Genomic DNA, 71,397 nt, shown 5'->3' on the forward strand with positions numbered 1-71,397 from the left:
CGCAGAGCCGGTTACTAGTTTTCGCTTCGGTTGCGCGGCCGGTGGGCGGCATTTGAACTGTTGGCGTCGAAGTTGGCCGGCGATGGCAGCGGGCGGCTCCAGGAGCAGCAGGGTTCGGGCCTCTCTTCCAGCTTGTCCGCGGGCTTTACGTAAGAAATAAAAAGCCACTGCGCGTTACGAAAACATATCGATGGCGTTTTGCTCTGTGTCCCGCCCACGCATTACGCAATATACTTGTGAATGTCTGTTGTTATCATAAGAGTATCTGAATTGCCGCCAGCGAATGATCGAAGCGGGCAGCGGTGTGCTCTGTGCGAGATGTAGACTCGCACAGAGACCACAGATTTACATAAACACGCATACACTTCCAATACAAGGGGAAGTCTCGTCAGCGATGTGTATGCAGGACGTTTACGAGACAGCTGTTGGATCGGTGGATCCAACAACTTGTCTCGAAATTGCTCGCTCACGCCACTGCTGGAGGCAGGTTCCTCCACAACAGCAAACGCGACGGTATGTTGGCCTACTCTTCCATGTTGACCAGACGTGTTGGAAGACGTGGGCCTACCCACACGTTAACCCGCCACACGCGACCTGCCGATTCATCTGCGACGAACCCATTTACGCTGCTGGGCGGGGGACGGAGAGGCAGCGGCTCGGCATCTCGGACGTTTGAGCCGAATGATCGTTTTATCCAACGCCGGCTGCAACCCGAAGGTCACGACCTCAAATTAAACCTCGCACCACAAATGAGGAGACGTGCGTGGGACGAGACGCCCGCCGGCTCGCCGAGCACGGCGTGTACGCCCCGGACGACGCTGTACGTCGCATCGAGGCCCGGCGGGGCGAAGCAAACTGCACTAAACGAGGTAAGGAACAACATCGAGTGGTGGTGGGGGTGTGACGCGATACCAGGAAGAATTTGTTTTTTTTATCTTACCAAGTAAGGCCAACTGAGCTTTGTAGCGCTTTGCAGAAGAGACTCGGCCACAAATGATAGCTCATCAAAAGTGGATTATCACGTGTAAATGTATCGCAGCCAAATACTCTAAATGCGTGATGTTGATGTGTGTGAAGGGAAAAAATCGGACTCGGAGAATAATCCACGCGATCATGGGGAGAACATGCAAACTCCAAATATAAAGCAGCAGGCGTCAGGGTTGGGATGGAACCCACGACCTCCTGTATACCAGGCGAGGTAGTTAACATCTCATAGCCACCGTGGCCCCCAAAGAAGAATGACGACGCCTACAGAGCCTTCTTGCTGTGTACTCTCCAAGAGTTTCGGGACATTTTTTTAGTTGCAAGATGTATGTGTGTGGTGTTATTATATTGCGGATATATCTCGAGTGCGATGCGCTACACACGGCGGCTACTTTACTTTCTCAATCAGGAACGATAGCGTTTGCGAGTTGTTTCTCTGTCCACGGGGGTGGGCAGAGTGGATGTGACGCGCCGTGGCTGTGACGATGGAGATGCGGGTGGTGCCAGCGTAAACAGAGGGGGTATTGCCCCGCATTGACGATCCGCATTGGAACGAGCGTACAAAACATCAGCCACATTTATTAAAAACACCACTTTCATTTTAGCCCATTTTACCGCTGCCAATTTATTTAATTATTTTTAAATTCCAATATAATATTTTTTTCCTTCTCATAACCTTCCTTGCCTTTAAAACGCATATTATTCAGAGCACGAGATTGATTTCTGACAAGCTGAACGTTCGCACAGATCGACACGCAACAATAGTTTAACGGAGATAACAGACTTTGTACACGGGGGTTCTTCTAAGACATCACACGGCAGGCGAAGGCTGACACGACCCAGAATGTGCAAATAAATCGGTCGGGACAACTCCGCTGGTCCCTTGAAACGACGTGCACGCCGTGCGGCATTGCGGTGCCGCCGAATCACCGAGGCGTCACGCTGGGCGCACGACGCCCTGGCGCGTCTACAGTAGCATGGCAACGCATAGTCACGCACGGCCACTTTAGGGATGTGCAACAAAACCCCTTGAAACCGTTTCAGAGCCAAAGCATTTAACGGAATTAAAATCGCCGCTGGCTGCCAAGTTGATAAGTCACACGAGCAGAACGATGGGCCAACGTTGGCTCAACGTTGGCCCGACGTTCCGCGTTAACTGGGTAGCAGAGGGGGGAGGAAGCATTCGCAGAGCCGACTGCACGTCCGGCGACGCCAGCGATTTCCACGCTCCCCCGGCGCTTTCTAAGCCCACACTATCGAGCACGGAGGAGGGGGGGACGGCATCCACGTTACGCTCCGCTGGCACGAAACGCAAAGGCGGCGCGAGAGAGAGAAGCGTCTGCCTGGCACTGCCCCCCGCACCGCTCGCCCGATTGCTCCCCAGTAAACACGGGACATTGGGCCCAATGTCCCGTGTTTTTATGGGTCCCCCCTCCCGAGCCTCGCCCCCGCCTACTCCCGACCGCCGCGGATTTTATTCGAGCTTCTTGTCTTTCTGCGCCGTCTTGCCCGAGTAGTGCTCCTTGTACTGCGAGTCGGTGCCCAGCAGCCGGTCCCACCACGTGAAGGTGGAGGCGTAGTTGCCCACGAAGTTCATGTGGTGGAAGTCGTGGAAGCGAGCACCAGCGTAGAAGGGGATCATGTGCAGGGGGTTGAGCGGGATCTCGTAGCCGCTGCCACAGGGGGATGGGAGAGCAAGCGACAGGGACCCACGGTTACAAGCACAGCAATAATAATAATACTACTCGGTGAGGAGTCGTGTTGATGGAGGAGCCGCCGCCCTCTGCGACGCACGTGGCGTGGCAGGGCACTTCTCACGAGATAAGAGACTTACATCGCATCGAAACACATTCAAACTAAACTATTGTTTATTTTACCAGGTATGGCCCACTAAGGTGTATACGCTCTTTTTCAGAAGGGACCTGGCCACAAATGATAGCTCAACGAAGTGGCTTATCATGTGGACATTTATAGCAGCCAAATACTCGAAACGCATGCGTCTAAATGTGGAGGGAATAACCGGAGGACCCGGAGATAAATACACGCAACCACAGGGAGAATGTACCAACTCCGATATACAACAGCTATTAGGGTCTGGATCGAACCCACGATCTCCTGCATACCAGGCAAGGTAGTTAACATCTGGCCACCGTGGTGCCCTGAACATCACCCCCAGCTGCAGCTGTCCCCGTGTGGCACGAGGTGACTCGGCACCTGGCCTGAAAACTGCCCATCAGTCTGGTAATAGGGGGCGATGGCTGCTAGTGTATGCGTGCGTGTAATACCACTTGAATTCTTTGGGTTTTTCTTTTCAAAAGTGGTAAATTTGTACATACGTAGAACTTCAGTCGCACCATACGTAGCCAACCGTGCTCATTGGAGGTGCGGATTTTGGAACCATGGACTGCGAAGCAGATGGTGCGTAGTACCGTTTTGGAAAATGCACCCGCAGGATTAACTAGGGAGGCCACGGGGCTCGAACCGCAAACGAATGGCAAACGCACAATCAAGACAGGTATCCAGCAAAAGCAGCGGCAAAGTCGGTCAAGGAAAACCGAGACAAATTTGGCCGAGCATTCTCCCCGCTTATTATTTCGGCAAAATAATACACGGAGCCAGCTGGTGCTCGCTGCTGGCGAGCCCCCGTAGTACCCTGGCGCAAGCTCGTGGAGCCCACGCCAGCTGGACCGACAGCCACTGATCGTGGAGCAGGCCCTGACGCCCGGCATCCAGGCCTACCAACAATAACAGTAAATATTTCGAATTTCACTCTCGGTGAGAGAGTGAGGATGATTGAGAGATGCGTGTGAAACTGCAGAGAATTGAGTAAGGCAGCCTCTTGAGCCGGCGCCAATGATTGCCCAAGCTCTGTGGTTTTATATTGGTATATTTCGACAAAGCCATTACTTAGTGCTTTATACACGTGGTATGGAAACCGGAGTACCCTGAGAAAACCCGCACGTCCCAAGTGAGGGGTAACACTCAATCCCTGTACAGATGGAACAGATTGTAATACACCCACTTATTGTACTGCCACCATACCCTGGGCAAGCCAGGCGATGGCAGCCTCAATATCCCGAGGTCTAGGCAGGGAAGTTTTTACAAATCTGTGTGTGATCCACCAATTCTCACTGCCGCCGCAGCGCTGCACGACAGGCCATGTGCAGCAGCAGCGCCCAGCAATCCCATCACTCCCGATTCATTCATTCACCGTGTGTCATCGCCCACGGCCCGCTCTCGGTGTGTGCGTGCTCACCGTAATTACTGACAGTGTTTGTATTCTGCCACAAGCTGACATGAATTCTAGATTTAAAGCTTTCGTGACTGCAAGGATCCATACTCTTTGGTTCTATTCGGTAAAGTCACGTAGGCTGTCAAAGAGAGTAAGCTGACATGAGCATATACATTCCTCCTAGTCCTGCAATTACCCCAGCCGAACGCGTGATCTCGTGTGTGTATGTTCTGTATGTGCCTTGTGTCTGTGTGTTGTATGTGCGTTGTGTGCATTGTGTTTTCCAGCTCTCCGAGTGAGCTTCATTCCCTCATCGTGTGACGCTGGGACGCTGGGCTGGCCCCGCAAGGCTTGGCCACGCAAAAGGAAAAATGGAAAAAAAAGTTCCGAAGAGAGCGGAGAGCGAGCAGGCGGGCGGGTGTGCACAGCAGGGCGAGTTTATTTGTGTGCGCAAATGAAATTCACAAACGGCCGAGTCGGAGCCAAGCACTAGGGCACGGCCTGCGGATGCAGGTGTGCGTACGTCTGCGCGTTAATTTGTGCATGCACGTGCGTCTATGCATATTGTGCTTAGGTCTACGCTGTACGTCTGCACGTACACGTGCGCCTCTCTGTGCGTACATCTGTCTGCACGGTACGTCTGTGCGCGTGGTGTCTCGTATGCGTGTGTGCGTGTGTGCGTGTGTGCGTGTGTGCGTGTGTGCGTGTGTGCGTGTGTGCGTGTGTGCGTGTACGCGCGAACCTGTGCACGTCAATGGTCTCCAGGAGGCGGAACGTGACCCAGGCCCAGAGCAGCACCAGGTGGTTGCAGAAGATCATGATGCCGATGAAGAAGCCCATGCCCAAGATGACCGTCTCGGCCGGGTGGGCGTACTCTGCCTGCATCCCGAAGGGGGACTGCACGGCGACACACAGGCGGACACACGCGTGGGGTTAAGGCTAGGGATAGAGACGGGTCAGCGATGCAGAGTTAGTTAGGAATGGGGCAGAGACACGGGGTTAAGTGCAGCACCACGGGGTAGGGATGCGGGGTTAGGGGTAGGGATGGTGTCTCCTGATTCTCACTGAGGCTGTCACACAGGAGGGACTGTTGACTCACGCCTGAAATTTGGCGATTTGGACGAGATGGTTGGGAGATCACGTCAAGACTTGTGAAACACCAAAAGCCATTGGGGCTGTTAAGTGGCTGTAAACATTCAGTGCAGCAAGTGGGCTTGTGAACCCATTAAGTGTAAGTTATCCCCTCGCGTGTGTGGATTTTCTGTGGGCAACCCGATCCTCCTCCCACATGGAATACCAACATTCCTTTAAAAGTAATTGGCCAACCCCCCCCCACAGCACAGGACACCTGAAATGTAGTCTTGAGACTCGGCGAGGTCTTTTCTGGGTTAAATTACATAACTCGCATGCCATAACTGGGTCTCGCGCGAAAAGCGACTCAAGCCCTTCACCCAGCAAAGCCTCGGCAAGTCTCAACACCATTATTCAGGAGGATTCCTGGACTACTCTGGGATGTCTGAACAATAGCCCATTACCACACCGAGCGATGAAAATTCAGTTACGAAACAACAACAAAAAACCCGTCCACCCAAACGAGCTTACAGCAAACCACGCTGACGCAAGTAATCGCCCGATGACCCTCGCAAGACCTGCTCTGCTCAAGCGGCGACGCTCGACCTGCCACCAGATAAGGTTTCTCAAGGTCGCGCAATAAACGAGGCCACGCTGGTGGCACTGCGCAGTGACCTAACCCAAGCGCGTATCTATGTGACCACCTCTCTCAGTCAAAGCCGTGGCAATGACCCCACAATCTCATGCTCTCGCTCACTCTGCTGAGTCGCTGCGATTCGAATGACTTTGCTAGTTCGAGGTAAAGGTGCAGCCCTGCAAATGCCCGCTCATGCCACTGCTGGCGGAAGGGCCTCAACTTGTAGAGCGAGCTTGTAGGGGTGTAATTGGTCTACTCTTCCATGCCGACCGAGCGTTTTGGAATAGGTGGGGTTACCCACATTTTACCCCACCGCACACAATCTGCCGATCGACTTAACTGCAGTGAACCCATCTACACTACTGCTGGGTGGACAGAGGCGGTGGTGAGAGGGAGGATTTTAGAAACCTGCCCGCCATTGTTTCAGCTACTGTGCCCAGAGAAGGAATAGAACCGCTGATGGTCAGTGTACTGACCATCACGCAATGGCAGCACGCAAACGGATAGTACCAGACCAGACTGATACAAATACACCGAGCCTTGCTGCTCCCTAGTTAACTTCGGCATTGTGGACCCACAGCAAAGGACTGCACTACGGCTCCCAACACCACACACACACACACAGCAAAAAACACACACACATAGGATGATACAAGGTTAACACACACAGCACACCACACATACACTACAGACACACGTAGGACAAACATATCACTCAAACACAGTGGGCAAACACCGAGTTCTTGGATGGCAACCAAGCTCCGGAATTCCCGCGTTATGCATTCCCCTCGTGTGAGGACTCATTCGCTTTCCCAGCAGCAGCAGCAGCAGCAGCAGACGCTGCCCAGTGTCGGTCAGCTAGACAACGCTCAGTGAACACGAGTGCAATTCAATATGCCCACACGTTTTACACACACCAAGGACAAAAGTCCCACTTACAGCCTTTTCAAAGTTGCCGGGGCAAGTGCTGTTGAGCGAGCGCCTTTGAAGGCCGGCACGGCGCACGAGGGGGTTGGTGTGGCCGGCACCACGCCTGGCCGCCGTTGTCTCCCCAGTGGCGGTGTTTACACACCGCGTATAACGACGATCGCAGTGAGCGGGAATTAAATGTGGATCCCCACGCCGGGTTTGCAGCGCGGTGTGCCAACCGCTACACTAGCACTCCCCACAAATACAAAGATCCCCCGTGAAGCCTTAACAGACTGTTGAGGCAAGTGCTGTCAGCAAGCACCTATGAAGGCCAGCACGGTACACGAGGGGGTAGGTGGCTAGCAACCAAGCACGTACACACAAAAACACACGTAAGTGCCAAGCAGGCTGGTAATGTCTGGGGTGTGGCTGTCTGTGCGTGGGGGGAGGTAGCCCTCACCTGGAACTGGTGGTGAACCTTGTGGATGTACTTGTAGATGCTCTTGTGGTGCAGCAGGCGGTGCAGGAAGTAGTGCCACGTGTCTTCCACCACCGCGCAGCCCAGGCACTGGGCAATCACCACGTGCCTGTACAACGACACGCACATGGGCGGCAGGGTGGCACAGTGACATAACTCGTGCCTCACAGCAACAAGTGACTGAGATCAACTCCCGACTCGGGCACCCTTCTGCGTCGAGTTTGTAAGTTCTCCTCGTTTTCTCCGGGTTCTCTGGTTTCATGTCATAGCTAAATGATCATACAATGTAAACATCCCAATGCTTAAAACTTGACCCGCAAATTACTCAAAGCGGATCACACAGAGCAGTAACATCGGCACCTTGCTGGACCCCCTCCTTTGAGTTATGTCACGTAAACAATATTATTCTGCCTTTTTTACACAGGAAAGCCTTGCTCTGGGTCTCAAAACGTATTTTCAGGAGGACCCTGCCTGGTTTTTGTTGTTGGGCGAGAAGATTGCTACGAGTCCTCCAAACAAGTAAATAGCGGTGTAATTTTTTTCACCCCACAGAATTGGATTGTTACCCCAGTACACAGTGGCTAGATCTTGTGAATTATTTTAATGACCACTTGTGAAGTAGATTACACGTAGTATTTTATTGTTAATTCACCTTGCAGTAATAACCAGGGCGGCCTGCCAGGTCTCAACTGCAAACGTCTGCAACAAGCGGCAAACACGCCACCACTGGGGCATGTCGCCGCCGAGTTTGTGCATTGACAATTTAACGATCGGAGGCTCGGTGAACCACAGAGGAGCGGGAAGGCAGCTAGAATGGGATGGCAACAATTGCCCAACTTACGTGGTCCTATATTGGGATGTTTGGGGAAAAAAAAAACTCCATTAATCAGTGTTCATTCATATGAATCATTGGTGCGGTGAAGTGCTTCGTAAGCTAAATTTCTGCAGAAATAATAAACGATAATTACGATTTTTTGTTTTAAGTTGACATTGAGGATGAGGTAAAGCCAAGACCTATCGGTGACAAGAAACACCATCAGCAGCAACGTGGATCTGAGAGTGCTGGGCAGGTCACACGGGACACAAAGTACCGCCAACTCTACTTGGGTGCAACAGAAGTGGGCGATGAGCTCCAGAGTTTAGCTCCTACGGGGTTGTCAGGGACGAGCAAAAACCGCTTTGTTCAGCAAGAGTTGGCAAGGACACGCAGCCAAGGTGGTGACAAGAAGGATGGTAACTCTCTCAAGTCTGTCGAAGGACGGACGGACGGGCAAGTTATCCGAGAGCCATGACCATAGCTGCGCTGGTAGCAGGGACAGAGGGGAGGCAGCGAAGCGATGACATGAGAGGCGAGAGGCAGACAGTGCTGCAGCATGAGCAAAGTTAACATCCTAGAGGGAGCGGCTTAGGTTTGGAGACGATTCGGCACATATGTACAGGTGTCTTGAGATGGATGCAGGGTGTTTCGTAGATATTGTTGGGGAAAAAAAAGATGGTGCTGGGTGGGACACATGCAGGATGAGGGAGGGCCGATTGCCGAGACAGCCATTGGAGCAGTCTCCGAGTCTGGAGACCACAGGGAAGCCATAAGAGAAGATGGTGGGAGACCGTTAGGGCAGATCAATGCGTCTCTGTGCGAGTCAACAGGTTCCTGTATGACCATGTAGGTTTCTATTTGAGTCTATATGGCAGAAGATGGTGGGAGACTTCTTGGGGCAGTTCTTGGAGGTTGCTGCGTTTCTACGGTGCAGCAGCTGTGGGATTCTGGCGGAGGGGAGAGAGCGTTGGCAATGAGATGCGGAGGCGTCATCGCCGGCTTTGGCCGGGATGACGTCTTGATTTTCATCTGGAGTTACTACCCTTTAAGGGGAAGCAGTGCCCCCTACTGGAACACTGCATCCCTCCCTCCCCCAACAACCCCTGTGTTGAAGGAGCGAGAAGCGCGTGTGGCAAGGCACGACACGCACCAGCGCGGCATGGCGTCCCACTCGTAGGGGATGCTGAAGAACTCTGTGAAGTAGTAGGTCCCGCAGATCATCGGCAGCTGGATGAAGAAGTGGTTGAAGAGCAGCGTCTTGAAGCACTTCCACTGCTTCTCCATGGTCTCCGGTTTGTCCTGCGGGCGAGACGGCACGTGTCACACCTCTCCGCATGGCCACGCTCGTTTAAATGAGACGCATGCGTTTCTTCACCCCTCCCCCCCCGTGCTCGGTAATGAACTCTGAACAATGATCACGATCACTGCTGCTGCAGACAGAGTATGTATGATGAACTTTTTAAGCACCGTACGTAGCCAAACCGAGCTCATCAGAGGTGCGTATCTCGGGGTGGAGCACCCAGTTGCTCTAGCTCACTGCACTGGAGAGAATTCAGAGTGATGAAGTCAGGTTGATTAATGATCCGGCACTCACCTGATTCACTCCGGTCACCTGCTCACCGGTGGCGAGTCAACCTTCTATCGTTTTGACCACGGTTACTGTCCCCTTGAACTTCGCTCGCCGATTCCTCCGATCATGCCGAGGACTCGCGGTCTACCAGGTTTTTGTCTCTTTCAACGAACTCGCCCCAAACACCTACTCTCGCCCACCACACTGGCGGTTACATCTCGTTATTTCTGCTGGAAATCTAATATTATTCATCATCACCAGCCATGGTTTATCCACTACTGGACGCAGGCCACCCCATGGCGTCTCCATCACACGCAGTTACCGAGATGTCGCAACCCATCTTCCTGCATAGCACTCTATACTATCTATATATGCATGCACTATTTGGCTGGCATTTCGATGAATTGTCACCGAATTCAGGAATCGATTCTTTTCTATCATGTTTTTTTTCTTCCCATATACTTTGTATTGTTTTATATTTGGTCTGGTTTGTACTTTTCCACACACCATTCTTCAACACCCAAAGTGATTTCCTGCTCAAATGAACCTCTTCTGATTTACAACCATGAGCCAACGTTGGACATTCTACGTTGCTATGGCAGGAGGCAAGTCTATCCATTAGGACAACAACTTGAATTCCCTTCACACAAAAGTGGGGCCCCCCGATTTTATCGACCCCGGAGTTATGATGGGCCAAGTAAAACCCGAACATGAGCATATCAGCTGTCACAATATTTACGTAAACCTGACAATCAATGACCGCTTCACATTCCTAGTGATATTATCGCATGTGCAATTGGTGATTAGACTAATTTTAGAAAAATGAATTGAGGCGATTAATTGACAATTGTTAAAGTAATCAGATATGAAAAAAAAACAATCAATCGATAATGTATGTTGAACTCCTATCGCACCGTACGTAGCCAACTGTGCCAATCGGAGGTGCGGTTAAACATTTCATATACTGCATGTGGCTGGGAGGGGTCACGTAAACCATACGGTACCTGCCAACCCATACGGTTTACCCGTATTCTTGTACACGGAAATTGATTTCAGGTCCATACAGCCGTACATCCGTTTCAATCCGGGCAAAACAACAACAAAAAAGCATGTTTGTCTATTTGTGTGTTTCTCCCTTGTGATGGGACTTTGTAGGATGAACGTTGAGATTTATCATGACTAATCAAGTCTGAATTGGTCTGTTATAATGTAGGCACTGATAAGGGGTTGACAGGTATGAAATTGATGTTACCCCGAGTTTAAGAATTACGAATATATGCAGCGGCCTTAAAACTATAATCAATGGCAAGACCGCATTCTTACACGGGTGAAACGGTGGCGCAGTGGTTATAGGGGCCGTCCATAAATGACGTCACGCGATTTTGGACCCCCCCCTCGTCACACGGCGTCACAAAAAGTCAGACCCCCCCCCTCAAATGACGTCACAAAGCTCTGCCCCCACCCCCCCGAAACCATATTTCCATTTTGAAATTAAAACATGCTTCAAATCGCTTTAAACTATTGTCATTGTAGTGCGCATTTAATGTGGCGCTGCGCTCTGATGTAGGAGAAAACATTTATTTAAAAAGTCTATTTAACCAAGTAGAACGTGTTGTCTATATTTATTTAAAGTTGCGCATTTTGATGTGACGTCACATTTCTCAACCCCCCCTCCCCCCGGTGCTTGACGTCATATATGGACGGCCCCTTAAGAGCCTTTTAAAACCGGGGGGGGAGGGGGGGGGTAATTAATTGTCAATCATATCTGGGTAAGATGCAATGCGACTCCACGTGTGGGACCGTTAGGCAATCGTGCTGACTGATGATCCAGGAAACTCGACCGATGATGATTCACTTCAGTCACCAATTCGCCGGCAGTTCCAGCCGCCTCCGTAATCGCTTTACACCGATTTGGAATTCCCTCCCCATCGATCTTAGAGAGCCGTACCGAATTTTTTAAAACACAACAACGCTATGTTAAAATGTCCAAGGCGCCGTTAGTTTATTCCGTTAATCGAACGCAACCCATGTGATTCACCATGGCATCGAATCTAATCTATTTTTTTACGTGTTACCAGGTAAAGAAGCGACCTAGCCATCACAAATGATAGCTCCAGAGATTGGCTTACCATCATCATCATCGTGTGGACATTTATAGCAGCTCTGCACTCTAAACGGCGCGCTATCGATTGTAGATGTGGTGGGTGGGGAAACGCGGTGCGATAGAGAGACACGTAAACTCCAAATATATAGTAGACGGTCAGGGTAGGGATCGAACCCACAACCTCCTGCATACCAGGCGAGGTAGTTAACGTCTCATAGCCACTGTGATGATGATGAGAGAGACACGCAAACTCCAAATATACAGCAGCAGGCGTCAGGGTCGGGATCGAACCCACAACCTCCTGCATACCAGGCGAGGTAGTTAACATCTCAGCCACCCCGTGATGATGATGATGAGAAACACCGCAAACTCCAAATATACAGCAGCAGGCGTCGGGGTCGGGATCGAACCCATGACCTCCTGCATACCAGGCGAGGTAGTTAACATCTCGTAGCCACCGTGGTGATGATGATGAGAGAGAGACACGCAAACTCCAAATATACAGCAGCAGGCGTCAGGGTCGGGATCGAACCCACGACCTCCTGTATACCAGGCGAGGTAGTTAACATCTCATAGCCACCGTGATGATGATGAGAGAGAGACACGTAAACTCTAAATATACAGCAGCAGGCGTCAGGGTCGGGATCGAACCCACGAACCTCCTGTACACCAGGCGAGGTAGTTAACATCTCATAGCCACCGTGATGATGATGATGAGAGAGAGACACGTAAACTCTAAATATACAGCAGCAAGCGTCAGGGTCGGGATCGAACCCACGAACCTCCTGTACACCAGGTGAGGTAGTTAACATCTCATAGCCACGGCGGCATGGGGTGCAGAGAGTGGTTAACCGCTCATCTCACCGCCTGGATCTTGTACTTCTTCATGGCCGGGATGAACTGGAAGATGAAGCCGGGCAGGCAGAAGGAGAAGTAGACCAACTCGTGGACCAGCAGCGACCCCCACGTCGCCACCTGGAACTTGGTGAACCGCTCCAGCATGTGGCTCCAGACCATTCGCATGGGCGTCTGCAGCGGATTCTCGGGCAGCAACGAGTCCACGTACTGCACGGCGAGCGACGCGGACGCGATGATGCTGCTGTAGTTGTTGGCCTCCATGCTTCTTTTTTTTGTTTGTTTCCGGACGCTTCGATTGTCCGACGGTTTAACACCCTGAACCAGCAAACACCCCGGGGCCTCCTCCTTCCCTCACAACTTGCGGGCCACCCGCCCCCCCGCTCGTTCTACGCTTGCTACCTACTGTCAACGGCGGCTAATGCCAAGGGACACCCCCCCACAACCACCCACCCGCGCCTTTTATAGCGAGTCGGGTTTCCCCAGGCCACGCCTATCGCGTGACGTCACGCAGGCTCACGCGAAGGCGAGCTCGGTGCTCATTGGCTGGCGCGGTCGTGCGACTCGCCTTGCAGGGCCGCGCGCTGCCCCCGCTGCCAATGGGGTTGCGAGCGCGCGTGGTCACGTGGGCGTTGCTACCAGCCCGTCTCCCCCCCCCCCCGCGGGTTGTGAGGGAGGGGGTACCTTAGCAACCGGCCTCGTCAGCCATTCGTGGTTGCGTCACACTAAATTAAATAAACAATTACAGGGCCTCCTCTACTTACGAACGCGGTAGGTTCCAGAGGTTTGTTCGTACTTAAATCTCAACTTTGCGTGTACACTAAACACGAGGAATGGCTTTAAGAGTTGTATAATCTGCTGTAGATGTAGATGCCACTGGTTCTTCACATTCTGTATATGTGGATGCCACTGGTTCTGCAAATGTAGATGCCACTGGTTCTTCATGTTTTGTAGATGCCACTGGTTCTTTATGTTCTGCAAATGTAGATGCCACTAGTTCTTCATGTTCTGTAGATGCCACTGGTTCTTCATGTTCTGTAGATGTAGATGCCACTGGTTCTCCACGTTCTGCAGATGTAGATGCCACTGGTTCTTCATGTTCTGCAAATGTAGATGCCACTGGTTCTTCACGTTCTGTAGATGCCACTGGTTCTTTATGTTCTGCAAATGTAGATGCCACTGGTTCTTCATGTTCTGTAGATGCCACTGGTTCTTTATGTTCTGTAGATGTAGATGCCACTGGTTCTTCATGTTCTGTAGATGCCACTGGTTCTTCATGTTCTGTAGATGCCACTTGTTCTCCACGTTCTGCAGATGTAGATGCCACTGGTTCTTCATGTTCTGCAAATGTAGATGCCACTGGTTCTTCACGTTCTGTAGATGCCACTGGTTCTTTATGTTCTGCAAATCTAGATGCCACTGGTTCTTCATGTTCTGTAGATGCCACTGGTTCTTTATGTTCTGCAAATGTAGATGCCACTGGTTCTTAATGTTCTGTAGATGCCACTGGTTCTTCGTGTTCTGTAGATGCCACTGGTTCTCCACGTTCTGCAGATGTAGATGCCACTGGTTCTTCACGTCCTGCAGATGTAGATGCCACTGGTTATCCACGTTCTGCAGATGTAGATGCCACTGGTTCTTCATGTTCTGCAAATCTAGATGCCACTGGTTCTTCACGTCCTGCAGATGTAGATGCCACTGGTTCTCCACGTTCTGCAGATGTAGATGCCACTGGTTCTTCATGTTCTGCAAATGTAGATGCCACTGGTTCGTCATGTTCTGTAGATGCCACTGGTTCTTTATGTTCTGCAAATGTAGATGCCACTGGTTATTCATGTTCTGTAGATGCCACTGGTTCTTCATGTTCTGCAGATGTAGATGCCACTGCTTCTTCATATTCTGTAGATGCCACTGGTTCTTCACGTTCTGCATATGAAGATGCCACTAGTTCTTCATGTTCTGCATATGTAGATGCAACTGGTTCTTCATGTTCTGCAAATGTAGATGCCACTTGTTCTTCATATTCTGTAGATGCCACTGGTTCTTCATGTTCTGTAGATGCCACCACCGCCATCTATTGCGTGGCGGTTGAACTTATGACTCTCGGTCCCGAACAGGCAACTGGACATACGGTCAGGTTTGTACGTATCTCTAAAAGTTCGTAAGTCAAATGTTCGTAAGTAGATGAGTCCCCGTACTTATTTTACCCAGCAGCATTTATACATAGTTTACAGTGGACAAGTCATATCAATTTATGCTGTAACCTATCAGTCATACATCACGTCACTTCAGTAATGCTGCTTCTGCGTTGGTACAACCACAATACCACTGCGTTTTAAAATATATAATGGACGTTTTGGGCGAAGGCCCTTCATGCTATGACCGACGTTGCCAGAAACGTCGAATAAAGTTGACTTTCTTATTTTAAACAGTGTTACTGCGTACAAGTCATTTCAACACCATTACCTCCCAGTATTTCCACAGAGTAATATCCCTTAATTACCATAACCAACCGGTATTACAACATGAATTAAATACTTATGGTGATTAGCCAGTATAACTGCATGTCATTTCAATAAATGCCACACAAATGAGTGCGACGTAACAACACTCCTTATTTGGTTGAAAACATCTTAACACGTAGAGGATGGCAAAGCTTAGGCAATTGGTTGATATTGTAGGCCCGAGTGCCCGGCTTGCTGCTGCTTTCCTTATCGTCTGTAATTCCTCCTCGTGCCTATTCAGTCGTCCTCTCTCCGAGTTACAAGTTGACATCGCCAGTATTAAGCACACCATCACCAAGAGCCATGATCAATCCACCGTTGGGTGAAGACGTCTAAGCTGCTGCCACCTCTTCATTATATTGCAATGCAAAACATCCATTAGCTGCACGTGAACTGATTTCGTCGTTCCACTCTGAGACGACTTCCATTCTTCGGTTGCCACACCGTTTGAATCATTGACCATCTCAAGCCCACGCACTTAATACTGTAGGTGATGTCAATAATCTGCGTAAGTTATCTAAGGCATGGGTGCCTCTTTGTGTCTTTCATTACAACCATGCATCTCTCCAAAAGGAGTCCAAACTGCTCTCGTCTGCTTTTTTTATTTCATGTTTGATTTTGTCTGCCTTGAAACGCTGGTTCAAGGTGCACATACAGTACACGAAACAAATACATGGAAATAACGAATACCTTTAACGATATCGCCCAGTAAACAACGTTGGGCCAACGTTGGGTCAGCCGTTCTAACCACATGCCAACGTTGGTCCAACGTTGGCATATTTACTGGGAAGGAACCTTGGGCATTTACGTGAAGCCCAACTGGAGGATACACCCCAGCTTGTCAAAGGCATCTCTGGTTGTAGCCAAAACCAAGGTACATCATTAAAATGAACACAAAGATGCCGGGGCCGGCCTAGGACACGCTGCTGGCGGGATGATGTCGCTCGGCTTGCCTGGGAACGCCTGGGAATTCCTCCAGGAAGAGCTAGAGTCTGTGTATAGTAGTGTATAGCGTAGTCGTGTATAGTGTAGTAGTGTATAGCGTAGTAGTGTATAGTAGTGTATAGTGTAGTAGTGTATAGCAGTGTATAGCGTAGTCGTGTATAGTGTAGTAGTGTATAGCGTAGTAGTGTATAGTAGTGTATAGCGTAGCAGTGTATAGCGTCGTAGTGTATAGTAGTGTATAGCGTAGTCGTGTATAGCGTAGTCGTGTATAGTGTAGTAGTGTATAGCGTAGTAGTGTATAGTAGTGTATAGCGTAGTAGTGTATAGCGTCGTAGTGTATAGTAGTGTATAGTGTAGTAGTGTATAGTGTAGTAGTGTATAGTGTATAATAGTGTATAGTGTATAATAGTGTAGTAGTGTATACTAGTGTATAGTGTAGTAGTGTATAGTGTAGTAGTGTATAATAGTGTAGTCGTGTATAGTAGTGTATACTAGTGTATAGTGTAGTAATGTCTCGTAGTATATAGTGTAGTAGTATATAGTGTAGTAATGTATAATAGTGTAGTAGTGTATAATAGTGTAGTAGTGTATAGTAGTGCATAGTGTGGTAGTGTATACTAGTATATAGTGTAGTAGTGTATAGTAGTGTATAGTGTAGTAATGTTTAGTAGTGTATAGTGTATAATAGTGTGGTAATGTATACTAGTATATAGTGTAGTAGTGTATCGTAGTGTATAGTGTATATTAATGTAGAGCTTGAGTCTGTCGCCAGACAAAGGGAGGACTGGACCGCCCTACCCAACACGCTGCCACCGCGACCCTCACCGGGTCAAGCAGATCCATAAAACGAACGAACGAACGATGAGAAACGAATACATATATAGGGCAGCAGGTAATTGATTTCAGGCTACCTCTTAAAGCAACGTATGCAAATTCCTAGAGGATCAACTTAATTAATTGGATGTCACCACGTTAAATAAAACAATTTCTAGCTTACAGATGGATAATGATTTAAATTAATTTGATGCTACAGAAGAGCGAGGAAGCGGATACTTTGGCACGAGTCAAGTCTATTCTTATGCCGAGAAAAACAAGTTTAAACAAGTCCGCATGCAATTCTCCACCGATTTAATGACGATAGCTCGTGCTAAATAAACAATTCCAGCTCACGAAGCAACCAGGAGATTCGCCCTCCCGTGGAGTCACGGCAAATTGCACAGAAACCCACGACAGTAAAGTTTGCAAGGTTGGGGAAAAGTGTCGAGTGCCGGATTAAGCTCGTGCGGGACCTCTAGCATATGTTACAAAGGGGCCCTAAAAACACACATAAATATTAAAACAGAACATTTTTACTTGCACAGTAAAGTAATTGTATTTTTGCATTTGCTATACAGCCAGATAATACGACAAATCGCTAACCTTAAACACCCAGTCGTTCATAAATGTTGAAGGCGGTATAGTACTATAGTAATAGAGCAAGTGCAGAATCACTGAACCGGAATTGAAAGCTTGAAAGTGCGGGGCTCGTAGCATTGTGTAGCTACTTTTTCTGCGAGGATAATCAAGCATTAAAGCTTTCGTGACTGCATAAAATTACTCATTGGTTCTTTCGGTGAAGTCACGTATGTAGAAATACAATGAAATTATATTAAAACAAAACAATCACGACGTTTCAATCACAACACAAGTGATCTTCATCAGGTGTCAAGAACAAATCATGGAGGTAAATACAACAAGGAGATGAGAGACGAGAATTCAACAAACCTAAGAAACATTATGTGAAGCACAACCAATCCGGCCAACAACACAGTTAGACACTTCCTGGCGGACCACGAATTTCAGAAGAGTGTTAAATTTCGTGTTCAACTTCTGGATTGCACTTACCAGCATAGAGTGAACAAATACGAGGTACAAAGTCATCAGAAATACATATACAGGCCCACCAAGAGGCAAGGAGGGAGGAAAGACGGACATAGAAGCAAGGAGAGAGAGATAGGGGGCTGGAGGGATGAACCATGATTTGTTCTTGACACCTGATGAAGATCACTTGTGTTGTGATTGAAACGTCGTGATTGTTTTGTTTTAATATAATTTCATTGTATTTCTACATACGTGACTTTACCGAAAGAACCAATGAGTGATAATCAAGCACTTAAAGTGTCACACCCTCGTGTGACGCTGGACGGGAGGTTAACGGACGGGGCTTGGTGACGTCACAGGCATCACACTTTTTAAAGGACCCCCCCCCCCTCGCCTCGTATAATGGTCACATGAAAATTACTCGATTGTAGGCGAGCCTGAAAATCTGCGCCGCGCCTCTGATTGTCTATTAATAGTTACCAGATTTCACGCACAATTTGGACCAAAGGCATTTATAATGAAACCGCTGCCCCAAAGTTTGAGAAACCACCTCAGTTGCGTCTGCATTCAGCCATCTCCGTCATTTAAACCGACTCTGTTCAAATCACTAAAGTTTAAGTGGGAATGCAGAGGCGTAGTGGCTTACACGAAAAGTTACAAACGGTTTAATGAGTTATCAAGTTTTACTAACCATTTTATAAATGTCCTATGTGTGCCCTCCACCTGCTGTATGGACATCATCGAGACGACAGTTGAATTCGTCCCAAACGCCTCTCTTCTCACGTTTTCCTCTGAGGTGCGTGGTCGCCCTGTGCTCTATTCCCCTTACATAAACAGCTTCCTCAAATTGTCGGCACCAACGACGAATGCTCTTTGACAGTGGCGGATCAATGCCAAGACGCCGTTGAAACGCACGCTGCACTGCAATTACGGATTCAGTCTTGCTGAGCTGCAGAACGCAAAACGCCCCTTGTGTTTGCGGGGGTCACCGTCTTGACAATGACTGAGGCTAGGGGCTGTTTGTGCGCTGGGAGAGGCATCTAGCGGTAATCATTTTACCTACGTGACTTTACCGAGTATGAATCCTTGCAGTCACGAAAGCTTCAAATCTAGAATCATTTGAAACTCTATGCCCCGCCCTCTCTATGCCCCGCCCTCTCAAGTGGTAAGAGTTTCATTCATGGGCGGTTCGTGGTTGCAGAGATATAGCGATGTCAAATCGGATCTATCGTTTTGAAACACCCTGTATATTCCGCGGCTCCTCTTGCCTGGGCACATCATTTAGCTTAAGGGTGCTCCGTATCAGTCGACCGAAGGGGGTGGGGAGGCCCAGGACCGGTTCAGGTGATAATTGCCACTGGTGTTGGTGGCCCATGAGCGGGATTCGAATTCGGGGGCGCCGTCTGCGTCGTGAATCGCGGCTAGCACCGCCGCTCTCTTTTTTTTCTCTCCTGGCGAGAGACTCCTATTGCCAAACACTCCAGTTACAGTCGATATTCTTGGTTCTTTCGGTAAAGTCACGGAGATAGAAAATAAAAAAATAAGATTGAAAATAAAATGAAAGCAAACAAATCCACGACATTTCGATCGCGACACAAGCGATCGAAACGTCGTGGGTTTATTTTAATTTTATTTTCAATTTTATTTTATTATTTTTATTTTCTATCTACGTGACAATTGAAGGAACCGAGAATATGAATTCCTGCAGTCACGAAAGTTTTCAGTCAAAATTTGCAGTCGATAGTCGACACGATTTGAGATTCCTATATGTTGAATGTATGCACCTTCCTGCCAAAGTAAATTCCTTGTCTGTGCGAACTTTCATGGTGAATAAAACCCTTTCTGATTCTGAAAGCCCCAACCGCAGAAGATCCCCCGGGTTTGATATCCCACGAAGCTCACGGCCCCCACCCCAGGCCGCATCCGCTGCACAAACCACGGCAGTGGATGCGGACAGCCTCACGATGCACAAAGGGGCCGTCCATAAATGACGTCACGCGATTTTGGACGATTCTTGACCCCCCCCCCGCCTTCGTCACACGGCGTCACAAAAAGTCAGACCCTTCCTCAAATATGATGTCACAAAGCTCTGCCCCCCCCCCCCAAATAAATAAAACATGCTTCAAATCGCTTTAAACTATTGTCATTGTAGTGCGTATTTAATGTGGCGCTGCAATCTGATGTTCTAGGAGAAAACATTTATTTAAAAGTATATTTAATTAAGTAGAACGTTTTGATTTAAAGCTTTCGTGACTGCAGTAATTCATATTCTTAGCTCTTTCGGTAAAGTCACGTTGAAGGGAAACAATAATATATAAAACAAAAATATATAAAACAATATATTATATATATTATTATTTTATTGTTTCCCTTCAACGTGACTTTACCGAAAGAGCTAAGAATATAAGAGGAACGTGTTGTCTATATGTATTTAAAGTTGCGCATTTTGATGTGACGTCACATTTCTCAACCTCCCCTCCCCCGCTCGTGACACCCCCCAGGTGCGTGACGTCATTTATGGACGGTCCCTTAAGAAGAAGTAGTTGGAGACATCGCAGCGACGATGCTACAACTTACCCCGCTAACCCCTGTCCGCGGTTGTCTGGGCTTGATCACGTGAACGTGAAGTTGTAGCCGTTGCTCTGCAGCTGCATCAGCAAGAAGAAGATCGCCACGACCACTACAACTTGACGATGACGTTCGCCGTTTGACGCAGAGATTCGAGGTTCGAATCCAGCGGCCACCCTAGTTATCACTGCGGGAGTATTAACCATACAAAGTCGTAACTACTCGCCGTCTGCTTAGGGGCCGTCCATTAATGACGTCACGCACATGGGGGGTGGGTGGGGGGTCAGACATTTGTGACGATGTGTGACGTCACGTCAAAATGCGCAACTTTAAATAAATATAGACAACACGTTCTACTTCATTAAATAGACTTTTTAATAAATATTTTCTCCTACAACATCAGAGTGCAGCGCCACATTAAATACGCACTACAATGACACTAGTTTAAAGCGATTTGAAGCACGTTTTATTTTATGGGGGGGGGGAGGAGAGCTTTGTGACGTCATATTTGAGGGGGGGTCAAAATCGTCCAAAATCGCGTGACGTCATTTATGGACGACCCCTTAACCGTGCGCGTTAAAGATTCCGTGGCGTAATTCGCCAGAGAACGGCCACGTGCAGCGAGTGGCTCCATGCTCCAAATTCGCGGAGTTTGACGAACTACCCGCAGATAATTACCAAAGTTGTAAACTACACCGCCCCAGCTCCCCACCGCCATCGCAGTGCTTGAGACTTTAAAATTAGACCGGAGAGAAATGTGATGACCCCTTGTCCCGGTCTAATTCTGTCATCACGGGCAACAGCGCCCTGCTGGCCGAGGCGGGTAACTCAGCCTCCTCACTCACCCCCTTCCTCCTCCTCATCCCTCACCCCCTTCCTCCTCCTCATCCCTCACCCCCTTCCTCCTCCTCATCCCTCACCCCCTTCCTCCTCCTCCTCGCTCACCCCCTTCCTCCTCATCCTCCCTCACCCCCTTCCTCCAACTCCCTCACCCCCTTCCTCACCACCCTCACCCCCTTCCTCCTCTTCCCTCACCTTCCTCACCACCCTCCTCCACGGCTCACCAACACCGTACAGGAGGAGTCCCAGCCGCGTCCTTCGTCTGCACGGACAAGACGAGTCTCCCCTTCCTCCCTCTCCTCCCCAAGCCCCCTGCGTGTCGAGTTGCGGCGTCGAAGTCTCTCTGCTCCCTGCACGAGTTCGTGGGTGCCGGTGGGTGTCGTGACCGGTTGCCGTGTGGATGGCTGCCGGGGCTTTCGTTACGGGGCAGACTCTCGTTGGCCGGTGGCGTTAATGGTGTTGCGTCGAAAGTCGCTTCTGTGTGGCCTGCCTTGTTGGTAGTGGTCGTGTCGTGTGTACGGCCTTGTCCACCGGGCATGGTGTGCGTCTTATGGTGGCGTCGTGTGCAGCGATCTTTCGTTACCTTGGGGGTGATGGTGGTAGTGTTACAGTGAGGGTGATGGTGGTAGTGTTACAGTGAGGGTGATGGTGGTAGTGTTACAGTGGGGGTGATGGTGGTAGTGTTACAGTGAGGGTGATGATGGTAGTGCTACAGTGGGGGTGATGGTGGTAGTGTTACAGTGAGGGTGATGGTGGTAGTGTTACAGTGAGGGTGATGGTGGTAGTGTTACAGTGGGGGTGATGGTGGTAGTGTTACAGTGGGGGTGATGGTGGTAGTGCTACAGTGAGGGTGGGCTACAGTGAGGGTGATGGTGGTAGTGTTACAGTGGAGGTGATGGTGGTAGTGTTACAGTGAGGGTGATGGTGGTAGTGCTACAGTGGGGGTGATGGTGGTGGTGTTACAGTGAGGGTGATGGTGGTAGTGTTACAGTGGGGTGATGGTGGTAGTGTTACAGTGAGGGTGAGGGTGGTAGTGTTACAGTGAGGGTGATGGTGGTAGTGTTACAGTGAGGGTGATGGTGGTAGTGTTACAGTGGGGGTGATGGTGGTAGTGTTACAGTGAGGGTGATGGTGGTAGTGCTACAGTGAGGGTGATGGTGGTAGTGCTACAGTGAGGGTGATGGTAGTGCTACAGTGAGGGTGATGGTGGTAGTGCTACAGTGAGGGTGATGGTAGTGCTACAGTGAGGGTGATGGTGGTAGTGTTACAGTGAGGGTGATGGTGGTAGTGTTACAGTGGGGGTGATGGTGGTAGCGCGACAGTGAGGGTGATGGTGGTAGTGTTACAGTGAGAGTGATGGTGGTAGTGTTACAGTGGGGGTGATGGTGGTAGCGCGACAGTGAGGGTGATGGTGGTAGTGCTACAGTGAGGGTGATGGTGGTAGTGTTACAGTGAGGGTGATGGTGGTAGTACTACAGTGGGGGTGATGGTGGTAGTGTTGCAGTGAGGGTGATGGTGGTAGTGTTACAGTGAGGGTGATGGTGGTAGTACTACAGTGGGGGTGATGATGGTAGTGCTACAGTGAGGGTGATGGTGGTAGTGTTACAGTGAGGGTGATGGTGGTAGTGCTACAGTGGGGGTGATGGTGGTAGTGCTACAGTGAGGGTGATGGTGGTAGTGTTACAGTGAGGGTGATGGTGGTAGTACTACAGTGGGGGTGATGGTGGTAGTGCTACAGTGAGGGTGATGGTGGTAGTGCTACAGTGAGGGTGATGGTGGTAGTGCTACAGTGGGGGTGATGGTGGTAGTGCTACAGTGAGGGTGATGGTGGAGTGCTACAGTGAGGGTGATGGTGGTAGTGTTACAGTGAGGGTGAGGGTGGTAGTGTTACAGTGGGGGTGATGGTGGTAGTGTTACAGTGAGGGTGATGGTGGTAGTGCTACAGTGGGGGTGATGGTGGTAGTGCTACAGTGAGGGTGATGGTGGTAGTGCTACAGTGCGGGTGATGGTGGTAGTGTTACAGTGAGGGTGAGGGTGGTAGTGTTACAGTGGGGGTGATGGTGGTAGTGTTACAGTGAGGGTGATGGTGGTAGTGCTACAGTGGGGGTGATGGTGGTAGTACTACAGTGAGGGTGATGGTGGTAGTGCTACAGTGGTGCTCCTCGCGAACAGCACTTGCCCCAACAGTCTGTTGAAGGCTATACGGGGGATCTTTGTTACGGACGCATTTGTTATGGACGCATCGTCGAAACGTCGACGATGGCTGAACCCTAACGATCTCGTCGCGTTCATTTGACAGTCGCGTGCATGGGCTTCGTGCAGGGGTGGTAAAATATCAATCAATGGAAAGGTAATTTAATAATACCGGGGCGGTGCCCCACTTAAACGAACACAGCCTTATTATTCAAAATATAAACACGTGAAACTTTTTTTTAAAAAATAACCGTGTTAAAGCATTTTTTTTTTAAACTTAAACCAATCGGCTCATGTAATTCGTATTTGTGAAGTCGTGTTTTGCCTTTTTTAATCCATTCTGTTATAATCCATTTGTAAAGAACGTGAGGATGGGGCATGCGGTGTGAAGAACCCTTGACACCCACCGTCCAGTATGTGGGCTGACAACCCGTGGCATCCATCACTCGGTAGCAATCGACAACTTCACCGATGATCGGCTCAGTTACGCAACTAAAAGCATAACGTGAATGTAGTTGAGGGGTGGGGGGGAAGGTAAAAAAAACTATCTCACTTCAGTTTGCACGTGTGCCACTGGACGGGTGGTGATGGGCGTGGCTTGGTGACATCTTCAACATCTTAAGGCGTGTCACACTGGCGGTGGTTTTCAGGGGGTTTCCAGCATTCGGGCGGCAGAATGTCAGGATCTGAGTGAGTAAATGACCTAAAAAAAAGTGATTGCTTCCATTTTTTCGTTGATTCATTGGCTTAATTGAACTAAAAAAAATAAACTATATTTTATATTCTTGGTTCTTTCGGTAAAGTCACGTAGAAGGGAAAGAATAAAATAATAAAAATATAAAACAAATAAATACGACGTTTCGACTGCAACACAAGCAATCATCATCAGGTGTGAAAACCACAGCAAGAAAATTTGAAAAATGTTCTTGCTGTGGTTTACACACCTAATGATGATTGCTTGTGTTGCTGTCGAAACGTCATGAGAATTTTATTGTTTTATGTTTTTATTATTTTATTCTTTCCCTTCTATGTGACTTTACCGAAAGAACCAAGAATATGAATCCCTGCAGTCACGAAAGCTTTAAATCAAAAATATATATTTTACCAAATAAGGCCCACTGAGCTATATATCTATTTTTTTAAGCGACTTGACCACAAATGATAGCTCAACGAAGTGGCTCATCACGTGTATATTTACATCAACCAAATACTCTGAACGCACGTTTATTCTAAATGTGAAGGGAAAAATCTGAGGCCCCGTAGAAAAAAATCCACGCGACCACGGGGGAGAGAGAGACGCTGCGAACTCCAAATATACAACAGGCGTCAGGGTTGGGATCAAACCCTCGACCTCCTGTATACGAGGCGAGGTAGTTAACATCTCGCCACCGTGGCGCCCCATTAACTAACCTTAGATTGACTAATCGTAGAGAACGTTCTGGACTCCCGGCCCCCAGGTCGCCGCATCTCTGCCGGACACGATGGCTGCCGGAGTGGTACGTGTGGTGCAGAGGCTGAGGGAGACCCTGGAGGAGCACAGAGACTCCATCGGTCAGTGGTCACTCTGGGTCACTCAGGGACACGCGGGGTCACTCTGCCTCAATGGTTACTCCTCAGTCACTCGGGATCACCCAGGGTCCCTGGGTCAGGCAGGGTCAGATGGTGACTGGGTCACAGGGTCACACAGGGCCGATTGTTACCACTGTTCGGTGGTGAATTGGATCATTGCCTTAGGCTTTTCTGCAGGAGAGAATGTGACATTCAAATTTGGTGAGAAACATTATTATGGGAAGGAAGAGATGGCACCCAGTTATTTGGGTCGCCGGTTTCTTAGCACAATACAAAGTTAACGATCTGCACATACAATTTGCACGTAATTTGCATCAACCATAAAACATTCGGTTGCCCGAGCGTAAGAATAAATGTTCACAGAGATTACGTGAAATGTTCTCGACAACAGTTTGCTCAAAATAAACCTGCACATAAGCCTTTCTGCAAATTTCAATCTTGCTATCATTAATATTTATAACGAACACGGCTGTCAGCTACACATGGAATAGTTTTTTTTCACAAGAATTGATTTAATACAAGGAAAACTCTGGACCGGTTTCGATATTCAGTGTCTCATCAGCAAGAGTCAGGCTGCTTTAAACCAATGCTGATGAACTGCCAAATATTTGTAAGACCCGACCATCTGTTAGATATGGGTCTTTGAATCGATGTAGTGGCAACACTCGACTGCCAGAGGGCAGCAGAGCCTCAGGATCTGCAGCTCAAATTCACGCGACACCTGCCGGATGACATCAATCCAAACACAATTCGCTTAAAGATTAAATATTATTAAAAATGGTATTGTTTCCTTTGTGCTGCATACCGCCTGTTTCATGTGTATTGCCTGTTTCGTCAGCACTGTCTTTTTTTTTACTCCGTACTGATGTACTCGCAGTACAGTACTTGTGGCGAAGTCTGCAGTGGTTGTCCTATGGGGTTACTCGCCCCCGTCGTAGGAACGTGGAATGTCCACAACTAGATCTGGGATATAAACAGGAGATGAGCACCCCCTCAATGCTCAATTCCTGAGCATGCTAGTGGCTCAGTGTGTCTGTGTGTTTCCGTGTCGACCAGTCGTTGTGTGAGATGGTGAGCGTGTCTCTGTGTCTACGTGTTCAGCGTAGCAGTTAGCGCGCTGCGCTACGAAGCCGGTAACCCGAGTTCGATTACCGATAACAGCTAACGCGAGTTACGATTATCTGAACTGGTCCTGTACCTCCCCTAGGTCGACTCATCCTCAAATGAGTACCTAATGCGGTGTATAAACATCGCCATCAGGGAGACAAAGGCGGCTGGGGGTGTTGCTGGCCACCCACCCCCTCGTGTGCCGTGCCGGCCTTCACAGGTGCTGCTCGCTAACAGCACTTGCCCCAACAGCCTGTTAAGGCTATACGGCGGATCTTTGTCTTTGTAGACCTGTCTGCGTGCGAGATGACGACCGTGCCCGTGGCGGTGAACGTGATGCTGGCGGAAGTCGCGGACGACGTTCGGGTCGCATCTCTGGCCGACAACATGCTCAAGTCGCTGCCCAGAAACTTCCTAAGCACCTTCTCCCGCCTGCATGGTACGGCGGGTGCTGCCGTGGTGCTCCGCTCGTTCACCTAACAAGGAGAGCCTCGAGACTCTTTCAGGAGGGTCCTGCCAAATGTTTGCAATTGGGAGGGGGGGGGGAGCGGGGGCGATGCTGCTGCTATGTATAATCCCAATTGAGAAATTTGCAGGTCATGTTTTCAGCTCTTTGGATAATTCTTTGCCAATTCCAGTGACATTGTATGACTTTATTTTGGTCGCTATGGGAAGAAACGGGAGAACCCAGAGGGAGACTCATGCAGAACTGGGGGAGAGAGAATGTACAAACCCCACCCAGAAAGGTGGTGCAACTAGCCCGTTTTGCGGATTATACTTCCCTTCGTAGAGTAAGGCGTACCTCGATCTTGTGCTCAGTGCGAATTAAGTTACGCCAATCTGGGAACACAAAAGCAAAGACAAAAGATCCCCCTCATACCCTTAAGAGACTTTTTGGGGAAGTTCTGTTAGGGAGCACCAATTTTGGTCAGCACGGCACACGAGGGGCTGGGTGGCTAACACCAAGTCCGCCCGCCGTTGTCTCCCCAGTGGCAATGTTTACACGTTGCACAAGGCACTCATTTAAGGCTGAGTCGACCTAGGGGAGGCCCAGGACCGATACATATAATCGTCACAGGCGTTGGCCGTGAGCGGGAATCGAAGTCGGGTCGCCGGGTTTGTAGCGCAGCGTAGCGCTAACCACCGCGCCGCCGCTCCCCACAAATCTGGTATCGCGCGCACACGCTCGCGCGTGCCGGGCTGCGTGACGCACCGGCAACTTTTTCCCTTTGTAACACCGGGAGAATTTTGCGCGCGTCGCAACCCGGGGAGAATACGGCAATCGTTTTGCCCCGCGCGGCAGTTTGACCCGCGCGGCAGTTTGACCCGCGCGGCAGTTTGACCCGCGCGGCAGTTTGACCCGCGCGGCAGTTTGACCCGCGCGGCAGTTTGACCCGCGCGGCAGTTTGCCCCGCGCGGCAGTTTGCCCCGCGCGGCAGTTTGCCCCGCGCGGCAGTTTGCCCCGCGCGGCAGTTTGCCCCGCGCGGCAGTTTGCCCCGCGCGGCAGTTTGCCCCGCGTTTCGCGAGAGTAAGACTCGCGTCGGGTCGTCGCGTCCCCGGCGTCTCTTGCGTTATAACCCACGGAGCGCACAAAGGGTGCAGCACGACCCCCTCCCTCCCCCACCCCACCCCGACAACGCGCCCACGCGTGCGTGCCCTTTCCTCTTCCTCTCCCCCGACGACGGCGCTGCGATTCTAATGCGTTGCCGCTTCCTGTTCCCGGAATAAATATACACACAAAGTTAAAACCTCGATAGGAATTATGAAAATCTGCTGGTGTTGAGGTTATTTGTTTTAAGAGTCCAAAGTGCGTGGTCCGTGATGAATCATGGTGCCGTGCGCTACGCAGTTTGTTATGGGCGATGGGGGCGGGCGGGGATGACGGTGGTTGTGAACAGAGTTGCGGAGCGCACTGGTCGCCGGTTCGACTCCCATCTCCTGGCACGGCAGTTGAAACAACGCGGCAACTTTCCAAAATCCCCCCGCCATGAATGGGTGCCCCGCAGTTAACTCGATCGGTAGGTCGTATGTCGCGGGGTAAAGTGTGGGTAACGAGAGCACTTCGAGGGCGTGATTATACTTTTTAAGTCGGCGGTGTCGAAGGCGATGCTGATGATGCTTTGTTTTATTTTCATATTTTGTCAGAGCTGCACCTGCAGGGCAACCAACTCAAGTCGCTGCCGGATGCGGTGGCCTCCCTGACCGAGCTGCACTTCATCAATATCTCCAGGAACTGCTTTGTGACCTTCCCGGATACCCTCACCGCCACGCCGAGCCTGCGCTCCATCGACGTGTCCCACAACTCCCTGCAGGGTGAGCTCGCTCGCTTCCCGCGTCTCTCCCCCCCGCGAACTCTCCCCCCCGCGAACTCTCCCCACCACGAACTCTCCCCGCGAACTCTCCCCCCCGCGAACTCTCCCCACGAACTCTCCCCACGAACTCTCCCCACGAACTCTCCCCACGAACTCTCCCCGCGAACTCTCCCCCCCACGAACTCTCCCCACGAACTCTCCCCACGAACTCTCCCCGCGAACTCTCCCCGCGAACTCTCCCCCCCGCGAACTCTCCCCACGAACTCTCCCCACCACGAACTCTCCCCGCGAACTCTCCCCACCACGAACTCTCCCCGCGAACTCTCCCCACGAACTCTCCCCGCGAACTCTCCCCGCGAACTCTCCCCCCCGCAAACTCTCCCCACGAACTCTCCCCACCACGAACTCTCCCCGCGAACTCTCCCCACCACGAACTCTCCCCGCGAACTCTCCCCGCGAACTCTCCCCCCCGCGAACTCTCCCCACGAACTCTCCCCACCACGAACTCTCCCCGCGAACTCTCCCCACCACGAACTCTCCCCGCGAACTCTCCCCGCGAACTCTCCCCCCCGCGAACTCTCCCCACGAACTCTCCCCACCACGAACTCTCCCCGCGAACTCTCCCCACCACGAACTCTCCCCGCGAACTCTCCCCACGAACTCTCCCCACCACGAACTCTCCCCGCGAACTCTCCCCGCGAACTCTCCCCCCCACGAACTCTCCCCACGAACTCTCCCCACCACGAACTCTCCCCGCGAACTCTCCCCACGAACTCTTCCCACGAACTCTCCCCGTGAACTCTCCCCACGAACTCTCCCCACGAACTCCCCCCACGAACTCTTCCCACGAACTCTCCCCACGAACTCTCCCCACGAACTCTCCCCGTGAACTCTCCCCGCGAACTCTCCCCGTGAACTCTCCCCACGAACTCTCCCCACGAACTCTCCCCACGAACCCTCCCCACGAACTCTCCCCACGAACTCTCCCCACGAACTCTCCCCACCACGAACTCTCCCCGCGAACTCTCCCCACGAACTCCCCCCACGAACTCTTCCCACGAACTCTCCCCACGAACTCTCCCCACGAACTCTCCCCGTGAACTCTCCCCGCGAACTCTCCCCGTGAACTCTCCCCACGAACTCTCCCCACGAACTCTCCCCACGAACCCTCCCCACGAACTCTCCCCACGAACTCTCCCCACGAACTCTCCCCACCACGAACTCTCCCCGCGAACTCTCCCCGCGAACTCTCCCCACGAACTCTCCCCACGAACTCTCCCCCCCGCGAACTCTCCCCGCGAACTCTCCCCGAGAACTCTCCCCCCCGCGAACTCTCCCCACGAACTCTCCCCCCCGCGAACTCTCCCCACGAACTCTCCCCGAGAACTCTCCCCACGAACTCTCCCCCCCGCGAACTCTCCCCACGAACTCTCCCCCCCGCGAACTCTCCCCACGAACTCTCCCCACGAACTCTCCCCACGAACTCTCCCCCCCGCGAACTCTCCCCACGAACTCTCCCCGCGAACTCTCCCCCCCACGAACTCTCCCCACGAACTCTCCCCCCCGCGAACTCTCCCCACGAACTCTCCCCACGAACTCTCCCCGCGAACTCTCCCCGCGAACTCTCCCCACGAACTCTCCCCGCGAACTCTCCCCCCCGCGAACTCTCCCCGCGAACTCTCCCCCCCGCGAACTCTCCCCACGAACTCTCCCCACGAACTCTCCCCGCGAACTCTCCCCGCGAACTCTCCCCCCCGCGAACTCTCCCCACGAACTCTCCCCACGAACTCTCCCCGCGAACTCTCCCCGCGAACTCTCCCCACGAACTCTCCCCGCGAACTCTCCCCCCCGCGAACTCTCCCCGCGAACTCTCCCCCCCGCGAACTCTCCCCGCGAACTCTCCCCACGAACTCTCCCCGCGAACTCTCCCCCCCGCGAACTCTCCCCGCGAACTCTCCCCGCAAACTCTCCCCGCGAACTCTCCCCCCCCGCGAACTCTCCCCACGAACTCTCCCCCCCCGCGAACTCTCCCCGCGAACTCTCCCCGCAAACTCTCCCCGCGAACTCTCCCCCCCCGCGAACTCTCCCCGCGAACTCTCCCCCCCGCGAACTCTCCCCACGAACTCTCCCCGCAAACTCTCCCCGCGAACTCTCCCCCCCCGCGAACTCTCCCCACGAACTCTCCCCGCGAACTCTCCCCGCGAACTCTCCCCTTGAACTCTCCTCGCGAACTCTCCCCGCGAACTCTCCCCGCAAACTCTTACCGTGAACTCTCCCCACGAACTCTCCCCACGAACTCTCCCCGCGAACTCTCCCCCCCGCGAACTCTCCCCGCGAACTCTCCCCGCGAACTCTCCCCGCGAACTCTCCCCGCGAACTCTCCTCGCGAACTCTCCCCGCGAACTCTCCCCGCGAACTCTTACCGCGAACTCTCCCCACGAACTCTCCCCACGAACTCTCCACACGAACTCTCCCCACGAACTCTCCCCACGAACCCTTCCTGCGAACTCTTCCTGCGAACTCTCCCCACGAACTCTCCCCGCGAACTCTCCTCGAGAACTCTCCCCACGAACTCTCCCCCCCGCGAACTCTCCCCACGAACTCTCCCCACGAACTCTCCCCATGAACTCTCCCCACGAACTCTCCCCCCGAACTCTCCCCGAGAACTCTCCCCACGAACTCTCCCCGCGAACTCTTCCCGCGAACTCTCCCCACGAACTCTCCCCACGAACTCTCCCCACGAACTCTCCCCACGAACCCTTCCTGCGAACTCTCCCCGAGAACTCTCCCCACGAACTCTCCCCGCGAACTCTTCCCGCGAACTCTCCCCACGAACTCTCCCCACGAACTCTCCCCCCGAACTCTCCCCACGAACTCTCCCCACAAACTCTCCCCCCCGCGAACTCTCGACACGAACTCTCCCCACGAACTCTCCCCACGAACTCTCCCCACGAACTCTCCCCACGAACCCTTCCTGCGAACTCTTCCCGCGAACTCTCCCCCCCGCGAACTCTCCCCCCCGCGAACTCTCCCCCCCGCGAACTCTCCCCCCCGTGAACTCTCCCCGCGAACCCTTCCCTGTAAAAATCTAACTGCCGATGTTTCGGGAAATAGCCCTGCTTCAGAGCAAAGCATTGGTTCTCACGCACTCGACCCAATTCGAGCATCACGATCCTACGAATCGATACCGGTCGACGAATCGGTGTCTCATAGCCCCCCCCCCCCCGTCTTGTGGCACACTCCGCTGGTTTCCTTCCACGCAGTGAGTCCTGGCCGGACCTGGCAGGTTCCATCATTAGGGCGGCAGGCTGGCGCAGTGGTGACACTCGCGCCTCGCAGAAGCACTCCTCACTCGGGCGCTTCTCTGCGTTGTTCTGCATGGGTTTACTCTGCATTGTCCAGTATCCTCGTCCTCCCACAGCTAAAAGAAAACCATACAACGTAACCGGTGTTGGCCAAAAAAACATCCCAACGTTACATACATAACCTGCACGTTTCTCAATGGGGATTACGCAGCAGCAGCAATAGCAACAACAACAACACAGCTCCGCTGCTGTGTAAACTTGGAATGACCCTCCTGGAAAAGAGTCTTGAGACTCGGCGAGGCTTTCCTGAGTGAATAATCCTAAATAAGGAAATGTACGCGCATGCAAACCACAACACAGACAAAAGGTCCTCCCCGTATAGCCTTTAACAGACTATTGGGGCAAGTGCTGTCAGCGAGCACCTATGAAGGCCGGTACGGAACACGAGAGGGTGGGTGGCCAGCACCACGCCCGGCCGCCTTTGTCTCCCCAGTGGCGATGTTTACACACCACACCAGGTACTCATTTGAGGCTGAGTCGACCTAGGGGAGCCGCAGAACCGGTTCAGATAATCGTCACTGGTGTTGGCCGTGAGCGGGATTCAAACTCGGGTCGCCAGGTTCGTAGCGCAGTGCGCTAACCGCTGCACGAGGCACACACACACACGCACACACACACGCGCCCACAACAATAAAACGACCCCCAATTGGCAGTGAACCTTGCCTGCATTGCATTCAGCTGCATTAGCGGCTAAGAGATGGAATAGTTTAGCGAATTATTTTGTTTTATTGTAGACTCCCGCTTTTCCCATGGCAGACTCTTAATCTCGTTTGTGCATCTGCCATCTCACGCAGCAGTCATTATCATCGTCATCGTCATTCTGAGATGCCCCCCTGCTATCGCTGTGCGTTTTAAGAAGGCACGCGCAAGAGCTGGTGGCGGTGTTGGTGGTTGCCAATGGAGTGGACAGTCATGCTGCCCAAACTGCAATCGAACCGAAATCCAACCGCAATTCAACTGCAATCCACGTGCAGTCCAAACGAAATTTAAGAGAAATCCAATCGCAATCCACCTGCAATGCAACTGCAATTCACCCGCAGTGCAATTTTTCAATCCACTTGCGAAATCCAACTGCAATCCACCTGCAGTCTAACCGCAATCTGCCCACAATGCACCCACAATCCAACTGCCATCCAACTGCCATCCAACTGCCATCCACTCGTAATCCAAACTAAATCGAACCGCGATCCACCCGCAATCCAAAATCGCATGAAGAAATGTAACCTTCCCCATAACGCTTAGGTGGGCATGGTTCAGCCGTGCGATTTGATGAAATTGTCACAATCATGTCGGGGTTACGCTTCTTCCCCAGAACCCATTCTCCTTCCCCGACTTGCTTTACCCAAAATGCAAATGAAGTGAGCCCGGATTAGATGGGAAATATTAAAACCTTTTTCCGTGTTCGCTGGCTTCATCAGTGTCGAGCAGCTGGGTCCCCCGGCTTTTGATGCTCTTGGCTTTTCGGGACGAATGTTAATTTGAGTGCCACCACCTGGCAGATTGTGCGAGGCGTCGCGGGCCGTGCAGTGCTCGTGATGTGTTTACGGTGCACGTATTTGCGTGCGTGTTTGCGGTGCGCGCGAGCGAGCGTGCGTGCGAATGAGCGTGGGTGTACGTGTCATTCAAGATTGCCAGAGGAAAGGGACGCCTTTTGTAAGAGTCTCTCGGTGTCTGCCGCACAGCGCTGGCTTGGTGGCCAAAACCAATGCTCCAGCGGTGTTGGTTGTGGACCACTCGACTCGTGGTTTTGGCCACTAGAACCACAAATCCACGTAGCCCAGCAGCGGCTCACAGTCCGAATGTTGCAAGTTCAAATCCAAGTTGGGGGGGGGGGGTGGGTTGACTCAGCTTATCATCCCCCTGTGGCCAGTAAATTGAGTACCGCTTTGTGGGCGAGTCAACAGCAGTTGGCCCATGGAGAGGCTCGCCCACCGCCATGTGAATGTGGAGTGTCCACCACTGGCTCGGGGCTGTGAACGGGAGATTAGCAGCGCGCCTCGATGCTCATTTGAGCCGGAAATAACTTGGACTTAAAAAAAAATGTGTATTTGAGCAGCGGCCAAAAGAGGTGTTAGACGGTTTAAAGCGGCAATCCTGATGTTACGATTGGCTCTGTAGCCGGCCGGCTTGCCGTGAAGCCCGGAGGACACAACCCGGCGATGCTGGCTGCGTGGATGAGACCGTGGCGAGGCTCCGCGTTGTAATTCAGGTCACGTGCACCCTTTTTGCCGAAATCTTGGAACAAAGCCCTAATCCGTCTCTGCTGTGCAGCGGTTAGCCAGTGGCTGCCTCTGAACACCGAGCGATCGTGCGGTGATGCAACTGGTCTTGGCCAAACATCCCTGTGCTGAATAATCACTTGCAAGTGACTCAGTTGTTATTACGTGGCCAATAACACACATGTAGAGGACCGTAGAATTTGGGCGATCGTTGGCGTCGGCCACCGCTGCCTGACCACCGCTGCTGCCTCCCCGCTCGCCTTTGGTTCCCCGCTTCCTCCGAGTCGTTCCTTCTCTTCCAGAGCGAATACGAATACCCGGCGGTGATGGTGGCGCGTTAACAAGTTGAAATAATTACAATGATTATTCTAATTGTAACATTGCTCGCTCCGCTCCTGCGGAAACCTGGCAGTACCCTCCTTTCAAAACAGAGAGTGGTGAGGCCCCGGCGAGGCTTTGCTTGGTAAATGAGCAGAATAACGACAACAACAAAACCAACACCACCACCAACACCACCACCGAAGTTTCAATTTCCCTCCTCCCTCTGCAGCCCGACCTCCCTCTTTAAACCGCAGATCGTCAGGTTGCCGCGCGTGCCGTGGGCGAAGCCAGCGAGCCGGCACGCGTCTTCCCCTGCGGGCATCGTTGGGTGGGGGGTGGTGGAGTGGCGCGTGGGAGGGGGGGGGGGGGTCACACATGAAAGGCGTCGAGGCCGGGCGAGAGACGCGGGGCGAGCGAGAGATAAAAGCCGTCGAGGGCTTTCTCGCGTCATCGTGATGAATGTGACCCCCTCGCTCGCAACTTCATTAGCGTCGACGTGCGGGTTAGCGAAGCCAGCTTCAGACGGCCCGGACGTTGGATTGAAGCCGGAAGAGCGCCCCCCCCCCCCCGTGTGAGCTGTGAAACTCTCTGTCCAACCCCCGCCGCACTCCGCCGAGCTGGGGTCGGCAGTGGCGGAAAATTACGCGGGGAGTCGCACGCGGGGAGTCACACGCGGGGAGTCACACGCGGGGAGTCACACGCGGGAGTCACACGCGGGGAGTCACACGCGGGGAGTCACACGCGGGGAGTCACACGCCGGGAGTCACACGCGGGGAGTCACACGCGGGGAGTCACGGGGTAGATAGTGTAAACGATCACGCCTATTCTTCCGGGTCAGGTCGAGTCAGTGCTCGGGGGCTCTCTTTGTTTTCCTGTGGGTACGGCTTTTTCTTATTTTTCATCTTGAGTGTGGCGTTTGGAAAAAAAAACAGCAGCAGCTGCTGCAGGCTATAGTCGCGTGTCTTAACGTTTTGAGCCATTCCACGACATCATCCGGGGTGGTGGCGGAGTGGAGAAGTCCGCTGGTTCCGCCAGAATGCCGCGTAGTTGTATTGGGGTAGCTGAGTGGAATAGACCGCTTGTTCCACCAGATTATGTGTATTGCATCAAAATCAGAATATTTATACTGGATGAATCCTATGAGCTATAAAGCTCTTTGTCACAGATGTCCAGTCGGGGCGGGTTACAACAACAAACGATACAAAAAACACACATCGGGCAGTGAAGCCTGATGGTTCACACCTCACCACAGCATGAGGTCCCTGATCCTTCGACTTATGGAGGAAATATCCTTACATCTTCCTCCTCCTCCACGTGTTGTCATCATTGTCGTTGTTGTTGGGGATGCGACGGTTGGTCAGGGCAGCAAAGACGACTCAGGGCTGTTCCTCCATCAGCTCTTCAGCGACCTGTTCTTGTTTAGAACGGCGCTGACGCCGCTGCCGCCGCCGCCGCTGCCGCTGTCCCCACGTCTCTCGCGCGACAGGGCCGTGCCGTGCTCTTCGGCCGACACAGGAGGCGAGGATGCATGCCTGTCGCTGAAGAAATTATCATCTTGGATGTATGTTGAACTTCTTTCGCGTGGCCAACCGTGCGAATCGGAGGTGCCGGGGAAGGACAAAAATCAGTTCTAAAGAAATGTGAAGCGACTGGAGATGCGACGTAAATTAAAACTATTGTCATGTAAAACATATATATGTGTGTAAAAAAAAAATGCAGCAGTAGTTTATTGTGTGTACAAAGGAAGGATAAATTATACTCGCATAGTTGTCAAATTCACAGCTGTGGCTGCGATTGACGTTGATAATAATTTGCATTTATAAGGCGCAATTCATCCGGGGATCACGGTGTGCCACGTCCATGGCTGAGCTGTGAGTTTTAGGTGCCACTCCGTGACGGTCAATTCGAGGCATTCACCACGGGACACGAGGGTTCGGAATAGCGGAGCGGGCGGCAGAAATGGACGATGATTCATCGGATGATTACGGTTCCCCGCGAATATTTTCTCCCTCTCTCTTCCCCCTTCTCTTTTGTTCAGCTTTGAGAGGATGTCGACGGAACGACTCCTGCGCTCCGCGTGCAATCACGCGGAGCGACAGATCCGGGGCGGAGGATCTGCGAGGCTGCGTGCTGTGCGATCGGGAGTGGAGATTTACGTAGTTGGGTCCGTTGGGGCGGGGGGGGGGAATCGAAGTCATTGGCGGCGGCGGCAGCGGCAGCAGCAGCAGCACCGTGATGTACTTTCCCACATGGTGCGCGCGTGGGTGGCTCGGCGAGTGGGATGCAGACGGCCGTCTGCGCCATCACGGACCCCTTCGTGATGGCCTTGGCGCCGTGATCATGGCCCGAATGGCGAATTGCGCGAACGAGTTGATTTGACGGCTCGGCGGGATGGTGTGTGGTGGTGCGGCGGGGCGGTTTTGTGGTTGCGAGTGTGGCGGTGTGGCACAGTGGGATGGTGTGTGATGGTGTGGTGGGTTTGGCGTGTGGGTGTGTGGTGGAGCGGTGTGTAGTGCAGTGTGCTGGTGTGTGGCGGTGCAGTGTGTGAGTGTGGCGGTGCAGTGTGTGAGTGTGGCGGTGCAGTGTGATAGTGAGTGATGTTGTGTGGTGGTGCGGTGGAGCAGTGTGTGACGTGGTGCGCGATGCTGTGTATCGTGCACTTTGACAGGCCGCTATGTTAGATATGGATAGGGCAGAGAGAGAGAGAGAGATTAATTCTGCAGCTCATTCCAGCGTGCATGTTGGAAGAGGCCGTAATTAACCGGGAACCCCCGCAGAACAAACACTTCAAGGAATCGCTCTGAGCCTCATGCAGTATGTATAATGCCATTAGAACTATTTCAGCCGCTGCGATTGTGTTTTGGTCCACCATCGGGAAAAAAAAAAACTCCCGTCCGCCACGCGGTGGGACGCCGCCGCATGGCGTAACGGTCAACTTTCTCAAAATCCCCCGCCCCTTCTCCCCACACCGCCCCTGTCCACCCAGCAGCTTGCATGGAGTACGCAACGGTCAGTCGATCGGCATATAGCGTGTGGCGAGGTTCAGTGTGGCTACTCACAACGTCTACCCAGTCAATCAGTCTATCTTTATTCCGCGTGCCAATGTCGCCCTCAACAAAGTGGGCGTCGGTGCACATTGGAGGGGTACGCGAACGGTACTGGGGGCAACAGGAAACAAAAACAGAAACCCGTCACGACCTCAGCGGCCAACACCGACTGAGCAGAGTCAATTGCAACTGCGTGCAATGAATAGCATAAGAAAGGTAAAGTCATAAGTCAAAGTAAAGAAATAAGAAAATGAAAAGTAAAGAGACAGCAATCCAAGCCGAGGCGCATCCCCAAACTTTACGAGGGTGGGGAACGGTCCTGGAATTTCAGGCATATAAAATAGGGCCTTAAAATACTAGTTTTGGGGTCTTAAAGCGGGGGTGTGGTGGGAGCGGGGATGGGGGGAGTTGTTCACCCCCATCCGGGGCTCCCCCACTCACCCATCCAGAATCAGCCGCTGTCCAGCGTGGGAGAGTCGTCCAAAACATTGGTCGCTATAGGGGGCTCCCAAGAGCGGGCCTCTAATGGAGGCCCTTCAGGCCAAGCAGTGGCGCGAGCGGGCAATTGCAGGGGCTGGCGCCTGTGCCTCTGTAGTCACCGCGTCGCGATGACGGGGATTGCGGCTGCTCTGATGTGAAAAAAAACCCTTTTTTTTTTGGCTCGTCACCGCAGCCGCCGCCGCGGCCGCCTCGACCCGTCCGCGCGGTCCGAGCGAGAAAGTTTCGCGCGGAAGGATTATTCAAATGGTCGCATTGTAGCCGCGAACAGAAGCGAGGGGGTCGTTCGTCATCGCGAAAGGTCGCGTGCGAGATTTGGCGGCACGGAGCGAAACGTGCGCTGGGCGCACAACTCGTCGATACGCCGTTCGCTCCATTTCCCTTCCTCCAAGTGACTCCTTATCATTTGTATTATGTTCTAAACGCAGTGGCTGAGCGCAGGCGCCAGAAAGCCTCCCCCCCCCATCCTGCACCCCTAACGCCAAATGGCCGGCAACAAACAGCACCCGTGAACGTTGTAAACACCGCAGATGAGAGCGTAATGCGTTTTTCTTGAATTGAGCGAGATTATTATTATTATTACAAGGGCCTGGGAGAGGTAGACGATGGGAAACGGGAATTCCAAGGTTGGGGGCTGGGCGAGGAAAGAAGGAGAAGGGAGGTGACCTGCAGTGTGGCGAGCAGGTGAGTAGGTGGGTGGGTGAGTGAGTGAGTCGTTGTGACTTGCCGTGCGGTTGTATGTGCGTATGTTGAAGTTCTCTCGCACTGTAGATAGCCAACCTTGCTAATCTGTGGGTCTCTGTGTGATGTTGGTGCCTGCGGGTCTTTGTGTATGTGTGTATGTTGAAGTTCTCTCGCACTGTAGGTAGCCAATCTGTGGGTCTCTGTGGGTCTCTATGTGTGTCTCTATGGATGTTGGCGTCTGCGGGTCTTTGTGTATGTGTGTATGTTGAAGTTCTTTCGCACCGTTGGTGCGGGGGACGTATGTATAAGCACATTTAAAATCATACATTGAGATTATTTTTTATTATGTTGCTGCGATAACTTTCCACACGATAAGCCACTTTGTTGAGCTATCTTTTGTGGCCAGGCCACTTCTGAAAAACAAGTTAATACCTCAGTGGGTCTTACCTGGTAATACAAAATATATATTAGTTTCATCTGTATATTTGTAAGTGATTTGTCTACCTTTCCTATACGTTGCACTCCTATCATATATTTGTATTGTTTGTTGTAACGTTCTGACCCACCCCTACTGGATATTTATGAAAAAGAGCTTTATAGCTCATCGGATTCCTCCAGTATAAGTGCATATTCTGATTCTGAACTACCAAGCAAGTGAAAATCACTCAGAAAACGAAAACTTAATAAACATCAAGAAATGGCACGTAAACAAGAGGCACCACCAACAACAACAAACGTCATCACAACAGAAGACCATCATCCCCACACAGGACCACCGCATCCTGCCTGGTGCATCAACGCTCGTGCCGCTCCCGTCCTAAATGATCGCGAGTTGATCTCCTCCATCTCGACGTGAGTGGAAAATTCGGAGTCTTCCTTCTGTGACCGAGGACGCAGAAGTCAAATATCGTCGCAACCTCAAATTGAATTGCCGCATGGCGGAGCGATTGTGCTGACTGGCCAGCTGCCGCCGTGGATTATGGGAGTTTATGGCTTTGTCGCTGCCGCGTGACACAAACTGACACCGTTAATAAATAAGCTCCGTGACAAATTAAATTATAAACACGGCCCTGCCAGAAACGTGTTTACATCAGCGGTTCGCGTGCACCCGTTGTGATGTGCGCACGCCCACAGAGGCAAAAGATCCCCCACGCCCGTATAACCTTCGGCAGGCTGTTGGGGCAAGTGCCGTTTAATGAGCACCTATCAAGGCCGGCAGGGCATACGAGGGGGGTGGGCGGCCGACTTTTGTCTATCCCCAGGACCGTTGTTTACGCACCGCACCGGGTGCTCGTTTATGGCTGAGCCGACCTAAGGGAGGTCCAGTAACCGGTTCGAACGTTCCTCACTGTTATCGGTCGTGAGTGGGAACGGAACTCGGGTCGCCGGGTTCGCCGTAGCAACGCGTTGAGCGACAACCCTCTCGCTTCCCAAAGCGCGTGCGTGCGGTGCTAATCTGGCATTGCGTTGTGCGCGTTATCGCGCTGTGAGCGGTAAATCTTGATTACATTTGTTTGCAAGTGAAATACTTCTGCTGCCCCAATGAATTACTTTCACGGGCAAATGCCAGGTGGTTGTTGTTGTTGCCTGCAGGACTCGTTTAGCGAGGGGTGGGTGGGGTGGAGCTACGTTTGGATGAGTGCCTTTTTGTTGTGAGTTAGCAGCCGTTGTTTTATATACAGGGTGTCCATAAATATTTTATATATACCATTAATTCTATATATACCATTTTATATATACCATTTTATATACTGTATACCATTTTATATACTGTATACCATTATATACCATCGGATTGTCTTTGTGTGTCAGTTATTTACGACATTGTCATCATCAGCCCTTTTGTCGATTTACTGCTAGATGAAGGCCTCCCACAAGCCCTCGCCACCTCTCCGTACCCCCCACGCATCTCTCTTTTTTAATGCAGACCAATAAACTAGTTTGGGACTTTAGGGACACCAGCCGGCCATTAACGGTGTGAGAATGCGTGCGCCCGGGGCCATCGTTATCCATCGCCGCCGCGTCAATGTGGGCCCACCACACAGTTACAGGCTCCGCTGATTGTATTTCGACGCCACGCAGGAGGGGGGGAGGTGGGGGTTGGAGAAGCCACGTGTCGAGGGGTGGCACTGTGGCTTGGTGGCCCCGCGGCTTGGCAGCGCGCACTCCCTCCGCGTGTCCCTCCGCGTCCGTCCGCCCGCAGCCGCTCGCTGTAAACGTGATTTAGGGCGAGATTCATTTTGCCGCTGTGGATTTCCGCGCGATGTGTCGAGCCACCTCGATTGAGCGATCATTTGTGATGGCCAGGTGGCTTCTGGACAAACAAAAACTAATAGCTCGGTGGGTTATACCTGGCAAAATTACCAAAAATAGTTTATATTTGTATTTTTTAAGCGATTTCTTTACCTTTCATATACTTTGCACTTTTATCATGATTTTGTACTGTTTGTTGTTGTAACGTTCTGACCCGCCCCTCCTGGACATCTGCGAAAAAGAGCTTTGTAGCTTATCGGATTCCTCCAGTATGAAGACGTTCACTGCATCGCGCACTTTCGGATGTGTTTACGCGGCCGTCTGGAACGCTCTTCCTTACGATGTTAGGAAGCCACTGGCGCTATGCAGCTTTAAATCATCTCGATTGAAAACGAAATTCTTTAAAAAATGCTTTTTGTGTTTAGTTTGTTGTCCTTCCCTCGCACCTCCGATTAGCGCGGTTTGCTACGCACGCTACGAAAGCAGTTCGACCAACGCATGAATATTCTGGTTCTGTTGGCGATCCGACGTTACGTCTCCCGGCACTGTGTCGGAAAACCTCCCCCTGAAGACGTCCGTCCAATCTCTCTCCCGCAGAGCTCCCCGCGGAGAAGCTCGCGGCCATGCCCTCCCTCGCGACGCTGATCGTCACCGCGAACCCCCTGGCGCAAGACGCCGTGGGCTCGCTGAGCCTGCTGACGGACACCCTGCGAGTGACGATGGCGCCTCCGGAGGAGCACAACGGCCGCGGCGGCGATCGCGAGACGAGCGCCGGCGGCGACTCGGCCGCTCGTGACGAGGCCCGCCGTGCCGCTGACGTCGTTGCCGCTGACCGCTGCCCTTCCCAGAGTGACCGCCCCCACCTCCCGCTGCCTCCGCCCCCACCGCCCCCACCCCCCCTACCACCCATTCGCCCCAGGCCGGAGTGAATGGTCCTCCTCGGCCAGGCGGTCGGCAACCTGCAGCGGCGGAGCCGCGTGCGGCTCTTTAAGGGCTGCAGTGCGGCTCTCGGCATTCGAAAAAAAATGTGTTATTTTGGTTGCCGATCTCTTACCATGGTAGTCCAGTTCACCATGGTAGTCCAGTTCACCATGGATGTCCAGTTCACCATGGACGTCCAGTTCACCATGGTAGTCCAGTTCACCATGGTAGTCCAGTTCACCATGGACGTCCAGTTCACCATGGTAGTCCAGTTCACCATGGTAGTCCAGTTCACCATGGTAGTCCAGTTCACCATGGTAGTCCAGTTCACCATGGTAGTCCAGTTTGTCGTGAGCAGGGATCGGCAACCTGCGGATCCGGAACCGCGTGCGGCTCGTTAAGTGACTGCTTCGTGACCCTTATTTATTAAGGAGCCACCGTCCCCTATTCACCAACAACGCATTAGCTGCTCTTGTTGTTCTTGTGGTTTGCTGACCCCTGTCCTAGACGCGGCCTCGATGTCCCCCCGCACAGCACGTGGGATATGCACGTTACAGTCAGAGGCCATTACAGTCGGTGACGGCTGTGCGGGGTCCGTAAAATGACACCGCGTGCGTGTGTTTGTGCGTCCGCGTGTGTGCACGTGGCGGTTTGCGCGCTACTCTATGAACCCGGCGACCCGAGTTTGATTGCTGCTCACGAATAACTGCAATAATAATAATAGTGGCGAATACTTGAACCGGATCTGGACCTCTCCTAGATCGACTCGGCCTTAGAAAAAAGTATCTGCTACGGTGCTTAAACATCTGTACTGGGGAAACAAAGGCGGCTGGGCGTGGTGCTGGCCACAGCGCCCCCCCCCCCCTCTTGTGCTGTGCCGGCGTTAATAGGTGCTCGCTAACAGCGCTTTCCCCAACTGTCTGGAAAAGTTTACGTGGGTGAAACTTTGTGCGCATATTTATTTATATACGCCGGTCATCTCGGTCAACCCGTAGCACCTGGGCCTGTCCTGTGACCTCGTGCCAGCGAGCCTTCGACATTTCACGTGGAATCAAAGTGCACTTTGCCTGGCACAAGCGCCGTGGTGACGTCACCGAAACTTACTGGCTCATCCTGTTGTTGGAGTTTGTGTGCGCGCGTGTGTGCGCGCGCTTTGGGCTGGGGGGAAGCGCCGTTAGCGAGTAGCAGCACCTATGGAGGCCGGCACCGGCACACGAGGGGGTGGGTGGCCAGCACCACGCCCTGCCGCGAGTGTGGGGGAGCGGTGTCGCAGTGGTCAGCGCGCTACGCTGCTCTGCGGACCCGGCGACCCGAGCTCGATTCCCGCTCACGGACAACACCAGTGACGATTACCTGAACCGTTGCTGGGCGTCCCCCCTGGGTCGACTCAAGTGAGTACTTGGTGCGGTGCGGAATAGGCGAAGGCGGCCGGACGTGGTGGTGGTGGCGGCGGCGGCGGCGGCGGCCACGGCCACGGCCACCCATCCCCTCCGCGCGTAGCGGCCGGCCTTCAATAGGTGCTTGCTACTCGCTAACGGCACTTGCCCCAAGAGTCTGCTCAAGGCTACACGTGGCCTTTGTGCCCTCTGAGCCAACTTTCCGTGTGTTTGCTGCGTTGTTTTGCTGTTGACGCTCGGGTTAAAAGTCCCCGTTATCCTCCTCCCGCTGACACTCGCTCGGCCGGGCGTCTGTCGCACAGAGCGGCGGCAGAGTCGCCTGCATAAATCATTCAGCTGAAAAATTCACGACAAGAGATTTTTTTTTAAACCCCATCCGGATCGGTTGGGTATTCATGAGCTGTTTTATGTATGTTTTGAAACGGGGCAGATGTGAGTGAGCTCTAGGGAGATGAGCAGAAGCAGAGGGGGTGGTGGATGCGATGTTTAAACATGAGGTCAACTCCTTCCCCCCCCCCATCACCACTCACATGAGTCCGAGGCAGATCTAGAAACTTCCAATGTGGGGGGGGGGGGAGGGGATCAGTCCCGAAATCATAAAGATTCATAAAGAGAGCCCTATATTACTTTATTTCAAACTCGATATATTTTTATCAAATAAATAGCAATAAAAAAACGATTATATTATTTGGTTCGTTCGGTAAAGTCATGTAGTTAGAAAAAATAATAAAAAATCAAGTGAATACATTTTTAAAAGATTATTAAAAATAAAATAATAAACAACCTTTGTTGCCTGCATAAATCATTCAGCTGAAAAATGCACAACCTTTGTTGTTTATTATTATTTGATTCACTTTATTATTATTTTCTATTTACATGACTTTACCGAAAGAACCAAAGCATATGAATTCCTGCAGTAAGCGAAAGTTTTAAGATTGTAACCACCACAGCCACCAGCCTCGCGACCAAGGGGAAGACGTCGGGACACCCAGGAGGAGCCGGTGGGAGACTCTCAAGGCAACATCTTGGAGGACCTGGCGGAGGAGGAATGAAAGGAAGCGAGGGCAAAGGGAGTGTGTGTGTGTGTCTGTGTGTGTGTCTGTGTGTGTGTGTCTGTGTGTGTGTCTGTGTGTGTGTCTGTGTGTGTGTCTGTGTGTGCGTCTGTGTGTCTGTGTGTGTGTCTATGTGTGTGTGTGTGTGTGGAGCCGTCAACGCCGCGCTTAACTTGACACCTTGACGGACGCCTCTGGCAGCCGTGAAGCCGTCTCGGACGTGGCGTCATGGGCGTCGACGAGGCAGACATTCGCTGGCGAGGCAGGGGGTTGGAGACCGCCGAGGCCATGGCTGGAACACATTGTCCACGGCCGATGAGGCCCAGGGGGACACTTGTACGTGCGCGCATCTGTCGCGCGCGAACATAGTCGGGGGAGGCGGGGGGGGGCAGGGGGCGGTGGGGGGGGGGGCAGGGGGCGGTTGGGGGGGCAGGGGGCGGTGGGGGGGGCACGTCGCCACTGAGTGCCACCGTGTAGAGAGAGTCGGTGAGAGGGTTGAGCATGGAGGTGGAGTGACTTACAAAGTGGAGCACGCGCGCCCTCTCTCACCCCCCTCACCCCCCTCTACCCCCATACACGCGGTCGTCAACACAGTCGAGGGTGGGGGGGGCTTTTTGCCCGGCTTGCAGATTTCAAGATCGCTCACGGTCACCGATCCGTTTTGAGAGGGAGTCTCTCGCTCCCAATATCAATTCACAATAAAGTGTGTTTGCGTTTTATCGTGTAAACGTGATGACATCACCTTACTCTATTTAAGACGAGAAACGGGAAGACGTCTTCACATTTCTGGCAATCGCCTGGTGATGCTGGGTTTTTTTTGTTGTAGTCACCAGCGAAACGTCGTTAACTCAAAATGGCAAATGTTTTTTTCGTGGGCTTACTGTCCAACACCACCGGCGGTGCTGAAGTAGCCACAAATTGGCACGTTTTGTTCCAAGTGACAAAACTCACTGATTGGCTGTGCCGGGGTGGAAGTCGAGTGACCGATACGAGAGAGAGCACACACAATATAGAGCCCAATCTCGGCACGTCTGTCATGGGCACGTGGCGATGTGTGGCCGCTTGCCACCGCTGCCAACGCAGAACCACAAGTTATAGTTTGTATTTATTCTTGTGTCAGGAATGGCCCGTCCGCTCGGGTGAACCGATGGCTCTCGGGTGTCGGAAGCAGCGCGCGCTCAGGGTCAACGCCGTTGCTTATCTATTCACGATAAAAAATATATATTTATTTCACCTGGATAAATATCTTGAGATGGGACGTCTCGTTTGCACGAGTGCCCAGGGGCTGCAAGGGACGCGTGCGCCGCGAACGCACAGCGGGGCTCGTATATCACAATCATGCTTCGATGTTGTGTTGCTACAACGCGTTAACCACCAGAGTGTCACGGCGGTCACTCGGGTGTCAAGGACGGGAACAAGACGGCCAGGGCACAGCGCTCGTGGGCATCGCACGTCGATGATTAGGTAGACGCTGGCCGGATCGAGGAGTGCACCCTTGCAGCTGTAACGGTTGCAGATGCCTTTGCCAGTGTGCGGGGTTTTTGATTAAAATGCACCGTGTGTTTGAGAGTTCGTTTCGCGTTGAAGCAGTTCCTGTGTCTGAGCGAGAGCGTCACGGAGGCGAAGATCTTAATAACCTCGTCTGGTCTACAGGAGGTTGTCGGCTCGATCCCCGACCCTGGAGTTTGCGTGTCTCTCTTCCCGTGCATGCGTGGATTTCGACTCCGGGTCCTCGGATTATGTCCCTCCGCATTTAGTATTTGGCTGATATCCGTTTCCACACAATGATCAGCCACATTGTTGAACTAACATTTGTGGCCAGGTCGCTTCTAACAACAAAGAGCTATATTAGCTAAGTGGGCCTTACCTGGAAACATAAATAGAGGTGAATAGGTAGGTAAATAGAGAGTGTGTCTGCCCAGATGTTATTGACTCGAGGGACACAGCGATTGCCACGGTTGTGGGCCCGAAGAGCATCATACATATTTGTGGGTAGTCAAACGGCAGCTGTTGGGTTAAGTTATGGATTTGATTTTGTTTTTCAGCCGCCCGTGATTAAACTGGGTTCTTAAATTAACTCCATGGAAACCCCCCCCCCCCCACATCTTCGTAACTTAATTTGCTTAAATCACAGCGCTAAGAATTCTAGCTCTTAGAATTTTAAAAACATTTCGCGTTTACTGCCTACGCGACGAACATGGCTCAACAGGAGGGCCGCGTGGGTCGGTGAGACGCCTATAGCGTCGTGGGTTAGAGAGGGGCATTCATTGCTACAAGGAATGACATTCTTAAAATACATATATATATAACGGAGAATGGGCCACCCTTCTAATATGCTCGTTGATTAATAGGCACATAATTGATGCATCGATACATCGATGTTGATGATCACAGTCACGATACTTGGCATCGGATTGTCTGTGTCAGTTATTTACGACTTTGCCATACACAGCCCTTTTGTCGATCGACTGTTGGATGAAGGCCTGACCCAGGCCCTCGCCACCTCCACGCATCTCTCTCTTTCTCCACTGCTCCGCACGTGGCCTCAATATCGAGCCCTGGCCGCTACGCTGCACGTGGCCTGCAACCCAGCTCCGTTTGTGGATCAGACACACGCAGAGATTCGTGAGAACTCCATCCCTACCCCCGTGGGAGTCGAGGTCGCCATCTCCTGGATTGCAAGGGCAGAGTGACGTGAACCCTCACTGCTCGTGCACGCCTCCTCCTCGTTGCCGTGGTCCTGACGAGGTGACGGCCGTGACGAGGTAATGACGCTGGCCAAGGTGATGGCCCTGACGAGGTGATGGCCCTGACGAGGTAATGTTCCTGATGAGTTGATGGCGCTAAGCTGACGGTCCTTACAAGGTGATGGCCCTGACGAGGTGATGGCCCTGACGAGGTGATGGTTCTGACTAAGGTGATGGGCCCTGATGAGGTGGTGGTTCCGACTAAGGTGATGGGCCCTGACGAGGTGATGGCGCTGACCGAGGTGCTGGCGAGTGGCGGGCGAGACGAGTTGTGTTTTTGCTGCGGCTCGACTGCGGTGGCTGCTCTTGGTGGCGGCCGCGTTTCCGTGATGCTTGATGAGTTGGGGCAGAGGATGGACGGAGGGCGTGGTGGTGGTGGTCGTGGTGGTGGTCGTGGTGGTAGCGGGGGCGATGCGTGATGATTCACAAGGGGCTGCCTGAGTGCGACTTACGGAACACACACGCGGCGGAAGATAAATGCGCGTTGTTACTCTGGTTGTTGTTGTGGTTGTTGTTGTGGTTGTTTGTTGTTGATTGGTTCGGGCTTGGGAGGAGGAATAGGAGGCGCAGCTGTCGCTGCCCAGGGCTACTCAGGGAGGGAGGGGAGGGAGGGGAGGGAGCTGACCGCCCGAGTAGTTTCTCATCCCCGTTGGTTGCCGAGTGCCGATGGAGCGGAGGCTACGGGTGACCAAGATCCGCGAGCCGAGTTGCGGCGTCAATTTTGCCAATTCCCACCCCCACCCCCCGCCCCAATTGCTGCCAGCGGCGCTCGGGAGATTGGCCGTGGAGAGCGAGCGAGAGAGAGAGAGCGCGATCCTTGAGACACTCATGCGCAGTCTGGGACAAATGGCACAGATCATCTTCTTGCTACTACGTGTTGCTTCTCCACTGGCACATCCGAGCCACGCCCGAGCTGTGTGCCGAGCCAGCCCGACGTGGCGCAAATTGTTGGGGTTTGGTAAAATAAAATAAAGTTGTTTCTATTATTTATCTCAGCAGGAAGCGCCTAATAATCTGCGAGGCTCTATTTGGATGAGCGCGGTTGGCTACGTACGGTGCGAAAGAAGTTCAACATACGCACACATAGTCAACCACTCACATTAAAAGACAAAGATCCCCCGTGTAGCCTTAACAGACTGTTGGAGCAAGTGCCGTTAGCGAGCACCTATGAAGGCCGGGGGGTGGGTGGCCAACACCACGCCCGACCGCCTTTGTCTCCCCAGTGGCGATGCATACACACTGCACCAGGTGCTCAATTAAGGCTGAGTCGACCTAGGGGAGGCCCAGAACCGATACAGATAATTGTCACTGGTGTTGGCCGTAAACGGGACATCGAACTCGGGTTGCCGGGTTCGTAGCGCAGCGCCCTACCGCTCTCCACACAGTCACCCACACACTCACCCACCCCCCGATTAGCACGGCTGGCTACGTACGGTGCGAAAGAAGTACAACATACACACACATAGCCACTCACATAGTCACCCACTCACATAGTCACTCACCCACACACTCACCCACCCCCCGATTAGCACAGTTGGCTACGTACGGTGCGAAAGAAGTTCAACAGACAGTACATGCACTTCATGGGAGTACTGCGACTGTACAGACGCTTTACAGTTCAGCAAGAATAATTCAAATGTATTCAAATGTATAATATTAATTCAAATGTATAATATTAATTCAAATGTATAATTAAAGTGTATATTGATCAAAATGTAATAATAATTCAAATGTATAATAATTCGAATGTAACAATAATTCAAATGTATGATAATTAAAATGTCTGATTCAAATATATGATAATTAAAATGTCTGATTGCGGCATTGCATCCTAGGATTTACCAGTGCGCAATGCATGAAGAGCGGGACACAAAACACAGAGCCCAGCAGTAGAGACGGAAGGTCGCGTTAAAGATTACCCCCCCCCCCCCCCCCGATGTCATTTGGCGAGGCGTTACATTTTGCTTGTGTGGCACGCGGGCAAAAGCACAGATCGCGACCGGCTACGGATCTTAGCGATGGCAACAACAAGAGGTGGCGATAACGACGCAGGGAGTGTCGCCGCGCGCGCTGCACGCGCTGCGCGAAGGTTGCCACCGTGAGCCCCATTCGCAAGCATCGGAATATTTACACTCGACGAGATCACGACGAGCCATGAGGCTCTCGGCGTGGTCGGTCGCCTCGTTTTCTGTGCCGGTGCTCTGCTCGTTGTCGTGGTCTCGGCGGCGGCGGCGTGGGGCCTTTGATCTTATAGCCCTGGGGGCCGCGGCTCTACCCTGTACAGGGTTAATTAGTGGGGGGGGGGGGTAATGCGATGTTATTCGGGGCGAACCGTAGCGGCCCCCTTTTAGTTGGCAGCGGCGGCCACGTGAATCCGTTCCGCGCAACAACAGCAACAACAGAAATCCCCGAAGCGCGATTCTTTGCGGTGACGGTCCGGATGCGCGCGTTGTTTTTTTCAGGGGGAGAATCCTGGTTCCTTTTTTCAGGGGGAGAACCTGGTTCCTTTTTTCAGGGCGAGAATCTGGTTCCTTTTTTCAGGGCGTCACTCAACATCTCCCCCACCCCCACCCACCCCCACCCCGCACCCCCCACCCCACCTGTGCAGCAAAGGGCTTGCTGCAAAACAACAAAGACAAAGATCCCCCGTATAGCCTTAACAGACTGTTGGGGGCAAGTGCTGTTAGCGAGCACCTATGAAGGCCGGCACGGCACACTAGGGGGTGACCAGCGACACGCCCGACCGCCTTTGTCTCCCTAGTGGCGATATTTACGCATCGCACCAAGTATCCATTTGAGGCTGTCTACCTAAAGGAGGCCCAGGGCCGTTTCAGATAATCGTTGCTGGTGTCGACCGTGAGCGGGAATCGAACTCGGCCCGCCGGGTTCGTAACGCAGCGCACTAACTGCTACACTGCCGCTCCCCCCCCCCCCAACACACACAGGAGGCAATAATGCGACTAACAATAATAATGACTTATTCATCACCGCGATCAGAGAGCATCATCATCACGACCACAGGCGGCTTCCAGGTAAAAAAAATACAATCCCAGCCACCACCGCTGCGCCACGGTGGCTGGGATAACGGAGAATCCCGGTGCACCACCTTCTCATCACCACCACCACCACTGCCAGATCCCCAACAGATCCCCAGCAGATCCCCAGCAGATCCCGCGGTCGGCGTCGTCGGCGATACAAACAGCGAGCAATGGGAGAACCCCCACCCCCTACGCCCCCCCCCGCCCCCCCCCGCCCCCCGTGTCACTCAACACCTCCCAACACGAACCCCCTGGATGCACGCGTTATGGATTCTACGCAGGTCCCCGGATGAAAGGCGACTCGCTAACCGGACAGGTGGCGGCTCAGCGGTAGAGCGGGCAGCTCGCAGTCGGCGAAAGGGTGACGAGTTCAACTCCCGGTTGAGGTGGCGGGCGGGACGGGTGACTCAGCCCATCATCTCTCAGTGGTCGATAACGTGAGCACTGCGCTGTTGGAAAGAGCAACGGTGGTTGTCTTATGGCGTGATTCCCCCCTGCCATAGGAATGTGGAATGTATGTTCCGTGCCAAGGTGGTCTTTGACTCGGAACAATTTCCACCGCTGGAATCCTGCTGCTGTCATCACAGCTGGGGTGGAGCTCCCAGCTCCTACCGCCCGCACTGCTGCAGTGGACCCAGCAGCTCACGGATTCACTCACTGGCTCGCTCACTGCCGGCCAGCCTTCATCCCTCTTCTATCCATTCTACCACTGCGACTGCCATTGGCTACTGTTGCCGAGAGCGTCACCCGTGTTGAGGAGACTCACGGACACTGCCTGTTTCGTCTCAACCACGCTGTGTTCAACCACCGCAATTCTGAAAAGTGACAGCATTCACTCACCCCCCGCTTACTCGCCCACTCACCAACCACGCAAAAAAAAAGACGAAGACAAAGATCCCTCCTGTAGCCTGAACCAGTGCTGTTAGCGAGCGCCTATGAAGGCCTGCATAGCACGCGAGCTGGTTGGGTGGCCAGCACCACGCCCGGCCGCCTTTGTCTCCCCAGTGGCGATGTTTACACACCGCAACAGGTACTCATTTGAGGCTGAGTCGACCTGGGGGAGGGCCATGACCGGTTCAGATATAATCGTCACTGGTGTTGGCCGTGAGCGAGAATCGAAATCGGGCCTCGAGGTTAGTAGCTAACCGCTACGTTGCCGGTCCCCACAAAATCACACACTCGCTCACTCGCCCACTCGCTCGCTCACCCATCCACTCGCTCACCCACTCACCCAATCACCTACTCGCTCACCCACTCACCCAATCACCCACTCGCCCACTCACCCAATCACCCACTCACCCAATCACCCACTCACTCGCCCACTCACCACTCACTCAATCACTCACTCAATCACTCACTCACCCAATCACCCACTCACTCGCCCACTCACCACTCACTCAATCACTCACTGAATCACTCACTCCCTCTCACCACACTGCAGGTCACCTTACGTCTCTCTCTGCTTCTTCCGTCGCACCACGCGTCACTTTGGAATCCTCCCCTCCCGTCATCACCGTCTCCATCTCCCAAACTCCTTACAAACAAGAATACTAATACAAACGAATAATAACCTCGCTCAGTGCGGCAAACACGTTAACTCGTAGCCATTCCAACCCGTGCTGTTTGTTGCTGGCCGTTGTGATACGCCGGGCCGTTGGTGGGGGGTGCAGGGGGAAATGTGCTCGGCCAATCGTGTCAAAGGTTAACCGTCGCCGAGTTAATTTCGCGACACCCCGTAGCACAACTGGATTACAATTGAAAAATACGGCTGCTTACAATCAGAATTGCTTTAGGTGTGAGCCGGTGGGGGGGGGGGGGGGGGGGCACGGGTCACGGCATTGGTGGGGGGGGGGGGGGTAATGGAGGCGACATAATTACGCATGGGAGCAAGGGAGCCGCTGGACGGATGGGATGCGGCTCGGGTTGGGGTTAGCGATTAGGGTCGGGACTACAGGGGGATCGGTGGCCGCTGTGGCGTGATGCTTCTAGCACACCGCGGCGATAACAATGGGGCAAGCTTCTTGATCAGCCCGCTCCCCTGCCCCGAGTCGCATCGTCACCGCTATCTTCCCTGTGTCTCCCATAGCTACGACTAAGGCCAGTTTCCCGAAACGTCGCCTCTTTTTTATATATACTGCGTCGCTTTTAAGGCCACACGCTGGTGTTTTTTTTAATTGACGAACCGAGTTGAGTTCCTTTAGTTGGCTGTCCCCTGCACCGCAGCAGCAGACTCGCCAAATCGTTGGACTCAGCTGATGATACCTGATGCACAAATGGAGAGTAAATAAACGAAGCCTCTCCAGTAGTGGTGGGCGACTGCGGTCATCCAGAACAGACACCGGAGCAGCGCACGACGACGCAATGCAACCGATTCACAAAATACGAAGTTGGAGACATCGCAGCGACGATGCTACAACTAACCCCGCTAACTCCTGTCGCGGTTGTCTGGGCTGAACGTGAGGTTGTAGCCGTTGCTCTGCAGCTACATCAGCAGCCGTACGCCAAGAAGGAGGAGAAGCGAAGTCCTTGCGGATGAAAATGTAGAGTGCTGCTCTAAGGGGGATCAAAGTGGCCTTTGAGATTAGATCTGTCTGGGCTTTGTACCCCCACGGCTACTACTACTATGATTACTATGATTATTACAATTGTTATTACTATTCTAGCGACATAGATTCGGGCACTTCGTAGCAAAGCCCTGGCTGCTGGCAGGGAAGGGAATCTGCGGCTTGCAGCAGCCCTGACTGACAGCAGGCCACGTGATAGACCCGAGAGGGATCTAGGGGAAAGGTTACAAAAGGGATACATTGAGAACCCGCTAGTAGGTTCCAGAAGGGGGGCGTGGCCGGGGGCGGAGCCAGGCCACGCTGACAGTATAAGAGGGGCCCCGGGAGGGGACCTCAGGGCTGTCGTTTGGAGTGGGATCCCCGTCGTTGCTGCTGAAGATCGTGAACATTCGTGTCCTGCACGGAGGTCTCATCAACATTCACGTCCTGCAGGGAAGGTCCACGTGCTCGGCAGGGATGACACCGAGCTCGAGTGTGACCCACGCTGGATAATGTCCAACGATTTCTCCTGCTTTGAAATTTAAATTTGGCTTAATGAGCGTGGACGTGAATGTCATCCCGCCCCCGGTACCCCCATCCGCTGCAGGTGCAATTTGGTACGAGAGAGGAGATTTAAAAATGGGGCTCTGGAAAGGAAAAAAATGAATACAATGAAAATCGAAATCAATTGTTTAAGCCGCGCCTATTAGGGGAGATGAAAGCACGTTGCCCCTGCCAACTGGCACGATGAGCCTTCTCGAATGAAGGCGCTGCATTCGGGGGGGGGGGGGGGTTTGGATAAATAGTTGTGTGTCCCTTACCCCCCACCTCCTCCCCCCCCCCCCTTGAGCCACTCGTGAGTGGCGCAGCAGGGAAATCGTGAGGACCGCGGAGAATTCTCACAAGGGACTCGCCGCAGCGGCCGCGTGAGGATGACGCTGGCGCTGCTGCAGTGGACGAAGCCTCTTACGCCTCGGATACACCACCGTGTGGAGAATATTCAATCCCCCCACGTGGATGGAGAATATTCAATCCCCACCTGCATGGAGAATATTCAATCCACACCCAGATGGAGAATATTCAATCCCCACCTGGATGGAGAATATTCAATCCCCCCACGTGGATGGAGAATATTCAATCCCCACATGCATGGAGAATATTAAATCCCCACCTGGATGGAGAATATTCAATCCCCCCACGTGGATGGAGAATAATCAATCCCCACCTGCATGGAGAATATTCAATCCCCACCTGCATGGAGAATATTCAATCCCCACCTGCATGAAAAATATTCAATCCCCACCTGGATGGAGAATATTCAATCCCCACCTGGATGGATAATATTCAATGCCCACCTGCATGGATAATATTCAATCCCCACCTGGATGGAGAATATTAAATCCTCACCTGCATGGAGAATATTCAATCCCTAAGTGGATGGAGAATATTCAATCCCCACCTGCATGGAGAATATTCAATGCCCACCTGCATGGAGAATATTCAATCCCCACCTGCATGGAGAATATTCAATCCCTCACGCGGATCGAGAATATTCAATCCCCAGCGTGGATGGAGAATATTTAATCCCCACCTGGATGGATAATATTCAATCCTCACGTGCATGGATAATATTCAATCTCCACCTGGATGGAGATTATTCAATCCCTACGTGAAATGTATATGGAAAATATAACGTTTTGTGCGTGGTAAATATTTAATCACGCGTGGAGAATTTTCAATGACATCACCATCATTATCAGCCATGGTCAATCTACTGTTGGACGAAGGCCTCCCTCCCCAAGGCGCCGCCCCCCCCCCCCCCACACGATCCTGCAATGTAACGATCGACGCAGCACCTGCCGTGGCACACGAGGAGCCGATTTAATTTTCGTTCAAGTTTACACGAAGAATATTCAATTGCACGGGAAGCCGATTCGATTCCACCTGGAGAAAATTACATTCCACATGGAGAGAAATTCAATAGTGCTTGGAGGCTTAGGGAACATTCAGTTCCAATGATAATACAATAATATATTCAGTTCTATACGTGGGTGGCTGTTCCCACTGCTCTACAGAAATGGCAGCTACTTTGCGATGGTCAGATAGCGCTGGTGGCGGGTGTTAGAAGAAGGTGCTTGATGATGATTATAATGAAGAGGATACGGAGGTGGTGGTCATGGAGAAGGTGGTCTTCTTCTGCCGTACGGCCTTAAGTAGATGCAAGGGCACCGACTACAATTTAACATTCAGACAACCACGCTAGGAGCGGCGGAGTAGTGTATCATCATCGCTGTGATGTCTCCTTCGTATTTGTGGATCGGGCATTGGTGGTGGCGATGGGGGAGAATGATGGTAATCATGAAGAGGTGGTGACGGAAAAGAATGATGATTATGATGATATGGTGGTGATGGTGGTGGTGATGGAGGAGAAGAAGGGGGGGGGGGGGTGGGAAGGAGGAGGGGGATATATCTGTGCCGCTGCTCTTCGTGAGCATGGGGGACGAACGGGAAGAGGCCCTCAGCTGCTCCCGTTGTGATGCGACCCGCGGGCCTCTCTCCATGGTCAGAAGCGAAGAGCCCCAAAAGCGGCCGCTTGAAAAGGTCCCCACACCCCCCCACACCCCCCACTCCCCGCCAGGTCACTCGCTGTTGATGTCCTGCTAATGGAGGCTGACATTTGAATGCGCGAACTCCAATTTTTGGGACTCATTTTGCAAGCAGCGGGGGGTGGGGGTGAGGGGCATGAGAGTGGTTTCATTGTGGGGTTGGGTGAGAGTGATGGGGGGTGAGAGCGATGTGGACAGGTGAGAGTTATGGGGAGGGGCTGAGCGTGATGTAGCGGGAGAAGTAAGAGTGATTTGAGGGGGGGGGGCGTGGGTGGTGAGAGTGATGTGAGGTTGGGTGAGAGTGATGGCACGGGAGAGGTGAGAGTGATGTGTGGAGCTGAGAGTGATGGGGCGGGAGGGGTAAGACTGATGGGGCGGGAGGGGTGATAGTGATGGGAGCTAGGGATGACGACTAGAATGCTATCCTCTATCTACCTGCGTGATATACACGATGCCGTGGTGCAATGGTTCGCAGCCTGGACTTGCAACCCAGAGGGTCGAACGGTTCGATCTCTCCACGCGGCAGCTGCAAAAATTGGCAGGATTCATCAAATGCGTGGTGGCCACGCTGCTCTGCTGCACGTGGCTGTCTCTAATCCAGCACCGTGGAGGCAGCAGCAAGGGTTGGTGGATCACCGCACTGATCGATAATAGAGAGGGGGGGGGGGTTGGGTTAGATCGTGTAAATATATATAAATGCGTCGTTAAACCCGCCACCACCCGACACAGCCAACCAGTAATGTTTGTCACGTAAACAGAACGTGCCAATTGGTTTACTGCTTCAGCCCGTCGGTGTGTTCGAGAGTAAATCCACACAACATTTCACAATTTGAGTACTGCGAAGTGTCGCCGGGAATTACATCAAGCAGCATCATCGGGCGATTTATCCAGAATTGATGATGCTACATCTTTGCCGTTCATCGTACACGCACACTCTATATGTATATTTAAATAGTCAACGTTGCGCCTTGTATTAAAGATGCACAATTTAAATGAAAGTGCACGCCTCCCAAGATTGGAATTGCACCGCTGATGATAAACGATGTAGTTGCGTACACAGCTGATGTGTGTCTGTGTGTCTTTGTGTGTGTCTGTGTGTCTTTGTCTTTGTGTGTCTGTGTGTTTGTGTGTGTGTCTGTGTGTCTGTCTGTGTGTCTTTGTCTGTGTGTGTGTCTGTGTGTCTGTGTGTTTGTGTGTGTGTCTGTGTGTCTGTCTGTGTGTCTTTGTCTTTGTGTGTATGTGTCTGTGTGTGTGTCTGTGTGTCTTTGTCTTTGTGTGGGGGGTGGGGGGGGGATCGGCAACGGTGGTGTAGCGGTTAGTGCGCTGCGCTACGAACCCAGCGACCCAGGTTTGATTCCTGCTCACGGCCAACACCAGTGACGATTATCTGAACCGGTCCTGGGCCTCCCCTAGGTTCGCCACAGTTTCAAATGAGTACCCGGAGCAGTGTGTAAAACATGAGCACCGGGGAAGACAAAGACGGCTGGGCGTGGGGCGAGCCTCCCACCCGAATTCATGTGTCGTGCCCACCTCTGTGAACGGTCACACGGGGGGGTATTTTATATTTAGAGGCGGAGTTTGACTTTGATATTCGGGGGGGCTCGGGGGGGAGTTCGGGATGGGTTCGGGGGGGGCAGGAGCTCGCTTCGTCTCTCACATTCGACATCGCGCGTGCATACAATTAATGAATTAACATTCATAATAAACGAACTGAAAATAATTTAATAAAGGTGCCCAGTTTGAGCGGGGGCATTGCCATCACCCCCCCCCGCCCCCTCCCAGGTCCCCCCCCCCCCCGCTCCCCAAACTCCGCACCCACGCGTCGTTGTTTGTAAGTGCGGGGGGAGGGTGGCGTAGTCGTCACCGCACCGCGCTACGAACCAGGCCAGCCCGAGTTCCATCCCTCATTGGTTTCAATCCGCTTCGATGAACTCACGACACGTGCCAGCCATCGTCCAGTCCCCCCCTCCTTACTCCCCCCCCCCCCCCCCACTCTTCCTCCTCCCCCCTCCCCCAAATCCGCTTTACTTATCTCTTGACGGCGTGCAACGACGTCCTGTGTCGCTCGTGCGTGCCATCTCATCCCTGATCAGTGGAGCTCGTGCGTGCCATCTCATCCCTGATCAGTGGAGCTCGTGCGTGCCATCTCATCCCTGATCAGTGGAGCTCGTGCGTGCCATCTCATCCCTGATCAGTGGAGCTCGTGCGTGCCATCTCATCCCTGATCAGTGGAGCTCGTGCGTGCCATCTCATCCCTGATCAGTGGAGCTCGTGCGTGACATCTCATCCCTGATCAGTGGAGCTCGTGCGTGCCATCTCATCCCTGATCAGTGGAGCTCGTGCGTGACATCTCATCCCTGATCAGTGGAGCTCGTGCGTGACATCTCATCCCTGATCAGTGGAGCTCGTGCGTGACATCTCATCCCTGATCAGTGGAGCTCGTGCGTGACATCTCATCCCTGATCAGTGGAGCTCGTGCGTGACATCTGATCCCTGATCAGTGGAGCTCGTGCGTGACATCTGATCCCTGATCAGTGGAGCCGCTAAAGGCGGACGAAACTTCCTCGGCTCGACTCGGCTCACTTTCAACGTCGAGAGCAGCGGGAGGGGGGAGGGGGGTGTGGGGGGGAGGAGGGGGGGAGGAGGGAGGAGGGGGGGAGGAGGGAGGAGGGGGGGAGGAGGGAGGAGGGGGGGAGGAGGGAGGAGGGGGGGAGGAGGGAGGAGGGGTGGAGGGAGGAGGGGGGAGGGGGGAGGAGGGGGGGAGGGGGGGAGGAGGGGAGAAGGGGGGAGGTGGGAGGAGGGGGGGAGGAGGGGGGAAGGGGGAGGAAGGGGGGGGGGAAGGGGGTGGAAGGGGGGGGAAGGGGGGGGAAGGGGGGAGGAGGGGGGAGGAGGGGGGGAGGAGGGGGGAGGAGTGGGGGAGGAGGGGGGAGGAGGGGGGGAGGAGGGGGGAGGAGGGGGGGAGGAGGGGGGGAGGAGGAGAAGGGGAGGAGGGAGGGGTGGAGGGGGAGGAAGAGGCGGAGGGGGCCACGGTGATGGCCGAGAGAGAGGGAGAGGAGCTTCGTGACCCTAGGCGGTCATTCAACTCAGATTCCCCAAAATATCTGATCGCGAATTCCCACGAGGAGGGAAAGAGCAGAATTCCTACAGGGGGGTTGTAGGTGGGGGAAGGGATGATGAAGGGGTCGTACAAGACACCGGCTAACGGCGGCCACTTTCATTCTCTCGCCCTTCCTTCCTGTGCTCACCCGAGCGGGGGACTGGCGCCCAGGCAGCCACGTGGCGAAGTGTCCATGATGAGACGGAGAGGCGGGCGGCGACGTGCAGCGAGAACGAGTGGGGACAGCGGGGGGTGGGGGGGGGATAATCTCCAACACGAGACGACCCCACGCACAGAGAGAGAGAAGCTCACGCAATCACAGTCAGTCACACACACACAGAGACAATTAGACTCAGCCTTAAATGAGTGCCGTGTGCTCGCTGACAGCACTTGCCAACAGCTCCCGAACAGTCTGTTCAGGGTATACGGGGGATAGACAAAGATCCCCCGTATAGCCTCGACACATCTTTGGGGCAAGTGCTGTTAGTGAGCACCGATGAAGGTCGGCACAGCGCACGAGGGGGTGGCGATGTTTACACACCGCCACACACACTCGCTATGGGGGGCACAGGACTCGGACCCAAGCCTGGTGATTGCTATTCCTCGGTATGCCACTATTGGTGAAATTACGTCTCATTACAGAGCATTTAGACTCGATTACCCCCCTCCCCCCGCCCCTCCTGTAGGCGCGCGAGAGGAAAATTTGCTCGACGCAAAGCCGTGGTGGAGGCGTTTCCAGCAATTTAATGACACGCTCGAGTGGCAGGCGATTCCGTCCGTCCGAATGACGGCTCCGTTCATTTTCCCGCATTTCTCGAGGTGAAGCCATCTCATCATCATCATCAGCGGCATCGTCACCATCATCATCATTGACCTCAATGTCGCTCAGCCGGGCAAGAGCCCGCTGAGATGAATGGGGGTCTTCTGTTTCAAAGTAGAGGATCGCGACAGCTTCAACTCTCCCGGTGCGCGTGCAACGTCGGTGCAATGTTGCTGAACGTTGGGGCAACGTTGGTGGACGTTGGCTCAACGTTCGCCCGACCTTCGCCCAACGTTGGGGCAACGTTGGTGGACGTCGGCTCAACCTTCGCCGAACGTTTGCCCAAATTTGGTCGAACATCCGTTGATCGAACATCAGGATAACGTTGACCGAACTTCCACCAACGTTGGGGCAACGTTGGTGGACGTTGGCTCAACGTTCGCCCAACGTTCGCCCAATATCGGGAAATCGTTTGACCGATCGTTCGCCCAACGTTGGGTGAAAGTTCGGCGAACGTAGTGATAACATTGACCCAACGTCCACCAACGTTGGATGAACGTTGGGCGTACTTTGGGATAGCGTTGCCAACGTCCACCAACGTTTGGGTGAACGTTGGGCAAACGTTGGGTCAACGTTGCCCCAACGTCGCATGTTTTTTTTTTACGAGGCTCGGCCCCACGTTGGAATGCCGGCGACAAATATTCCCATGTGCTGGATGATGCAACTGCTGGCAGAGTGGACTCCTGGTCACTCGCAGGGTCAGTCGGCCCCCCTCGGTCGCTCTCCCGTCGCTCCCGCATCATGGCCACTGCTTCCACGGCGTTGGCGCAGCGGTCGCTCGCGTGGACAGCGGGCGGAGATCGGGAGCGGAACGCGCGCTACACGCTGAAGCTTCACGAGCGCTCGTTACTCACCCCGGTCACAGTCGAACATTCATCGATCATCCCCCGCCAGCTGCACCGCCCCCCCCCCCCCCCCACCCCCACAGCGCGCTCCACCTACCTCGAGTTTTGTCAGCCTGGAACTTCCCACTGCTGGGCAAAGCCCCCCCCACCCCCACCCCCTGCCCCCCCATTCCTCCCTCTCCGCAATTGCTCCCGTCCAGCGGTGGCCTCTAACCTCTGCGATGTCGTCTCCCTCGCCTCTCGTCAGCCGTCCCCACGATGCGCGCCGCACAACTGACCTATTGACCCCCTTGGCTTTTACGACGGCAGCATCACAGAGGTTGATGTTTGATATCGTCCCTACTCGTTCGCTCCTTGACCGGTCTCGTCCACTTACTCCTCAAACACATTGATTTTGCCGTAGATACAGTTTTATTTTGGGGGGGGGGGGGGGGGGAAGGACTACTTTTCAAGCCTGCAGGCAGGCCATGTATATCGGGTTCACCGCGTCACGATCCAAGTTTGATTGTCGCGTTTACTTAACAAAGGCCGAATCGCCTGCGGAAGTTTGACGCCTTCGATCAATTCATCTCGAGTGCTTTACGCGCTAAGCGGAGGGTCCCGTTCAGCCGGTCTGGACTAAACTAAACTGAACGGCTATCGTCCTCGATCGTTCATCCCTTCACCAGTCTCGTTCACTCACTCCCGACACACGGTGTTTGCCATAGGTACCGGTTTTTTCCCGTCTTAATTTTGTTCAGGTCATGTATATCGACGTCACGATCCATATTCGACAAATTTGATTGTCGCGTTTTACTTAACAAAGACTTAACTGACATTTCCAAGAAAAACCTCGCCCCAACTCCAACCGCCAGACTAAGGCTCAGTTGCAGTCGGCTCTCATGACATGGTAAACACAAGATGCGATGCAATGTGCTTTGAGACTAAAAACTGAAACTACATTTTTTATTTTGCCAAGTAAGTCCCCCACTGAGCTATGTAGTTCTTTGTCGGAAGCGACCTGGATATCACAAATGATAGCTCAACGAAGTGGCTTATCGCGTGGACATCTATAGCAGACAAAGACTCTAAACGCGTGATGTTTCTTAAATGTGGAGTGAAAACCCGGAGGGCCCGGAGAAAAATCCACTCGATCACGGGGAGAGAGACACGCAAACTCCAAATATACAGCAGCAGGCGTCGGGTTCGGGATGGAACCGTCGACCTCCTGTATACCAGGCGAGGTAGTCAACATCTCGCCATCGTGACGCCCACGGTTGCGAGCTGCTTGGGGCATCGAAGTAATTGCCCTCAATTAATGCAAATCCCCAACTCTTGTCAATCGCTCGATCCGGGTTAAGTTACCTTGGGAAAGTACAGCCTCCCTCATACCCGCCCTCCCCCATAACCATGGAAACCCGTGAATAAAAACGAGTTATTGATATAATTAACCTCATTGACTTAATTCATTAATCTTTGTTTTTTTCGGTAAAGTCACGTAGAAATAAGAAATAATAATAAAATAAAATTACATAATAGCATACGACGTTTCGATTGCAACGCAAGCAATCATCATCAGGTATAGAAGAGCTAAATTTAAGACAGAGAGGAAACAGAGAGATGACGAAGCACATAAAATTGAACAAGATTTAGTAAAATTTGGAAACAATATACAATATGCAATATAAGCACAATATAAGCACCAAATCAATTTTAATTCATTAACTTAATTAATTGAATTTTGATTGAAAGCTTTCGTGACTGCAGGGATTCATATTCTTGGTTCTTTCAGTAAAGTCACGCAGAAGGGAAACAATAAAATAATAAAAATATATAACAATAAAATTATCACGACGTTTCGACTGCAACACAAGCAATCATCATCAGGTGTGAAAACCACAACAAAAAAGATTGAAAAAAGTGGCGTTTTTTTAACGTTAGCACCACGGATAGCGATTTGACAGTTTGTTCAGATGGACGAGTCCATCTATGTTCGGAAAAGGGGAGGGGGGAGACGAAAAACAATGGATGCGGTCTGAAAGCCACCGTAAGCGTGATCAATCAATTAAGAGCCGAAATGGTTTATCAAATTCTTCCAATGATTGCTAAGCCAGAATCCATCTTCTCGGTTGAAATTGTCTCCGTGTTTGTATGTGGATAGCCTCATGAACGAATCTCTCATGGTAGCCAGATGGCTTGCAAAAAACCTCTGTCTTGGAGAAGTCAATGTCATGTGAGCCTACTGAATTATAACAGTGATCTGCCACGGCCGAGGTGTTGGTCCTACCGTGTTTCAGGTGTGCTTTGTGTTCACGAATGTGGTCCGAGACATGTCGTTTGGTTTCTCCAATGTAACTACTACCACAGAGGCAACTTAGTTTGTAGACGCCAGGGTACTGTATGTTCGGAATAACATATTTTACAGACGGAACCAGATCACGGATTTTATGTAATGTGTTGAATCGGACCTGGATCTTGTGTGTATTCAAGATTTTGGAGATATTTTTTGTGATCCCCGCAATGTAGGGTAAAGTGATGGTTTTGAAAGGCTCCTCAAGAGGGTCCTTGTTCATGGTTGGAGTGATAGCACCATAGAGTCCAATGCATATCCGACCAGGAACACATAGCCAGTGAACTCAAGCACGTACACCAAGCTCTTAAGGCTAATGGTTACTCCGACTACACAATCCGCAAAGCTATCACTCCAACCATGAAGTAGGATCCTCTTGAGGAGCCTTTCAAAACCATCACTTTACCCTACATTGCGGGGATCACAAAAAAGATCTCCAAAATCTTGAATGAACACAAGATCCAGGTCCGATTCAACACATTACATAAAATCCGTGATCTGGTTCCGTCTGTAAAAGATGTGATTCCGGACATACAGTACCCTGGCGTCTACAAACTAAGTTGCCTCTGTGGTAGTAGTTACATTGGAGAAACCAAACGACATGTCTCGGACCGCATTCGACACAAAGCAGACCTGAAACACGGTAGGACCAACACCTCGGCCGTGGCAGATCACTGTTATAATTCCGTAGGTTCACATGACATTGACTTATCCAAGACAGAGGTTCTTTGCAAGCCATCTGGCTACCATGAGAGATTCGTTCATGAGGCTATCCACATACAAACACAGAGACAATTTCAACCGAGAAGATGGATTCTGGCATAGCAATCATTGGAAGGATTTGATAAACCATTTCGGGTCTTAATTGATTAATCACGCTTAAGGTGACTTTCAGACCGCATCCATTATTTTTCGTCTCCCCCCTCCTCTTTTCCGAACATAGATGGACTGGTACATCTGAACCAACTGTTAAATCGCTATCCGTGGTGCTAACGTTAATAAAACCGCCACTTTTTTCAAAATTTATTGTTGTGGTTTTCACACCTGATGATGATTGCTTGTGTTGCAGTCGAAACGTCGTGAGAATTTTATTGTTTTATATTTTTATTATTTTATTTTTTCCCTTCTACGTGACTTTAACGAAGGAACCAAGAATATATATTAATTAATTGACTTAATTAAATTCACATTTTGTCTGGCCGCTCGCTGAAACGCCCCCAGCATCTCGAAGCGCCCCACGTGAAATGGCACCTCCAATCATTCCAATGCGCAGCCTTGTCCGTGTGGTGTTGGTATTCTCTCTCTCTCCCCTTGCTGCTTCACGCGCTTCCTCTGGGATGTGCGGCGTTCTCCCATTGTTAAAAACAAAACTGGCATGGGGCATAACATCCCGACGCTGACACAAAAATCACTTCCTTATCTTATCGTACCTTAAGATATATGGCCTTAATGCAAGGCGCTTTACACCAATTAAACAATTTTAAAAGTGAACTATTTTTTTTGTATTTTACCAGGTAAGGCCCACTGAGCTATATACAGTGAGGGAAAAAGTATTTGATCCCCTGCTGATTTTGTACGTTTGCCCACTGACAAAGAAATGATCAGTCCATAATTTCAATGGTAGGTTTATTAGAACAGTGAGAGACAGAATAACAAGAAAAAAATCCAGAAAAACGCATGTCAAAAATGTTATAAATTGATTTGCATTTTAATGAGGGAAATAAGTATTTGATCCCCTCTCAATAAGAAAGATTTCTGGCTCCCAGGTGTCTTTCATACAGGTAACGAGCTGAGATTAGGAGCACACTCTTAAAGGGAGTGCTCCTAATCTCAGCTTGTTACCTGTATAAGGCACCTGTCCACAGAAGCAATCAATCAATCAGATTCCAAACTCTCCACCATGGCCAAGACCAAAGAGCTCTCCAAGGATGTCAGGGACAAAATTGTAGACCTACACAAGGCTGGAATGGGCTACAAGACCATTGCCAAGCAGCTTGGTGAGAAGGTGACAACAGTTGGTGCGATTATTCGCAAATGGAAGAAACACAAAATAACTGTCAATCTCCCTCGGCCTGGGGCTCCATGCAAGATCTCACCTCGTGGAGTTGCAATGATCATGAGAACGGTGAGGAATCAGCCCAGAACTACACGGGAGGATCTTGTCAATGATCTCAAGGCAGCTGGGACCATAGTCACCAAAAAAACAATTGGTAACACACTTCGCCGTGAAGGGCTGAAATCCTGCAGCGTCTGCAAGGTCCCCCTGCTCAAGAAAGCACATATACATGCCCGTCTGAAGTTTGCCAATGAACATCTGAATAATTCAGAGGACAACTGGGTAAAAGTGTTGTGGTCAGATGAGACCAAAATGGAGCTCTTTGGCATCATCTCAACTCGCCGTGTTTGGAGGAGGAGGAATGCTGCCTATGACCCCAAGAACACCATCCCCACCGTCAAAAATGGAGGTGGAAACATTATGCTTTGGGGGTGTTTTTCTGCTAAGGGGACAGGACAACTTTACCGCATCAAAGGGACGATGGACGGGGCCATGTACCGTCAACTTTTGGGTGAGAACCTCCTTCCCTCAGCCAGGGCATTGAAAATGGGTTGTGGATGGGTATTCCAGCATGACATTGACCCAAAACGCACGGCCAAGGCAACAAAGGAGTGGCTCAAGAAGAAGCACATTAAGGTCCTGGAGTGGCCTAGCCAGTCTCCAGACCTTAATCCCATAGAAAATCTGTGGAGGGAGCTGAAGGTTCGAGTTGTCAAACGTCAGCCTCGAAACCTTAATGACTTGGAGAAGATCTGCAAAGAGGAGTGCGACAAAATCCCTCATGAGATGTGTGCAAACCTGGTGGCCAATTACAAGAAACGTCTGACCTCTGTGATTGCCAACAAGGGTTTTGCCACTGAGTACTAAGTCATGATGTTTTGCAGAGGGGTGAAATACTTATTTCCCTCATTAAAATGCAAATCAATTTATAACATTTTTGACATGCGTTTTTCTGGATTTTTTTCTTGTTCTTCTGTCTCTCACTGTTCAAATAAACCTACAATTAAAATTATAGACTGATCATTTCTTTGTCAGTGGGCAAACGTACAAAATCAGCAGGGGATCAAATACTTTTTTCCCTCACTGTAGCTCTTTTTCAGAAGCGAACTGGCTATCACTAATGATAGCTGAATGAAGCGGCTTATCGTGTGGAAATGTTTAGCAGCCAAATACTCTAAACGCATGATGTTGATTCTTAATGTCGAGGGAAAAACCGGTGGACCCCGAGAAATATCGACGCGACCACGGGGAGAAAGACACCACGAACTCCAAATATACAGCAGCAGGCGTCAGGCTCGGGATCGAACCCACGACCTCCTGTACACCAGACAAGGTAGTTAACATCTCCTAGCCACTATGATGATGATGATGAGAGAAAGGCAGGCGTTAGGATCGGGATCGAACCCACGACCTCCTGTACACCGGGCGAGGTTGTTAACATCTCATAGCCACCGTGGCGTCCGGAGGAAACCTCCCGCAGATCAGGGGGATGGGGCGGGGGTGGGGTGAGAGCACGTTACGTGTCACCTCTGCGGGGAGCCGGGGTCCACATGAAATGTAAGCGGAGTTGATTTCACAGCTGCTCATTACGGTCACCCCCCCGGGGTCAGTGACCCCGTAATTGGCGCCACGTGGCTCATGCGAGGCCCATTTGCGGGGACACGCGTGGGCGTTAGTCTGATTGCTGATGCTGGTTGCTGCTTGTTGTTGGTGGTGGTGGTAATGATGGTTGGTGGTGGTTGCGCTATTTATTTATTGAGACTTATTTATTTACTTAGTGATTTGTTTACATTTTCTATGCTTTGCGCTCCCATTTTAGTGTTGTCATTTTCCGATCCGCCCCGACTCGACATCTGTGAAAAAGTGCTTCACAGGTCATCGGATTCCTTCCGCAGTCTAATTGAAGATTGTGATTCTTTGCGAAGTAACTTCATGGCTCATTGGATTTCTGCGGGATACATAAAGATTCTGATTCTGACAATTTCCGGTCATTGCCAACACCAGTGGCGATTATATGAACCGGTCCTGGGGCTCCCTTAGGTCGACTCAGTCTCAAATGAGTACCTCGTGCGGTGTGTAAACATCGCCACTGGGGAGACAAAGGCAGCCGGGCGTGGTGTTGGCCACCCACCCCCTCGTGTACCGTTCCGGCCTTCATAGGTGCTCGCTAACAGCACTTGCCCCTACAGTCTGTTGAGGCTATACGAGAGGTCTTTGTATTTGGTCTTAGTGATGGTGAATGCGATACAGGTGGTCGTGGTCGTTGTTGTTGCTGTGACATAGGTGGTGGTTGTTGTTGTTGTGATGCTGGTGGTTGTTGTGATGCTGGCTATGGTGGTTGGGTCACGTGGTTGGCAGGGCTGTTATTTAACCCAGCTCAGACCGCCGCGTGGCTGCGATAAACACTTCATCCTTGTCCCTGTGTGACCCTCAATTCTCCACGCACCGGGACATAGAGACACAGGGGCATGGGGTTGCAGGGAAACGGGGACGTGAAGACGCACCACGATGACTATGAGATGTTAACTACCTCGCCTGGTATGCAGGAGTCGTGGGTTCGATCCCGACCTTGACGCCTACTGTATATTTGGAGTTTGCGTGCCTCTGTCTCGCATCATCACCACTGTGGCTAGAAGATGTTAACTACATCGCCTGGTATGCAGGAGGTCGTGGGTTCGATCCCGAAGCTGACGCCTGCTGCTGCTGTATATTTGGAGTTTGCGTGCCTCTGTCTCTCATCATCACCACTGTGGCTAGAAGATGTTAACTACATCGCCTGGTATGCAGGAGTTCGTGGGTTCGATCCCGACCCTGACGCCTGCTGCTGTATATTTGTAGTTTACGTGTCTCTCTCTCATCATCATCACGGTGGCTATGAGATATTTACTACCTCGCCTGGTATGCAGCAGGTCGTGGGTTCGATCCCGACCTTGACGCCTACTGTATATTTGGAGTTTGCGTGCCTCTGTCTCTCATCATCACCACCTTGCGGCTTGAAAATGTTAATTACATCGCCTGGTATGCAGGAGGTCGTGGGTTCGATCCCGAAGCTGACGCCTGCTGCTGCTGTATATTTGGAGTGTGCGTGTCTCTGTCTCTCATCATCATCACGGTGGCTATGAGATGTTAACAACCTTACCTGGTATGCAGGAGGTCGTGGGTTCGATCCCGAACCTGACGCCTGCTGTGTATTTGGAGTGTGCGTGTTCTCCCCGTCGTCGCGTGGATTTTTCTCCGGGTCCTCTGGTCTTTACCTCCACATGAAGAAATATGCGTTAGAGTCAAACTAAAAACCAAGCCCGTTTTATTTCACCAGATAAAGCCCACTGAGCTATATAGCTCTTTTTTCAGACGCGACCTGGCCACAAATGATAGCTCAACGAAGTGGCTCATCATGTAGAAATTTATAGCAGCCAAATACTTTAAACGCACGTGTCTAAATGCGGCTACTATAAAATTTCACGTGATAAGCCACTTCGCTGAGCTATCATTTGTAATAACCACGTTGCTTCTGAAAAAGAGCTACGTAGCTCAGTGGGCTTTACCTGGTGAAATAAAAAAATAATCATAGTTTTTAAATAGTGGGTCGCATGGGGCACGGGGCATAAAGACACGGGGACACTTGGAGATACAGAGACACTCGGGACACAGGTAAATCGAGATATGGAGACATAGGAGACAGACGGAGACACGGCGACATTGAGAAATTGGGACAACACGGCGATCTCGAGCCATGGGGGCATGGGGAAAGATGGACACGGGTTTACTCGCCCGTGGTAACTGTCACACGCCCCCTCGTTCCCCGTGGGACAGCCAGCAATTTACGCGGTCTGCCGTCAATAGAGCCGATTCAAATTAAGATTGAGATCTCAGTGTGCGTGTCGCGTACCCGTGTCCCGCGTTACGCAGACCGCGTTGATTGCTTAGTGCGTCGCGTGGAACGTGTTTAACAATCATCGGGCGCGTGCAGCGTGGAACGAGTTAATTTATATTTGAATTGGTGGGGGGGGGGGGGGGGGTAGTGGGGGTGGGTAGTGGTGGGGACTGGAGCTTCGCAAGCCCTGGTCACGCCTATAATTCACATTCTCTTATCTCTTCATGTTTCACGTTCATTTATCTTTCTCCGTCACATCATTGACTCCTCTTGCCGTGTTGTGCATCCACGGGCACAACGTTTCGCCGCCTCTGCTCGTCGCAGCGACAATGGTTAAGTAAATAATCAATTCGTCGGATTAACTTTGGACGTGATTGCGTAATTCAGTACTGCATAGTCAATGCAATCAGTTACCCCGGGGTGGGGGGGGGGTAGATGATTTACCCAACATTAATTGAACGGCCCAAAGCGCATTTGTGAACGTTACTTTTTGAGCTGTTGTGAACTTTAATTACTTGCTTCATAAATTAATTTATCCGAAGAAGTTTGTCTGATGGACGCGATTCGAAAGCGTAGAAATTATTTATCAGGAAATTAAACATTGAAGGGATTGTGAACGAGCGTTGATTATAAGATAATCGTGGATTCTTATATCGTACGATATATCGTCGGTATCGTAATATCACTGAATACTTAACATTTCACCGTACGAGTCGGTGAATTCCGAGTCATCGTTGGATTCCAAAATCGATCACTATATTTTACCCACTCCTGCTGGACATCTGTGAAGAAGAGCTTTACAGCTCATAGGATTCATCCAGCATAAATATCCTGACTCCGATTCTAACATTAACAGTGATTTAGACCGATGGCGTCACAGAGCGCTTCACACAAGGAATAAGCGATAGGCATCGCACCGCAACACATTTGAGAGGCAACTACCCCTGTGCGGCACGTGGTGTACGCGGACCCCTGGCGTCAGCCTGCCACCAAGAGGGCCACGATTGACGTGCCAAATCCACGACACGGTCTTATTTCGCTGCGTTATTTTTCCTCTTCGAATTTGTCCAAACTGCAACGCGGCATCCTCTTGTGAACGTGGTCACGGCATCTGTAACACGTGGCACTCTCGTGATGCCCTCGACCAATTGTTCGTTCGCACTCACCGGGCGGAGCCGCGGTTTCAGCGCTCAGGGTCTCGGTTAGTCCAGCAGTGGAACGTTCTGCCACGGCCCTGATTTCGTTTCACTATATCACCGCAGAGGGTGGCGACCGTGGTGATCAGTTCGATCTCTCTCCCTGCCCATCCACAACGCCGCTTCTGCTGCCCACTCGGCAATGTACGGTGTGTGGATAGAGCAGAGCCATCTGATCGGCAGATCGCGCGCGGCGCTGTAAGCGTGGGTGCTCCCACCTCGTCCAATACATCTGGCCGGCGTCAAAAAATAGGCCAGAGTACTCACATTACTTTGCAATGATTGCTCTTCCAGCAGCAGCGGCAGCGGCGGCGGCGGCGGCGTGGAACAAGAAATTGCAGGGCTGCACCTATAGCCTCCACCACCTTGCCTCTGAACAAGGGTGCACGTGTTTATTTATTGAGTCGATATTTTAAAATATTTAGCTGGGATGGAGAAGCGAGGTGTCTCGGGGCTGTGATGAGAGGGAGGGGTGGGGGTGGATGAAGGGGTGGGGAAGGGGGCGGGTAGGCGGGAGGGGGGAGATGGGTGGTGGTGGTGGTGAGATGGAGGGAGAGGGATGACTGGAGATAATTTCCATTATGAAATTGCGCTGCCATGGTGACGCGGGGATGATGCGGGGTGGACGACACGTGTTCGACACAATAGCCGCGGGCTATCACCGGGCGCCGCTCGCAATCTCTGTCGAGGTAATTGCTGGAACTTAATGCGGAATTACAAGCGTCCACGTACGGTACCGTGAGCCGGAGAATGTGAAGAATGTGTTGCCGTATTATCCGGATTATAAGGGCCTCCGGAAATTAGGACGCAGCCTCACCAATAAAACTTGCGCCCGCTGTCAATGATGGTAACACAAATTTGTTCTCTCTCTCACACACACATATACCTACCCGATTATAAGACGCAACCCCAACGCTTAACTTGAAATATACGGGAGGGAGAAAAAAAATGCGCCTTCTCATTCGGAGAATACGGTAATATAGATCTGTAGTAATAACCTGCAGCCCCTTGTCAATCCACTGCTGGGTGATTGCCTACCCATGCCGTGTCGGTCATGGGGCTTGTTTGACCATACTTCACCACGCTGGTCAGTGGAGTGGCCAGTGCACTACGTTCAATTCCCGCTCACAACCAAACAAAGTGGCAAATTTTTGAACGCGTCCAGGGCCTCCCCTAGGTCGACTCAGCCTTACATCGGTACCTAGTGCCGTACGTGTTAAACATCGGCACTGGCCGGGCGTGGTGTTGGCCACCCATCCCCTCGTGTGCCGTCCCGGCCTTCTTAATAGGTGCTCGCGAACAGCACTTGCCCCAACGGTCTGTCAAAGGCTATACGGGGGGGGGGGCTTTGTCTTTATGTGTACCGTGAGCACGCGCCCGCCCACGTCATTGTGTTTTATTCATATTTTGCAGGTGAGATAAGGCAATGTTATTAGGTGCTGTTTGTTGGATTGTGGGGGGCTAGTGGAGGGAGTAGGGGCGGTGGGATGGAGAGTGGGGGGGGGGACGATGCGCGTGGCGCTTAGGGAATGTTAAGCAGGCGGCTCGGGAGACTTCGTTTGTACGCAGAGCCACCACCACCACCATCATCATCACCGTCGCAATCATCATCATCAGCAGCAGCGGCAGCAGCAGCCATGGTCTATCCACTGATAGACACCGAGAGAAGAACACATTCTTGGGACTTTGCTGAAACCGCTTCATTTCCAGGTAGACCTGTGCACATACGCGACATTAGAACATGTGATTTACATGTAATTAACATGTGATTAACGGTGAAAAACCACACAAGAGGCTTAGGGTCAATTATGCAAGCAAATACCAGCACACATCCAACATTAATCTACCAGTTCACAATCAGGAATCACAACAATTACACGCACACTTCTGAGCGAATAAAACACGGTCACCGCAGTGGTAATAATTATTCAAAC

At 52.1% G+C, this 71,397-nt stretch overlaps 2 protein-coding genes across 3 annotated transcripts; one reads left to right on the forward strand and one right to left on the reverse strand.

Moving 5' to 3' along the window:
• Positions 1-1,543: 1,543 nt before the first annotated feature.
• MSMO1 (methylsterol monooxygenase 1) lies at positions 1,544-13,103 on the reverse strand. The gene is made up of 5 exons (XM_032969289.2): positions 12,667-13,103; positions 9,279-9,427; positions 7,294-7,420; positions 4,959-5,113; positions 1,544-2,657 (listed from the first exon to the last, which is right to left on the reverse strand). Exons 1-5 carry the CDS (start codon positions 12,919-12,921, stop codon positions 2,459-2,461), a joined length of 885 nt encoding a protein of 294 aa, XP_032825180.1. The 5' UTR covers positions 12,922-13,103; the 3' UTR covers positions 1,544-2,458.
• Positions 13,104-21,136: 8,033 nt separating this feature from the next.
• On the forward strand, positions 21,137-45,884 carry LOC116950966 (leucine-rich repeat-containing protein 20). 2 transcript variants are annotated; one of them, XM_076073251.1, is made up of 5 exons: positions 21,137-21,746; positions 25,025-25,118; positions 26,533-26,682; positions 28,389-28,556; positions 34,690-39,150. In XM_076073251.1, the coding sequence occupies exons 2-5, from the start codon at positions 25,049-25,051 to the stop codon at positions 34,914-34,916; spliced, it is 615 nt and encodes a 204-aa protein (XP_075929366.1). In that variant the 5' UTR covers positions 21,137-21,746; positions 25,025-25,048; the 3' UTR covers positions 34,917-39,150. The 2 variants fall into 2 exon arrangements, with proteins under 2 accessions (XP_075929366.1, XP_032825074.1); XM_032969183.2 differs by lacking the exon at positions 34,690-39,150 and adding an exon at positions 41,540-45,884 and having other exon boundaries at positions 21,151-21,746.
• Positions 45,885-71,397: the final 25,513 nt, after the last annotated feature.

This window comes from Petromyzon marinus, chromosome 41 (assembly GCF_048934315.1).
Source record: "Petromyzon marinus isolate PM22_M1 ecotype Great Lakes invasive population chromosome 41, UKy_Petmar_22M1.pri1.0, whole genome shotgun sequence".
NCBI lineage: Eukaryota > Metazoa > Chordata > Hyperoartia > Petromyzontiformes > Petromyzontidae > Petromyzon > Petromyzon marinus.

What these genes read in the sequence shown, in the direction of transcription:
- MSMO1 (XM_032969289.2), bottom strand. Translation starts at nt 12,921, where the DNA reads ATGGAGGCCAACAACTACAGCAGCATCATCGCGTCCGCGTCGCTCGCC. An exon ending in AGGTTCACCACCAGTTCCAG is followed by an intron (nt 5,114 to 7,293) that starts GTGAGGGCTACC and finishes GTCGCCGTGCAG; the next exon opens with TCCCCCTTCGGGATGCAGGC. An exon ending in GAGACCATTGACGTGCACAG is followed by an intron (nt 2,658 to 4,958) that starts GTTCGCGCGTAC and finishes CCCCTGTGGCAG; the next exon opens with CGGCTACGAGATCCCGCTCA.
- LOC116950966 (XM_032969183.2), top strand. Translation starts at nt 25,049, where the DNA reads ATGGCTGCCGGAGTGGTACGTGTGGTGCAGAGGCTGAGGGAGACCCTG. An exon ending in CACCTTCTCCCGCCTGCATG is followed by an intron (nt 26,683 to 28,388) that starts GTACGGCGGGTG and finishes ATATTTTGTCAG; the next exon opens with AGCTGCACCTGCAGGGCAAC. An exon ending in GTCCCACAACTCCCTGCAGG is followed by an intron (nt 28,557 to 41,539) that starts GTGAGCTCGCTC and finishes TCTCTCCCGCAG; the next exon opens with AGCTCCCCGCGGAGAAGCTC.